Source organism: Dermacentor silvarum, chromosome 8, assembly GCF_013339745.2.
Source record: "Dermacentor silvarum isolate Dsil-2018 chromosome 8, BIME_Dsil_1.4, whole genome shotgun sequence".
Classification (NCBI taxonomy): Eukaryota; Metazoa; Arthropoda; class Arachnida; order Ixodida; family Ixodidae; genus Dermacentor; species Dermacentor silvarum.
The window spans coordinates 60,449,377-60,521,465 of NC_051161.1; the positions used below are offsets into that span (position 1 = coordinate 60,449,377).

Consider the following 72,089-nt stretch of genomic DNA (forward strand, 5'->3'; position numbering starts at 1 on the left):
CTTGGCAAAGGTTCAGAGGGAATATGACTCAGCAAAAAAGTGGTCGTCGTGTCATTGAGCTAGCGGCGCCAGGGCTTTCGCCTTCAAGTCGTCCTAGTTGTAGCATAAGGGACCTTAGTAATTTTGTGATACTAATTAAGTGGATATGCCTTGCAGGCTCACCCGCAAAAATTTGTAGATTGCGATATGTTTCATAAGGTAATTAGTTAAAACTTAATTACTGAATTTGCGATATTTATTCGACTATGCATTTCAATTTTTTGTGCAAGTAATGTCCGCCTCTTCGAGCAGACCAGCTCATGGACTAGAAGTGCGCTATCTGGCACAGGCACTTCTTGACATGTTTGAAAATGTTCGATGAGGCACCTTTATATGCATGCTCCACTACGTATGCTCTCGTGTTATACGTCTACTATGACAGCCGGGAAGGAAATTTATCTCAGAATTGACTATTTCTGTTATTCGAAAGCTATTCGCATTTATATATAGTAATTATTCGATTGAAAGAACTAATCGAATAGGATGAATTTTGATTCGTTATTCAAAAGTTTTGAATATCCGCACCGCCCAATATTTTGTCAAAGTAAGTGAACACTACCATGACTTATTTCAACAGAATGTACTTAGATGACACACTAAGAGGAAAAGCTTGCACTTGCTCTCTGTGGGTCTGCAGAACTAATATCCCAATAAGCACCGAATGTGAGGCGCCTGGACGGAGAGCTCCAGCCCTTGCGTTCACGATCCTGACCTCTTGTACGCAATTTTGAGCAATTTCTTTTCGTCATTACCTGGTGGCTAGTAACGGAGCGACCTACAGGCTAAAGCTCACCGAATTGGTGAAATTGGCGCCTTGTGCGTGCTCAGAGAGATGTGGTACAGAATCTAGGTTGTATTCTGTGGTATTTTGTGTAGGTATTACAGGTGCAGCAGAAAAAAAAAAGAAACAACTGAAAGAAACAAACGAAATTCGTGGTTGATACAGTGACCAACAAAAAGCCTTGAAATCTTTAAATGTGTTTCTTTTAGTCGTGGAATGTGTTCTTTTCAGGTACCCATCGTCGCTAACCTCAAGGTAATCAACAAGACTATTCATGTGACAGGAATTACAGACGACTTTTTCTCGGCTCTGAAACAACTGCTCAACTGCACGTGAGTAACTTGCTGCTTGGCATTGCGGAATTTGTTTTTCCTTTTTAATTCAAGCGAACGTAAAGCTGCGCTTACTATAACTGTTTAATCATTTGGAAATCACAACGGAAGTACACCTGGGCGTTGAACAATAGTAAAGAATAAAGATAAAGTTCCGTCGTGCCATATGCACATGACGTTTGCCTCAAGCAAATTAAGTCGCCGGCCACCCACCACGGTGGTGCATGCAATGGATATGGGGTTCTGCTGCAGAACACGAAGTCGCGGGGTCGATTCCCGACCGCGGTGGCGGCATTGTGGTGCTCCAGTGGACGTCGTGACGCTTGCCAAGCGAAACACCAAGAATGCGCTGTGAGATTGAGGCAACGTTTTAAGAGGAAGCTTTAGCTCGGCGGCCCCTCTCTAAAAAATGTATAAAAAAAAACTAAAGATAGTAGTTTTATCGACCGTATAAACTTGTAAACATTCGCTTACTAACTAAATTACCAAGGACGGTGTAACGCGTGCACAGGTAAACATGAAAACATCTCGCTCGATGACCACAGAAACTCGTTGTGAAAACGCTGGAGTGAGGAGGCGCGGCAGCAGTAGCGAGCGAACTGACGTTCGTGCCGTCTCTCGCTTTAACGCGAACTAAACGTTGAAAGCACAGCGCATACGAAGCTACCGGCGCTAGTTGCACTTCGCCTAGGTCGCAGATCACTTTGAAGATGAGGTCCACGAGGGAGCGCACTTTTACCACGTCGCAGATCGTTTTCAACATACTGAGCTTGCACGGCCGCGCCGTGAGCAGCCCTCGCGCATGTGCCTCACGCGCGACAGAAGCGCGCTTCCGCTCGCCTTTCTCCGTCACGCGCGCTAGATTGAGCCGCGATTTTCAGCTGACTGTCGCAGGCTTTCCCTCGCACAAACAGCGTAGGGCGCGCGGCGACGATGTTACCGTGTTTCGACTTGATACGAAACCTCAGAGCGACGTCCACGTCCACGACCAAGGGGATGGCAGAAATGCGTTTGGAGTGTCCATATAATTGCTGCCGCAATAATATTGGGGAAAGGAGAAATCATTTTTTGGCAACTATACTGCATCAAAAATGAACTTTGTTGCGTTTAAAACACGAAGTCACAATCTAGTGACTGCTTGAAGCAGACTGTAATATTAAGGCGAGATCCTTAGATATCGGTTTCAATGAAGCGTTGCGAGGTACAGAAATACGGAGCACGCCGGGAAAGAGAAACAGCAGTGCCGGAGGAGGGTTCTGAGAAAGGGCGACAGAGCGCTGTCGGAGAATTGAGGGAAAAGGCAACAGCGGCGCAGGGGAGGAGGAGGGGAATGTTAGAGATGGCGCCGGGGACGTTGAGGGAAAGGACAACAACGGTGCTGAGAATGAGGAGGGAAATGTCAGCAGCAGCGCAGTAGGGGCGTCGAGGGCAAGGGTGGTGGTGGCGCTTGGGAGGAGGAGGGAAATGTCAGTGGCGGCGTCCGTAGAACGTTCTTGAAACGGCGGCAGCACGCTCGCAGCACGCTCGCGCCTTGTATTCGTCGCCGCGTGTGATCAGAGCTTCATTCCACATCACTATGGGTGATGACGCACCAGGCCCTAGTAGCGGGCGGGGAAGACCGAGAAAGTACGCCATGGCGGAAGAGGCTAGAGCAGCTCGAATTTCCAACTAGGCTTTCGCCTTCACATTCTTCGCAAGTTCTAACCATCCCCCGTAATTTTCTGAACGTTGACTTTGTATTAAAAATTGCTAAAAATTGCAAACTTTAAATAAAAACAAAACAAAGTGTACAACTCGGTAACTAAGCAAGGAAAAAAAAAACGTTATCACAATTCTATACTCTATGGCTAATAATACATCTAAAGCGGACAAAACTGATGAACTGTACACCGCTCTGAGATGTGGCACCACTTTGTCATCAGGACTGTTTCAAAGCATTTGTAAACATTGTAACAAATTCACTCATGCCGTAAATTTATGTACCAAGTTTGTCAGCTTTAGATGCTCTAATGGATTCAGTCTACAGAACTCCGATATCTGTTTTTGGCGCAGCGTTACAGGTTTATAAAGATCGTATGGTATGGTATAATGAACTTTATTCAGGTCCTGAAGATCAACCCTTAGGTTGACGCAGGCCCCTCCCACGTCGGGACAGTAAGGTTTAACCTTACCGCCGTGTCGCGGGCCTTCTGGACAGCCTGTACTTAATCTAAAAGAACTCCACTGTGAAGGACTCGTCGCCACCAGTCTCTTTTCTTGTCACAGTATGTGAAAGCTACAGGACACTGCCAAAGCACATGATCCACAGTAATGATGCCATTACACTTCTCGCAGTTGATTGGTACCTCTCTTACTGGATAAAGATTTCGAATAAAGTTTGGACTCGAATAAGTTCTTGTCTGTAGCAATCTCAGAGTCACCGCTTGAGCTCTATTGAGCTCAGCGTGTGGCACTGGGAATTCCCTTCTGTTCATGTAGTAATGCTTCGTGACTTCATTATATGTAAGTAATCGGTTCCTGTTCTCCTCTTGCACATTATTGTGGTCCTGGTCGCGTAGTGCACGGATACTAAGTCCTCGTGCAGCTGCGTTAGCCATCTCGTTTAAATTCTTACGAGATGGATCGACAGACCCCATGTGTGCAGGAAAGTAGCAGATTTCGATCTCTTGGCTGTCCATCTCACCGATCAGGTGGGCAGCCCTTTTGGTTACAAAGCCTTTGGTAAAGTGTCTAAATAGCCATCTGAGCGTCACTGTAAATTCGCGTCCATTATTACTTATTATTTTTACTTTCCAATTGTCGGCAATTATTGCTAAAAAATTCAAAACCCTAAATGAATGTCCTGTTTGCTACAGTCACTATAATTTAACGCATCGGTTGAAGAACTAGCTCGTTGAAGGTCGCCAGACGCAAGTTCACTTTCACAGAACCCTTCCGACGTAGTTCAGCAGTGTGCATGGACCAAAACCAGGTTCACGAGTTCTGCCGAGTTAAGTTCACGAGGTAGTTCCACCGCTGTTTCATCTTGAGTTTCGAATCACGAAAAGATGATCTTCTCTACGGAGGTCTCCTCAAGGAAATATGTCACCCACTTGATGCAGTCGATTGTCGACTGCGCCAAAACAATGTAGCGTTCGTAGTTAAAAGGACACAATAGACTTAAAGCTTTACTATGAAACTGGTGTCCATCTTATCTCCTTGATGATGATGATGATGATGATGATATCCTGAACACATGGCTCGTACCCAATCCGGGGGTTTGGCCAAGAATTGGACACCTGAACTTTCAGATATGGTTTCTGAAACTACAGTTACTACAGTTACGCCGTCTCTTTAGCTGCCCCAAAATTTCAAACACTGTCTGTGACAGTTGGCACAATTCTAACCCTCCAGCGAAATTTTTCGTTGAGGCAGCCATTACTTCTACGGAAAATCAAAATGCTTAATTGAATAAGTACCAGAAAAAAATGTGGTTGATCCCTCTTATATAGGAATTGGTATAGAACACGAAAGTGAAACGTGTCTTCACAGAAGTAGTGTAATGTTTATTGCACATTGATATATAATGTCTATTGGTGTTTTGTGGCTAAAGCGCCCTTAGGCGTTGATGCACCCACGCTGACGCCTGGTGGCACGTCTCCTCCATCACGACTACCAACGTCGATGACCATGAGCAACCGTCGTGCATATGGAAGCGGCTCAATGTGCAATAAACATTACACTACTTCTGTGAAGACACGTTTCACTTTCGTGTTCTATACTGATTCCTATATAAGAGGGATCAACCACATTTGGCATCGTGGTCGCCGTCGTCGTGAGGTTCCGTATAAAGCCCAACGGTGATAAAATCGACGACGCGCGCCCTACGCTGTGCGTGAAGTGAAAGCGTACTAGGGTGAGTCGGCAATCGCGGCTCAATGTAGTGCACACGACTGAGGAAGGCAGGCCGGAAGCGCGTAGTAGTAGTAGTAGTAACAACTTTATTTATCCTTTTTACAAGGAAAGGGGCAGCGGGGTAGAGGGGGGAAGGACACAATAGACTCGAGGTAGTCCTCCGCTACCCTCTCAGCCCACCCCAGGATGGCCTCCTGAACGTCGGGCCTGGAGCTGCGCAAGGCAGCCCCCCACTGCTCCTCACTAGTAATTAAATTATTAAGGGGAGGGGGCAATGAGTGTTGAGGGCATCCCCACATTATGTGGTCGAGATTGGCCTTGGCCGCTGAGCAGAAGCGGCAGGCCGGGGAAGGGTAGAGAGAAGGGTGAATGACGTGTAGAAAGTGAGGGGAGGGAAAGGTGCGAGTCTGTAGCTGCCGCCAGAGGATCTCGCGTTTACGTGGAGAATTACGTGCCAAGGGAGGAAATGTGAGACGATCGAGTGTATAATGTGCACAGATGTCGTGGAATGTGAGAAGGCGATCTCTCGCGGAAAACGGCCTCTCGAAAGCAACGATTTGCGACTCACCTAATGCCCGCGCCCGGTCCGTTAATCCTCGGGCGCTGGCGTGAGCCACCTCGTTGCCGGCGAGACCCGCGTGTGCTGGGGTCCAAATCAGGCCTACGTCTTGTGTGGGAGGGTGAGAGAGGGTTAGGGAAAGGGCTTGTCTTGACACCCTGCCCGCTCCGAAATTGCTGATGGCTGTTTTTGAGTCGCTGACAATGACGGAGGAATTTGGAATAGCGAAAGCCAGGGCTATGGCCGCCTCCTCCGCCTCCTCCGGAGAAGAAGCATAGACAGAGGCGGCCGTAGCTAACTGGCCGTGCGAATTTATTACTGAGAGGACATATTTGGAGCCAGTGCTATATTCGGCGGCGTCGACATAGAGCACGTCGGTTGAATTGGAGAATTTTCTGTGTAGGGCCTTGGCCCTTTGCCTCCTGCGTGGGATGTGATGTATAGGGTGCATGTTTTTAGGGAGTGGTGGAATGTGTAAATTCGCGTGTATGTGGTGTGGAATGGTGTGTTTGGGGTGACTCAGAGATGGTGGAGAAATGCCTAAGGAGTTGAGAATGTGTCGTCCGGTTTTCGATTTGGAAAGGCGGGTTTGTTGGGAGGTGAGATGGGCTTCGACGAGCTCGTCGAGTGTGTTGAAGGTACCGGTCTGCATGAGCCGTTCTGTGGACGTGCGTAGTGGGAGGCCTAGGGCGAATTTATAGATTTTGCGAAGGAGGGTGTTGACCTTGTCAGTCTCCTTTCTGAGAAGGTGTAAGTATGGGAGTGTGTAAGTTACCTTTGTGATGACAAAGGCGTGTATTAGTCGGAGAAGATCATTTTCCCGCAGACCGCCGTGTCGGTTGGACACGCGGCCGAGCAGTCTGAGAGTGTTGTCGATGGTGGATTGGAGTGTCTGGAGGGTGTGCGTGTTGTGTCGATTGCTCTGAATATGCAGACCGAGAACCCTGAGCTTGTCTACCCTGGGGACATGTTTGTTGCCGAGGAGGATGTGGATGTCGGGAGTGTGTCTACGGTTGCCGGTGGGGGCAGGAAGGAGAAGGATTTCAGATTTCTCGGGGGAACAGACGAGACCCATGCGTCCCGCTATGGCCTCCACCTTATCGGCGGCGGCCTGCAGTACGTCTTGAATCTCACCGTCTGAGCCACCTGTGACCCAGAGGGTGATGTCGTCCGCGTATAGGGAGAAGTTCAGTCCTGGGATGGTCTTAAGGGAGCGTGCAAGGTGGAGCATGGCGAAATTGAAGAGCAGGGGAGATAGCACGGACCCCTGGGGCGTGCCAAAGCTCCCAAGGTGATAGGTAGAGGATTGCTCCGCGCCAATAAATATTGTCGCGGTGCGGTTGGAGAGGAATGCGGCAATGTAATTGTGGATCCTTTCGCCTACCCCAAGAAGGTTTAGCTCCCGAAGTATGACGCAATGATCCACATTATTAAAAGCGCCATGAAGGTCAAGACCTAGAATTGCTTGTGTGTCGTGAGTAGGGTTGGGTGTCAATATGTCGTGCTTCAAGCGAAGCATAACGTCCTGGCACGACAGGGAGCGGCGGAATCCCACCATCTCTGGTGGGAAGAGGTTGTTGTCCTCAATATATTTATTGAGGCGGTTGAGGATAATGTGTTCGAAAGTTTTGCCAATGCATGAGGTGAGTGAGATTGGTCTGAGGTTTGACGTGTTTACGGGTTTGTGGGGTTTGGGAATAAAGATGACTCTGGCATCCTTCCACGAGGATGGAAGGGTGCCAGTGTCGAAGCAGTGGTTGAAGTATGTTGTGAGTGCCTTGACAGAATTGTCGTCCAGGTTTCGGAGAATTTTGTTATTTATCTGGTCGGGGCCAGGAGCGGAGGTCGTGCGGAGGTTAGCCAACGCGTGGCGCACCTCGGCTTCGGTGATCGGTGTAGCAAGGTCCGGATTAGGTATGCCGATGTAGTGGGGAATGGAGAAACGACGTGCGGGGGGAAGGTGTTTTTCTCGAAGCTCAGCAAAGAGTCCCTTTAAGTTGTCTTTGTGAGCGTGTAAGAGTTTGCTTATATGATGGTTGTGTTGTGTGCGTGAGGTGGTGGGATCTCTGAGGTGTCGTAATAGTTGCCACGTCCGCTTACTACCAAGCTGACCGTGCATGCTATCGCATATTTGGCCCCACTGTTGGTTAGTCAGCTGGGTGGCATATGTCTGAATTTGGAGATCGAGCTGAGCAATTCTAAGTCTCAACCTTCGATTGTGGCGGCGCTTTTTCCAGCGTTTCAGGAGAGATGCCTTGGCTTCCCACATGTGTAGGAGCCTGGCATCGACTGTGGGGAGCGGTGTGTCAAGAGGGAGGGTTGTGGTGTGTGCCTGTGTATCGGCGTGGAGTTGTTGGACCCATTCCGTGATGTCGGCAATGTCGGCAGGGGCGGACATTTGCCTTGCATCGCGGAACTGGTCCCATTTAGTGAGATTGAGGGGCTTTGGTGCGAGGACTTTGTGGCGGAACAGTAAGGTTGTTTGGATGATGTAATGATCGCTGCCGAGGTTGATTTGTAAGTTAGTCCAGTTGCCGTGCTGGATTCTGTGTGTGAGTGTTAGGTCGGGGGAAGTATCCCTGGAAACGCTGTTACCAAGTCGTGTGGGTATGTCAGTGTCGTTATGGAGTGTAAGGCGGTGATTTTGTATGTGTGCCCAGAGGGCTCTGCCCTTGGGTGTACTGCTGGAATGACCCCATAATTGGTTAGGGGCATTAAAGTCTCCTAGAATTAGGAGGGGGTGTTTACCGGCAGCGGAGAGGGCATGATCGAATAGTTTGTCGAATTTGTGATGTTTGTCTTTAGGGCGACTGTAAACGTTCAAAATGTATAACGCCGGAGTGCGAATTTTGCGAGGAAGAATTTCGATAAAGTCATGCTCTATGTCAACGTCTTCGAATTTAGAGTGGGTGGCGGTCAGATGTTTAAGTATGAGTACGGCTGTATTAGGTTTGGTGTTGCATTTTGCTTGCATGATATTGTAACTAGGGAATTGCACGGTTCCATGGGTTTCCTGTAAGGCGATGACGGCAGGCGGATTGTTGCAGCTGGCAATGTACTGCTGAAAGCTGGCTTTCTTACGGCCAAACCCTCTGCAGTTCCATTGCCAGACTACGAGTTCGGAGCGGGCAGGACTACTCGCCATCACTCGGGAGTGCGGGTGGGGAGTTGGTTGGGGGTGGAGTGATGGCTTGGGTGAGAGTGGCTAGTTGTGCCATGACGTACTCAAGAAAGCGGTCTAGTTTGTCATTAAGGGCGACAAATTGCGCGGTGCAGCTTTGTTGGAAGGCCATGAAGTCTTGTTGTAGTTGGTGGGCTTTGGATTCAAGAGTGGTTATTCTATCGTTAAACCCAAGGAGGGTATCGTCTAGGCGATCTTCCGTGCGCGGCGTATCGGGGGTTTTGCGTTTGTTGGGGGGAGAGGGTGTCGTAGGTGGCTGAGATTCAGGAGCAACATCCATGGGAGAGGGTGGGTCGTTAGACGTAGGGGTAGGTGATGGGAGTGATGGTGTGAGAGGTTGCGATGATGGGAGACTATAAGGTTGGGAGGGGGAGGGTGGCTGGGTGGACTGAAGCGACAGTTTTAGCTGGCGAATCTCCTCCTTGAGAGTGGCGTTCTCTCGAAGGAGAGATGTTTCGAGATTGGAGGGCTGAGATGGCGAGGAGCAGGTGGAGGCTACCCTAGCCCAGCTTACCTGGGGTGGGGGTGTTGCTTGCTTTGAGGGAGGCGGCGGTGGTGGTGGTAGGGCGGGCCAGGCTTCGCCCTGGGAGGTAGAGTGTGGCCCTGGGGTCTTGCTGCTACTCCTGGCGCGGGCTTGAGCAGGATCTATGGCCGGGAATGAGGGTGCTTGTTGGCTCCTTGCCTTGGAGGGAGTCTGTTGGGGCTTGTAGCGCTGCTTGCACAGCTGGGAGCCCGTAGGGTGTGCACCGTTACAGACGATGCACACCGGTTTGCAGTCGTGGTCCATGGAGGGGTCGAGAGTTCCACAATTCGGGCAGCGTGTGTCTGTGGAGAACGGGCACACGTCCTGGCGATGGCCGACTTTGCGGCAGCGAGTGCAAGCCTCGATCTTCTGCCGGTAAGGGATACAGCGGAGGGCACAACCCTCGTAGTTGATGTAGTAGGGGACGCGCTTCCCTTGGAAGGTAATCAGGATGGACTCGGTGTTGCCCAATCGCCTGGCGGATCCTACTGTGAGGTCAGGATTGTAGCTGATGAGGGTGGGGAGGATGGCTTGCTCGGGTGAGTCGATGGGTAGGAGGATGACGCCGCGACAGGTGTCCGAGGGGTCAGCTACGTGGGTGGCCACCTCGTAGGTGGTTCCGTTGAAGTTGAGGGTGCGGATGGTATTGTAGGAGTCGGCCCGGTCCATATTCGGAGTGCTCACCAGGATGGTATTGCTGATTTCGTTGACGCGAAGTTGGTCTTGAGCAGTGTGCTCGTTGATTGGTAGGCCGGCCGCCTTGAGGATGATCTGGCGTAGGACGCAGGAGTGAATTTTGCTGCAGTCGAGACCGCCCCGGATCCTGACAATGATTTTGTAGTCGTTGGCAGGCAATGGTGGAGGTTTCGGTGATTTCTTGGATGGATGCGGCGGTGATGATGCTGATATGGTAGGTGGCGAGAGTTGTTGATGACGACGGGCGATGTTGGTGTGCAGCTCACGCCAGCTATGCGCGCCGCCGACGCCAGCTGCGTCTCGCTCCGATCCTCCGTTCATGCCGGAGAGCTAGGCTATCGTGGAGGGGTGAACGTCTCGTAAAAACGGCGACGAACTCGGAGTCATTGGCCGGCCGCCAGGTCGAGGAAAAAAGGGAGCCGAGACGGACGCTGCTTTCCCTGCTCCTGGCCTTGGTGGTGGGTCGGTGTTGAGGAGCTCGCTCGAAACACGTCCGGCCTGTTCGAGGAGCGAAGGACGGAAGCGCGTGCTCTGTCTCGCGCGTGAGGCGTGGGGGTGAGGCGACGGAGAGGGAGGGGGGTGCGTGTTGCTCTGTCTGCTGCTCACAGCGCGGCCGCGTGGCCCCACGGGCGCCGTATCTTGAAAGCGATTTGCGATGTGCGCGAAGTGTGCGCCAGCGTGGGCCTCATCTTCAAAGCGATCTGCGATGGAGACAAAGTGCATGCACCGAGTGCTGGTAGCTTCGTATGCGCTGTGCTTTCGACGTTCAGTTCGCGTTGAAGCGAGACGAGAGACAGCGCGAAGGTCAAATTGCCCGGGACTGCTGGCGCGCTTTCTCACACCTGCGTCTTCCCAGCGCGTTTCCGCGGTCATCGAGTGAGAGGAGTCCATGTTTACCTGTGCGCGCGTGACACCGTGCTTGTCTATTTAGTAGTTACTAAGCGAAAGTTTACAACTTTGTATGACCCTTTAAACTACTATCCTTGCTTCGTATAGCTCTCTACTAATTTGCTATCGCAATTGATGCTTCCCCTTCGGGCGGGATTGCGACTTTTTTAATAAATTACTTTAATGCACATATTTAGATTAACGAATTGTAGCCAGTGAGTTCGCACGGCATATCCCCTTGGAACGAAGTCTGAGGAATGCCCAGATTTCAAGATATGAGGCGTCAAACTTGCTGTAAAAATGCAGTGTTGTTCCACTTTTCTAAAGAAAACGCTGTTTTATGCAGTGATGTACAAAGTTAGCTGTAACGCCAATGCATTTCGTAGGACGCATTGAAAATGGATATCTCAAAACTGGTGTAGTCCGGAGAATTTGTTCCAAGTGGATACGCCTTGAGAACTCACTGACTACAATTCGTAAATTAATACATACGCCATAAGGTAAATAATTAGAAAGTTAATTAGTGTAATTTGGTGAATCATTGAATCAAGCATTTTGATCACTCGTCGAAGTAATGGCTTCCTCATCGAGTAATTTAGCTCAAGAGAAGAAGCAGAAGTAGTAGCATTTTTATTGAAAAATGTAGAGATGTCGGCCGGAAAATGGAGTATCTGGCCTGCTACTTTACGTAAGGGAAGGGAAGAGGGGAAGAAAGAGGGTCATAATGGGGGATGATAATGGGAGAAACGAGGTGAAAGAACACATCGCATAAATGTTACCATCACAAGCACGAGCCCAAGCCCGTGTCGCCTAAGAAACGTGAAAGGGCACGCATTGCCTCTATCGTCTGCCAACTCTCCGGCCACGCGCCTAGCAGGAGGTCCTCCGACAGTGGTCTGTTATCTAAATCCCTCAAGGCAGCTGCCAATGTCAGTCTTTCGCGCGCATACACAGGGTACACGACGAGCACATGGTCTATAGTCTCTACAACGCCACACACTGAACAGTCCGGGGAGTCTGCCTGTCCAATGATGTGCAAGTACTTGTGCGTGAAAGCGACGCCTAATCGTAGTCTCTGTATCAGGCAGGTCTGAGGGCGTGGAATTCCACGCAGAACAGAAAAGTGCACATCGGGATCCAGCATTTTAATGCGGACGTGACGATCGTCTGGTTGGGCCTGGTATCTTCCCGTAGCCCTCATCATCAATTTCGACAAGAGGCACGTGATGTCCGGCATGGAGAATGGCACTACAGTTCGCAGGCCATTGCTGAGGGCGCGCCTTGCTTAAGCATCGGTCAGCTCATTACCAACTGAGCCCACAGTGTCCCGGGAACCACTGGAACACTATTCCGTGGTGTTTTTCTTGAGCGTATGAAAGGAGCTCGGTGATCTGCAGTGCCAGTGCCTGATATGCGGTGTGGCACAGGAAGCATGCCAAAATTTGCAGCCCGCGTTTTCGGTCCGTGAATATGCACCCCTCTTGACGTAATTCCCCGCAGATGTGGCGAATCGCTTCCGGAATAGCCACAGGCTCTGCAGCGGTTTATTTAGAATTATGATCTAGAATGAAACCTTGAGTCATCTGCTGGGCGGGTATCACCAAAGCTGCTGTCGATGCCTTTGTTGACACGAATCCGTCAGTGTACACATGAACATAGGTCTGGTATTCTGACTAGATGTATGCCGGGGACATGCAGTAATACCGAAGGTTGAACCATCACCTGCGATGGTTTGACGGGGTGATATGGAAGGGCATAGGCTGATGTTATGTAGGGTAGATGTCAGCGGAGGGCACTTGTGAAACAGCTGTCCGGCCGCTAATGCAGCACCGACGTGGGACAGGTAAACCGATAAAGGGCATACGCGGGCTTCCTCAATTGTGCCCTTGTTGGAGGCACGCCGTGCCAAGCCAAGGCATATTTTGAGTGCCTGCGCTTGAACGCTCTCTCATATGCGTAAGCAGGAAATGCTCAAGTTTGAGACTATCGCGAGGCTGTAGCAAATGTAGGCTACAAATAGAGACTGTAAAAGTCGTAGCGTAGTAAGGTAAAAGTCCGTGGGGCCCCATTTCATGCCTGCTACGAAGCGAGGAAGATGGCAAAACAGATTAAGTTTGTGCTTCAGCGTATTAACGTGTCTCGACCATCACAAACCGCGGTCAGTGATAATGCCCAAGAATCTGTGGTGGGAGACATAAGGTATTTTGGAGACATAAGGTAGACATAAGGTGATTTTGGCTTTTTGTCTGTGCCGCCTATCATGTATTGGATGTGAAATAAAATTTGATTTTAATTTTATAAATTTTTTTATAACACCGTTATGGAGATCGAGTAGCGGCAGACAGATTTACGCGTGAATGCAACCACAGCACATCTTTCAGCAGCTAAGAGCAAGCCCTGACGCCGTATGTGTAGTAAAGTAGATGACAGAGCACGTTGTAATCTCGCACGTTGTGTTGGGCGCGTTGTACCAGAAGCCCAGATGCAGATGTCATCTGCATATGCACTGATGTGGATGCGAGGTGGAAGTACACTCACCAGGTCGACCAGTGCCACATTAAATAATGTTAGGCTGAGAGCTCCTCAGCCTAAGAGTTAGAACTGTGCTATCTGCCACACGCAATTTTCAAAAATTTGGCACAGCTAAAAAAAAAAAACCTGTTATAGCTACTCATAAATTTCCATTCCAATATCTTTGCGAATTGCAGACTTCGAATAAAAATAGATGATATCCTTAAAAATGTCCTCGTTCTGTAATTCTCAATGTCATTGAATGAGAAAACTACGATACAAACTACAGTGTCGCTATGCTCACTCTCTTATGGCGCTAACTGTTCACGACCACAATTATGACTTACGCGAAGTCACGCTTTCAAAATACAATGAACGTGCGAAAAACATACGTGCAAGGATTACATCTAAACCATTTCGGACGAGCTAAAACTTTAGCGCTTTCACCCTCTTTTCCCCGTTTCGGACTCTAAGACTATGACACCTCTCTCGTCCTTGCGCAGTGCGCTTCAGCAGATTGCAAAACGTATTCTAAGAAGGACTGCGAGAAAGCTCTCCGCCATTTCCGCCTTTTGGTCATTTTTTTACCACGTATCACTGAGGTCACATTTGCAAGACGCACATCAATGGTTACTTTTATGCTAGGAGACCATACGACGAGCTGATATATGTTGTCCCGGAGCCGGATACGGCAGAGACCTTCTGGCGTTTTTCTTAAATGTGGGAAAAGTTAAGGAGAGGTCACGTGGACAATGACACCTTCTGGGTTTCTGTATCGCCCATATTTTGTTTACAAAATTAAATAGTGGTAAATAAACATTCGCTCGTAACTTAATTAGTGGATGTGCTGGGTATCGGTTCCCGTACCTCTCGTAACGTATGGATCCACGTAACAGCAGATCCATTCATTTCTGCACGCTGACTGTCTTTGTTCATCAGGCATCTTACAATTGCTTGCATGCGCTCGCACTTCATAGGTACAGTTACCACTTGCCCTCTCGGCTTACATATGGAGCTCTCTATCCGAACGGAACCTGGAGTCCTGGACTGACGGCTGACGTCATAAATAATGTAAGTAAAGCGTTCTACCACAAACCTCAAGTACTTTTTCGTGGTCTAGCACTTGTGTAATAAAGTCAATCCTGGCACCTTGTGCAGCCTGAGAGCAAAGCCCAACACGTCCTATACTTTCACTTTCGGCACGAGTATTGTACGAGCGCGGATGACTGTTCGTGTATAAGCGCCGTTTGTAACTGACTGGTCGCCTGTGCTAGTAACGTACTTGCTATAGGTGAGGCGGAAACTCGTAAAGGCTCATGGGAAACGCCGTCTGCTCGGCGCTTCCGGTTCAACCGCTGACGGTTCCGGCACACGATTCTCCGTTCGCGGGGCCGGTCGCGCTTGCTCTCTGTGCACTTTCGTCACAAGGTATCGCCCACGCTGTAAATATCTAGAGCCCGTGACGGTCGCGTCGATGACTGACCATAATATCTGAGCATAGGCAGTTTTTAAAATATTTTTCTAGCCGAATCGACCAAACACGTGAATTAGGTATAAGTTATTAGGTATGAGGAATCACACTTTCTTGTTCTCAAGTGAATTCTGCTCGTGCCAACGACAGAACTCACCACAGCTTCTCTAGCTTCCATCTGCACAGTAGTGGAATAGGGATCTGATTTTTTTTTACTTATTACATCTAAGTTTCACTAGGCTGATTTGATCAAACATGCATGGTTTAGTAGTGGAGGCGTTAGAGGCGGGCAGGAGGTTCCAATCCATAACTTTTTCTTGGTACGAATGTCTTGGAACAACATTTAAGCGAATACCTTGCATATATAGTATGGCGACCTTAACATATTGCTCGGTGCAAGATGAGCAAGGTGTAGTGGGAGGATTTAAAAGGCGTAGACCGTAATTCTTCTAGTATATTTTGTTAAAGGTGCACAAGACGAGAAACACTATCCTAACGATCACAAAGCTGCAATATTACTTATAAATAGACGTTGAAAGCATATTAAGAAAGACTCAAACGTGCGCGGAAGTGAACTGCAGTCGACGAATGCTTCTAGCATACCTCACGTTCCATATCTTACATAACTATCACAAAGTGTCCCAAACACAAGGGGTAGACTGCAGCTTTGATCACGTTAAAATGTGTTATAAATTTCTCTAGGCTTTTATAACAAATGTTTTGGTGAGGTTGCAAAAAGAGATACTACGTTAAAACATCGTTAAACCATGCCGACCGCGTGGTGAACGTGTGGTTATTAAGCATGTTCCATGAAATTTTATCAGTAACGTGGACAGCAAGTTATTTTAGAAAACAACACAAGCATGATAAACGTCGCAAAAACTATAAAGGTTCGCTGTAAAATGATATAAAATTCCTAGTATGTCATACAAACTTGTCCAAGCATCTACGTTATAAGTGGTATAAAAGTTCGAAAAGCTAAACGTGTGGAAGGTATTTTTTAAAGGAAAGTCAAGGTTCTTAGCTGTGCGGCGCTTGCTCAACGCGATTTATCAAGGACTAAGAAAGACAAACGCGTTAGTGTATACGACGGGCTCTAGCACAAATCTGATATTCACAATTGAAATGTTACAAGATCGCTCACATCGTTGATCCGAACAGAATTCACTTGAAAACAATAAAGTGCGACTCGTCATTCAAGTCAGCCCGCGACTGTGACAGCACGCATACCTAATTCACGTGTTCGGTCGATTCGGCGAGGAAAAAATATTTTAAATTACTGTCTATGCTCAGATATAATTGTCAGTCATCGATGCGACCGTCACGGGCTCTAGATATTTGCAGCGTGGGCGATACCCTGTGATAAAAGTGCACAGAGAGCAAGCGCGACCGGCCCCGCGAACGGGAAATCGCGCGCCGGAACCGTCAGCGGTTGAACCGGAAGCTTGCTATTGTTTGCTTGCGCTCTGACTGCGTGCTCGAGTAGCACGGCGCTCTCCAATTACCGTCTGTATTTTTTCCTAGTGTTAATTTTTATTATTGCCAGCATTACGAGAACAACAAACCTTGTATATTGAATATTTCTTCGATGTAACCGCCCGATGCGATCGCGCATCGGCTCTGGCGTTGCGCTGCTTAGCTCGAGGTCGCTGATTCGACATTTTCCATGGCGGCCGCATTTAAATGGGGGCGAATTGCAAACACGCTCGTGTTTAATTAGATTTTGATGCTTTGTAAAGAACCCCAGGTGGTCAAAATTAATCCGCATTCCTACACTACGTTTCTGATAATCATGTGGTGGCTTAAGCACGTAAAATCTGGGAATTTATTTTTCACATATATCTTTATTTTTCATGTTTATTCACGTACTCTAAAGGCGCTTTAATACCCCTGACACACGGGTCAGGGTATTACAGGTCAGGGTATTACAAAAGGGTTTCACAGGAAACCCCTTTTGTTACTCCGAAGGACCCTTTGCAGATAGGAGTTGCGCCGATGACACACGGCCGCGCACTGACTTCTTTAGATGGTTCCTCAAATTAACTCCGCAAAAAAAAAAAAAAAAGAGCGGCTTTTTAAAACACCAAGAGAGAAAACATTTAAAAGAAGCTGCTTATGTAGATTACATTTAGTGATTGTAGAACCTAAAAATATTTTCCCCCATTTTTGATGGCTTATAATGCGCATAATTGGAATTCAAAATGGCGGCGCCAGCGAGGTGGTGCGGGCGTCTGAGAGTATAGCTAGAGTAAATCTTCACTGTTCGACAAATCGCATTACCGCTTAAATATTAAAACAATTTTCAAGGTAAGAAAATACTTACGCGGCACCGTAGTTATGTAACAGGTTTTCTTTTATCGATGAGTTGTGCACGCTGTATGCGAGAGTACACCTTTCCGCTCGAGAAGTAGATGCCCGATCTTCTTTCCCGCAAAGGAACTTTGCCGGGAGAGAGATAATCCTTTGTCGCGTGTCACCGCACTTGAACGCCTTTCTGGTAGATGTCCCTTGCCTAAAGGACTTTAGAGTGCCCGTGTGTCAGGGGTATGACAGGCATTACATCGGGGGGATGAAAAAAGAAAGCAAGGAATGAACATTATACATAGCACCGCAAGTGAAAAGGAGGAAACCCTGCACAAAATACAAGATTACAAATACAAGATTGAGATAAACAAATACAAGATTGAAAAATACAAATAGAAGTTTGAATTACACGATAAAAATACAGGTCGTTATAACACTATTATGCATCAGTACGCATCCAGCACATCAGTTCATTAACAAAAAACATCGTGATTGTTCTCGGAAGCGATTTCAGCTGGCAGTTTGTTCCAATGGTCGGTGGCAAGGAGTAGGGGTGACTGATGCATAAGTTTAGTACGAGCGAACTTTGGCTGAACTTTAAAAGTTTAAAAGGTGCATCTAATTGGGGAAAGACGCGAAGGACCGGTTTGACTTGGGCTTCTTTGAATGCCGAGGGATTATGCTATAGTCGGTGAAAGTGAGATAGCAGCGTAAAGAATGGCGCTGATGGTCCCGTTTTGCTTTCGTAACGTGACGCAAACTTGGTATCTTGTCTAAGAAATGGAAATGGAGGCACTACCCAACACCACCCGAGAGCGATGTATAAATGCTATGAGCACGCGTTATGAACACAACATTTTCATGGTCCCAAAGGACGCAGGCAAGGCAGCGATAGAGTAGCTTCTTGGCCGCCATCGCATATGGCCGCTCATTAGTATGATTCGCATGGCTTGTCGCATCACAAATGACGGCGGAAAATCTCTGCAATGGCGGCCCAGCGCCACATCACCAAACGTCAAATTGACGATTACCAAAGGGCCCTTCCTGTGATGCTCCTCCAGTGACATTCTTTCAGCCAATCAGCAACCTGACATTGCGGCTATATTGTACCGCCGCCACACATTCGCGAAATTGCAGATGCACTGCACGGGCTTTTTCGTGCTACAGTTTTACTTTCTTTTTAAAGCGCTAACGTCATGGGCACGGCGTTTCCGGCGCTAGACTTGCTGCGACTTGTACCGCGAAATCTCGTGAACAACCACGGCGTCGGACGGAAGCCGTACACACACAAAAAAAAATGACTTTGCTGAATTTGAAAATTGAGTTAATCGACGTTCAAAACCGACCTGGCCCAGTGCCAAAATTTACTTGACCCACCGCCCAAATTTGGGTGCTCACCCCAAAAATTTACGTTGTCCAATTTAAAAATTGAGTTGACCCAAGTTCAAAACCGACGTGGCACGATTCCTATCAAAGAATTCCAGCGCCAGGGCTTCCTTTTTTGTGTATATGACGAAGTTTATCTTCAGCCATTTTATTCACGAGTAATAAAGTAGAAACAGCGGATTTAATTGGTTTGTCAGTCATGTCCCAAATATTCGGAATTGCTTTAGCCCGGATTTCCGTGGTCGGAGAAAATACAAGACTTACCGTGAGCTGTGAATTTCGTTCCAGGTGGTCAACATTACTTTTCCTGCCGTTGTTAGGACAGCCGAACGGGACGAGTTACTAGACCCAACGTCGCCCTTCTACGTGACTCCGGTTAAAATTCTCGCTGGCCGGAACCAAACGCGCGAAAGCAACATGGCTGGTTACCTGTTGACTTTTGATCCTCAAGTAAGTAGTTACCCTTGCACGAAGGTAACGCCAGCTTTTTTTTTCTTCAAATTTGTTGGCCTCACAACGTGCATCGTGTTATATTCGGGTTCGTGAGTTGAATATAACTCGTTTTTTATACGTTATGTTTCCTGATGCTTCAAACTGCGGTGATGTAAATAACTAGACACAATTAAACGCTATCGCTAACGCGTACAGAGCCGTGTTCGATTGTACCGCGGGTATTTCTGAAGTGCTGCCAGTCCGATAACCTCGGCGATAAGGGGCGCGACGCCATTCTCGCTGACAGTGACAAAAAAGTCGGCAGTAACAAGCAGCAAATTTTGCATTCACTTGTCATGTCATTATGTTTTGCGTAGACAGTTGACAGTAACGATCAGTAATGCACTCTGCAGGCATCCGATTTTTTCGTATATGTAGCGCAGCCTCGACTTGCAGGCTGCAGCTGCAGTGCAAAATCAATTTACAGCGCGTGCCTATCAGCCCTTGATTTCAAGGACCTCTTGAGGCAATAGTGCCATTGCATATACTTTATTATGTCATCGCCTTGTAACGGAACGTTTACGCTCATAGCTCACATCATTAGTCTTTGTCATTATTTTAACACTCTTATATTTTACACAATTTATAGCGACTTGGTTTAGGCCTCTTTACAGCCACCTTTTATCTACCATTTGCAACCCAGTGTCCACTCCATCCATGATACATTCAGAACACATCACCATATGTCATGGCGCTCTTTGGCCATAGTTGGCCCTTGCGCCATTAAACACTACACATCATCATCAGGCATCCGATTTGATGCCTCAATTTCTGTTTCTTTATTATTTTGCGGCATCATTTTAAGTATATATTGTTATAGTAATATATATATATATATATATATATATATTAACTGTACTGTGAAATAAGGAGCAGTGGGTATGTGGCTATGGGAGCGAGAACGACGACGAGAGATAAACCTTGTTTCGGTGATCGATCGGCTGTGCTACCTCTCACTGCTTTGTCGTTCTAGTCGCAAACGCTGACTTCCCCAAGTGCTTCGTGACAATATATATATATATATATATATATATATATATATAAGTAATACAGTATATATATAATATAATATATGTATATTATTATATATAATTAATAATGTTACGAGACTGCGCGCAATGGGACTGTTGTGTCGCTATCTGGAATACGGCAAGTGTGTCTACCGCTGTTGGATGATGAAGTGATAGTGACAGCACCATGTTGTTGCGCATGCGCGAGTGTATCTTTGGCTGTATATATATTCTTGTTCATGTTGGTACTACGTGACTTGTTGCTTTATGCTGCCAGTATGCAGCACGGACAATAAAGCCATTCCTTGAAACCGGTGCCTCCCTATTCAGATGCAACATACTGGCGACGAGGATGAGATAGAACAAAAAACGGAAGATCCCAACGGCGGTCGGCAAGCTACCGGAATTTGATTCCAACAGCGGAAGCTTGGACGTCTTCGTCGAACGCTTCGAACTGTACACCTCGGCTAATGAGGTCGCCGAGGCCAAGAAGCTACATCTATTCCTGAGCGCCATCGGAGAAGAAGCGTATGTGACGCTCCGAAGCCTGCTCCTTCCAAAGACGCCCAGCACAGCGACGTACAAGGAAGTCGTGGCAGCGCTGCAGAAGCACTATTCCCAAAGGCGTTCAGTGGTGAGCGAAAGATACCACTTTAATCAAAGGAAGCAAGCGCCTCAAGAAAGTGTCACAGACTTCGTGGTCCAGCTTAAGAAATTGGCAGCCTCATGCGATTTCGGCAGCTTCCTGGAACAAGCATTGCGGGACTGCCTGATAGCCGGTCTGAATTCCGAGGCCATACGTTGCCGGTTGCTGGTGATGACCGACATCGAGCTCACCTGGGACCGTGCTTGCAACATCGCTACAGCCATGGAGATGGCAGCGAGAGATGCATTGGGAATAGTTGCGGAAAACAGCGCTGCACAGTTGTACAGCAGCAGCGACGTCCACTGGCAGAGCAAATCATCGACTTAACCCAAACTTAACCCAATCACGCACGAAGCGCTGACTATACGTCTGGCTGACATGGTGCTTCTGATTTGTCACACTTTATTTTAATAAGGTCATGGGTTCGATCCCGATTGCCGCGGCTGCATTCTGATGGTGGCGGAATGCATAAAAATTGGAAGTACCTAATTACTACCTATCTCTTGGTGCATGTCGACTGTAATGCGTTAGCATTGAATCAATATAGCGACACAACGTATTGCCAGCATCGAAAAGAGTTATGCATGAGGCGTGTACTGCAGTGGGACTCTTCTTAGGCGCTTCTCTAAAGGCACTCCTCGCCACCTAGCGCCACGGCAGCGAAGCCCGGGGTTGGCATCCGAAATGCATGGAGCGCCGGTGCGTGGCGGAAGCTGACAAATGCGTCATGCGGCAAACGGGCTTCTGTATCGCACTTCTTTTTGGACCCGATGAGTCGTTCAGGGGCACTGACGAGCAGTCCGCGTGAGGCCTCCGAAACGAGAAGTGTGGCGCGCGGGTGCCTGTGAATGCTGAGAATTGCTCCTTAGCTTGCCGCACACTCGGCGGCACATACTCAGTGACGCAAGTAGTGGAGAGGTTCATTAAAGGTTGACATATACCCAGCGCATTCATGGTGCAGCTCGCTCAAACGTCGTGAAAGACGCTCATTGAAAGCGGCACATACCCAATGCATTTGTGGCGCAGCGTTCTAATGCGTCACTGTCCTTGAGGAATCCGTGTGAGGTGGGTCCGATTCTGCTTAGCATCTGATAAAGTTCTTTTTTGTCATTGTAGAGCGTCACATTCTCAGTGGCACTTACCTAATTACCCAATTTAGCGTCAAACACGTTCGTTAAAGAGCGGCACGCAACTGCTGGCCCATACTGTAGGAGCTGGGAGTCGTGGCCTCGGAGTCCCGGGTCAAACTGAGGGTCGTTCCCTAGCCTACGCCGCCGGTGCGTCTCGCAATGGGTAGCTGGCCTACTCTACCGGGGCGTCAGACGCAGGATAAGCGGGCCCACGCCGTCGTCCTAGCAGTCTTGACGAGAATTGCTTCGTTCACGAAGAGTACGAGGTCGAGAGGTAGGGTAAACGAAACAGGTTTATTTACATGGAGGAGGCAAACTTATTTAAAGAACAAGGCGATCATCACCGTACTGACCGGGGTACTGAGCGCAGTACATTGTAGCATGTCAGCGGCTATCTGAATCTCAACAGACTACATCGTTCTGGGCGAGCCCTATCTACATCTCACAGCAGGTGGGAGAGTACTGGCTACATCTCTCACGGGGAGCACTAGGAAGAGCACACTAAATGATCCGCAAACGTCCGCTTAAATGCCCTCTGTCTTCCCTAGATCCCCAGGCCAGGGAAAGCTGCGGGCACACCTCCCTCCAACCTGAACGTCCAAAGTCGCCGAACGCTCCGCCTTGAAGGCGTGGGTAACACATAATCACTCCGGCGGCTTTATTCCCCGAACACACCTTGAAAGGTAGCCTCGGGCGCACATGGCTCACTGTCACAGAGGACGGAAGGGACGCCCGTAGACAGTAAATACAGCCTTCCACGTCGATGTGGTTGGTGCTGTAGAACATTCCTGGATCCCGTGGCTGAGCCAGGACAACCATTGGGGTTTTAGGCGTTGATGCGGGCTGCGCCATTTCGGGTTCTGTTTAATCATTCAAGTTGTCCTGTCCTAGGTGGGGATCGCTTCGGAGCTCCGTTGTTGTTTCTCGTGGGTACCCTGCACCTCTCACTAATTTGTTACGTAACGGAAGTCACATATAAAGGTGTATTTACAATATTTACAAGAGAGGCAACGATACATACACAAGATGGCTGGCGAGACTGATTCTACCTTTACACATAAAATCGTCTTCTGACTGGCGCCACTCTTGCTTGCACCGTAACAATATTGTAGCGAGAGCTACATTGGCCGTGAAATAACTCCCCTGTCTAACTCCCCATGCGGGCAAACTGCAATAACTCCCCTGTCCGGTGCACTAGGGGCACGTTAAAAATCCCCTAGTGGTCAAAATAATCCGGAGTCCCCCACTACGGTGGGCCTCAATCAAATCGTGATTTTGGCACGTAAAACCCTAGAATTCACATTCATAGTACAAGATGGACCACATTACATACTAAATATATGTAGGGTGGTTGATTTTGCTTTAGGTGGCTCACCTGACTAGGTGGAAGCAGCGCTTCTCTTTGTACCGTATAGGAATTTGTCATCATTGGTGCTGTTAGACGGCATTCCCACCAGCGAGTCGCAGAGGTGGCGCGAACAAATTGGTCTCAAGTGGTCGCTTTGGGTGAAAAGCTACCCCGGACTGGGGTGGAGGAAATTGGGGCTGGAAAGTGAGAAAGGATAGACAGAGAAAAAAATCGCACTTTCGCCCGGAAGGCGAAGCATCAATTGCGATAGCAAATTAGTAGAGAGGTATACGGAGTAAGGATAGTTGTTTTGTCGGCTGTATAAACTTGGACACATTCGCTTACTAACTGAATTAACAGGCATGGTGTCAGCGCGCACAAGCAAACATCCATAGATCCTACTCGACGACCGCAGACAACCACTGTGAAAACGCTGGCGTGAGCAAGCGTAGTAGCAGCAGCAGCGAGCGAATGTTCGTGCGGTCTGTCGCTTCAACGGAAACTGAGCGGCAAACGCACAGCGCATACAAAGCTATGAACAGTCTGCAGATCGCTTTCAAGATACGGGGCGGGCGACCACCACAGCCGGGCTAGGAAGGAAGGAAAAAGAGGAGAAGGAAAGGCAGGAAGATTAACCAGTTCAGCACAACCGGTTTGCTACCCTACACATAGGAGCGGGATGAGGGGGAATGAAAGATGGGGAGGAGAGAGAGAGAGCACCCAGCACAGCACACACATCGTCAGTCACAGTCCGTCACTCTTGCGTGGTACGTGACATCACTGTCACAGCCGCTTGTCCAAGCCCGTTTCTATTAAAAACTTAAGTAACCCCTTCGTCGCCTTCAGCTGCGATGTCTTCTGCCGACGACATGTGAGAATCACTTCAACTGACATTGGTCTGTGGTCAAGGTGCGCTAGAACGGACGCCAGGGACTGTCTCTGAACATTATATTCAGGACAGTCGCATAGAATGTGTTCTAGCGTCTCCTCGCAAAGACAGGCATTGCAAAGAGCGTTGGTCGGCCATTCCAATCAGAAATGAATAAGATTTTGTGAATGCCACCCCTAGCTATAAGCGATAAAGCATAGTGGCCTCTCTTCGATGGAGTCCAGTTGGCACACAGAGATGCATCAAAGAGGGCAGGTGGTATTGACGATTGCTCCGGTTGGTCTGGCCGCTTGGTGTGCACCATAGAGAGAGCGTGATCTCCTGTGCAAGCACTCGAACTCTGCTGGCTGCGTCGGACCGTGAGAGTGGTATGGCCTCTTCCTGTGTGTCGTCAAGAGTTGCCCGAGCGTCATTATCGGCGTCTTCGTTCCCTATGACACCGCAGTGACTTGGAAGCCACTGAAATGTCACGTGGTGTCCTTTCTCATGTGATGTATGGAGTAGGTATCTAATATCGAATACGAGCTGCTCGTATGGCCCACGACGCAGAGCTGATAGCACAGATTGTAGGGCTGCCTTCGAGTCCCAGATGCACGTCAGATGCACGTCCACAGAGGCAACTATTGCGATTGCTGGGGACCATCCGATGCAAACTCACATTATAGTGGAAACGCTGAGAACACACATCAGACATTTTGCACGTGCCCCCTCTCACCACCTTGCAACACTACCTTCAGACAGGCGCCAAGCATCGTTCTCTAAAACTATCATCAAGTACAACGAGAAACTTCCCTCGGGCTTCACCGCTGCATCTAAACGATCGATGCCCCCTTGGTGTCTTATTAGCCCCACAGTACATCTCAGTGTACCAGGAATCAAGAAACAATCTGAGCTATCGACAACTGTGCTGAAACAAGTGTCTCTGCTTCTTCTACACGAGAGGTATGCGGACAGTGTACATATTTATACTGATGATTCCACAAACCTCCAGTGTTCGTCCAGTGCTGTGGTTGTCCCAGCAAGAGCTATTACCATTAGCTTCAGGACTGACCACCCAACGACATCGACATCTGCGGAACTAGCTGCTCTTCAAGCTGCACTTTGTTTCATCAATCGGGAACCACCTCGACAATGGTCAATCTTCAGCCGGGCAAAGTAGAAGTACGCAGTTGCGGGCAGAGTTAGGGAGCCTACATGCAACTCCGTTTTTAAAACGGCGATGCATGTAGGCTCCCTAGGCAGAGTAAAAGCACGCGTCCTCGCGTGCTTTCATGCGCAGATACAGCATACAGTGCGCTGCGACGGTATTATCGCCCTCGGATTTTATACGGAACCTCACGGCGACGGGACGCGACGGCAACAATCCGCTTGGAGTGTCCATATAATTGCTCTCGTAATAAAAAAAATAAACACCGAAGATAAAAACAGGCACTACTACTATGCCGTATAATTTTGGATCTAATGCCAGGAGTACACACAGAGGGACCCGCCGTGGTTGCTTAGTGGCTATGGTGTCGGGCTCCTAAGCACGAGGTCACGGGATCGAATCCCGACCACGGCGGTCGCAACCCGATGGGTGCGAATGCGAAAACACCCGTGTACTTAGATTAAGGTGCACGTTAAACAACCCCAGGTGGCCCAAGTTTTCCGGAGTTCCCCACTACGGCGTGACTCATAATGAGATTGTGGTTTTGGCACGTAGAATTCCATAATTTAATTTTTTATACACAGAGCACGTCAAGAGGGCTTCACAATTATAACATCTAAGGATACAAGTATCCCAATTCCGCCTGCTTGCCACGCTACTCACCATTCTCTGCACGGCACCCAGTATGGCAGCACCGGCCCGCCTGTCTATTAAGAAACGTACCAAACTCGTAGCACAGACACGCAAACACATTAGTAAATTGCGTCCCAAAACACAGAACACGTAATACTTAAGGTGATATCACTTAAGGAAATGCTTGTGGACTACATCAATCCTTGCCGCTCTTCCATGTCTTACGTAGATCTCACATGGCTTGGTATATACGTACTATTAACCATATCCATAACATTTATTCGCATTCGTTGTGCATGCGGGCAAGTGATTACCATTCACATAGGCTTCCCTACTCTGAGGAACCTATGAATTCGTGGTTTTATACGACCAGCATAGTACATTTACCAGCTGTTGTAGTTTATGTGAATGTACACCCCCGCGCTATATGCGCAGGTATGGGCGCTGCTCTTGGTGTTCTTGGCCCTGCTGAGCATCGTGTTCGCCGTCTTGGACGTGACACAACGCAACATGCAAGGGCTACGGTCCACACCACTCGAATCCTGGAACGAACATTTCTGGATGCTATTCGAGAACATGTTCTGTGAAGGTACGCCTTTAGAGTGCTCGAGAGCGCTTTTTGCGAATGTGCGCTTGTGAGTGCGTTGTCGCATAGATTTGAAGACACGGCTTGCCAAACAGAAGGTCACGTCGGTAACAGCAGAAAGTCAGAGCCTTTCAAACAGTGGCATCCACCATTAATGAAGCATTGATTTGTTTTAATGGTATCGATTAGAATAATAGAAGTGAAATACTCTATATACATCAGCTAGGATAGTATCCAATTATTGCGGTGTATGGCATAGTACTATGGCACAGCACCTGAATTTCCAAGAGTGTACTCAAGTGTACCCGTTGTACAATGCAACTTAAGTAGGTTCGCGTTCATAGCAATAAGGGTAGGCTTAAAACATATTAGCATTGAACTATGTAAAAGATAACGTCATTACGCGTTGTCATGAAAATGTATGCCCCTACAGCACCAAAATACTGGAGAAGCTTTGCCGAGAATTCGTCAAACATGTATGAACTGTTCTTCGACTGGGGAATGCCAAATATCAATTGACAAAGCAGTTTCAGAAAATAACGACTAACACTTGCGACTCGCTAGAAATAAAGCCTTTAGATATTAACCATTTTTCCTCCAACATTTATAAACAATTTAAACACTTAGGCGACTGCTCTGGCGATGTGCTCATTTACTGCGACATGAGCTGGCTCTCGCAGCGAACACATTTCTCAAGAATGTTTTAGGGCTACTCATAACGTCGCTGTCCAGTACTGCCTGCTATTTCCTTCTACATATGTACATGCACTAACGCAACCACTCGCAAAATCTGTCTTGTGTTGTGTCTGGTGGTCCTTCTGGACAAAAGATGCTTCACCGGAGTGAGTTTGGGAGTGTATATGCTCGGTGATTTGCTGCCATGTTTTTCTTAGTGGTCTTCTTCATACTTAATGCAGCTGAAGTGGCGCCGAGCATTCAGGGAAGACACGGAGGCCGTCAGTGGAATTTTTGAAAGCCATGACGGCGCCCCCCGAGCCAGGGGGCAGAGAAATGACAAAGCAAGCGTGGAAAGGATTTCGCGGAAGTAAGCCGTGGCGGCGGATCATTAATGTGGGGACGAATAGAATTCCGCTGGATGCGGCATCGTGAACTCATGTTGCTGCAGAGGGCCACGAACCGGTAACTGTTTGCTCAAGCGGTCATGACGGATGGCAATTAACCGGCAGCGAGTGGCTGAAAACGCTTACGGGGTTTGACGAATTAAGTGTTGCCCTCTTAGGGACGGGTGAAAGCAATACTGTCAAAGAATGTACGCGTTTTGTTGTTGTTGTTGAACTAAGCGAGACCGAGCCCTTAAAAAGGGGCGCTCGGCATGAAACGGGTGGAGTTGTTTGGGCGCAGCCCGGCAGGACGCTTTGCTGTGGTATACACGCTGTCCTCCACTAGACGCTGGCTCTGCCTTTGCGTTGCTGCCGTGCACTCGGGCCATCGAAGGGCGCCATCTCGTACCACCTAAAACCACGAACATCCATCCCTAACTACCGGCGAACGTGCAGATATGGAATTCTGTTGCGCCTGGCGGTCCTTCTGGTCAAAGGATGCACACCGGCGAGCAGGAAGCTATGAATTTCCAGTCACGCTTCATCGCCTTTTCGACATAAAAGAGCTGGAGACAAAACCATCGTCACGTCAAGATAAATGACAAGTGATTATGCGTCGCCACCCGGATCTGAAGAAGGAGACGTGTTCTGCGGCCCCAAACGGAAAAGGGGTCATAGCCATGTGCAACCGAATAATTGTTACAAAGAGCCTACGCTACCCGACTTCGTGGGAAGAGCGTCGACCCTTGTTTGCTTTGCAAATGAATCCTCATTGCATCGAATGCGGGTCGTAGCAGGGACTAGAGCACTGCTCGGGCTGATTTTTTGGGCTGCCTGCCCGAGCCCGACCAAAATTATTATGGCGAGACCCGGGTCCGGCCCGGGCCCGGAAATAATCTACGTTACCCGCCCGGGCCGGCCCGGCCCGCCACCCCTTTACCTTAGGCCTGAGCCCGGGTCGAAACCGGCCCGAACCCAGCCCGAGACCAAAAAAAAAAAAAACAAACAAACAAAAAACATGTTTTTCAGAGTTGAGACGCGCGAGGATAACTCGATGCACGTTACATGCACACCACCAGAAAGTCCGAGCCCAGCCCGAGCCCGTGAAAAAACTGCCCTACCCGGCTGGGACACCAGAGGTGCTGTCCCGAAGGGTGGAGTCCGGCGGGGGGGGGGGGGGGGGGGGGGATGTAGCGACATGGTGGCTGGAATATTTCTGACTGTGTGACAGTTCCAGTTGGCCGAGAAGAAAGACATTGGATTCCCTAGACGAGAGGAAGGGGGAAATGAAGTGGTTAAAAAGAAGGTATTGAGTGTTGTAGAGGGTGCTGGGACATGAAAATACTTTAGCATGTAGTGTGCTCCGAGAATAATGGAACGGTTCTTCTAAACGATCGTGTCAACTTGTACATAAAACTTCTCATCAATCGGACGTCGCTTCGGACCTTTTTTTTTGACATGGCACCACAATTAGAACCTTCGTGGCGTCTCAGACCCCCGGCTTCACAACAGCTGCGCCCAAACTGTTGCAAAAATTATGCAGAGCTAGTGTCTCACGACCGATCTTCAAGTGCACATTGGTGCGGAAAATTGAGTTCGACGCTGCGCATTCTTCTTTCAAGTGCGTAAGCGTTTATTTGGCTACTCTGGGGCTCTTTTGTCGACGGTCGTATTCAACAGCAAGTGCGTTGCAACAACTTCGGTGTAACGCCTCTGTAATTAAAAAAGTTTGATACGCTGTATGGTTAGCAAGTCTGTAGGCCATATAGATACTTATGAACCCAGTATATAGATACAGGAAGGATGTCCCCTTCAGATGAAGTGTACGCATGTGTCTGTGCGACATTTCGTAATTAGATTTTATGCGTTTACGTGCCACAACCACGATGTGATCACAAGACACGCCGTTGTGGGAGACTCCAGGATAATTTTCAACACCTGGGGAGCTTTAACGTGGATTGAATGCACTGCACACAGCTGGTTTTGCATTTCGCCCGCATCAAAATGCGGCCGCCCTGGCGGCGGTTTTATCCCGCGGCCTCATGCTTAGTGGTGTAGCGCCATAGCCTCTAAGCCACCATGGTGGGTGACTTGCTCTCACCCATTCTGTCTGGTGTTTGCTAGGAAAGAACCAGGGATATGTAGTGTGAGGTAAATTTAGCGACTTCGGTACTGAATATTGGCTATCTTTAGAGTATTGCTACACACGACCGCGTTGTTGGAGGCACTACTATCTTCGACTGGATGTTTGAGGTGCCACACTTTCTGTCTGCTATCTATCCTCTTAGGCCGACCTAGTTAATTTGTCTACCTGTTTGGCCCACGAGGTGCGTTCTCCTTGTGATACCATCATGGTCGTTCCATTGCTGTCACACCAGTTTCGGGATCATATTCTTGTCGTGCCGTCCTTCTCTCGTCGTCTGCCCCAACGTAGTGGCGAAAGTTGTCTAACAGCTTGCAGCAAGACGTATGTGCTCATGGTCATGATGCCGTCGTAGTCAGTGCATCTCCGTCATTCTAGCTTTGTCATTCGACACTCGGCATGCCGCCGTCTTCAAGGTCGTCAGAAATTCGTTGTCACACCGCCAAGTTGATGTCCTCATGGTCGTTCCATCCTCGTCATTCCAGCTTCCTGATCTGCCTCTCGTCAAGCTATTGTCGTCACACCTTCCACTCCGGCTCAGTGGTCCACGTTGTCTCATGCCTTGGGCCACTCGATTTGAATTAAATTCTGGAGTTTTACGCGCCAAACCACGATGTAATTATGAGGCACGCTGTAACGGGGGACTCCGGAATAATTTTGATCACCAGGGGACCTTTAACGTGCCCCCAGTGCGCGGGACACAGACGTGTTTGCATTTCGCCCCGTTCGAAATGCGGCCACCATGGCCGGGATCTGATCCCGCGATCTCGAGCTTAGCAGCTCAACACCACAGCCGCTAAACCACCGAGGTGGGTCCACTAGATTTGTGTTCGGGGTTGTGATGCCATCGTGGTCATTGCAGCCGCGTCATTCCAGCTTTGTCATCCGACTCTGGTCAAGTCGTCGTCACCACGACATAGTCGTCACGCTGTTCTTTCATCATTGTCATCACTTGACGAGCATCATCCCATTGTCGTCATATTTTAGTTGTGATGCCACCTTCGCCGTTTCATCGATGTCATTCTTTCATCATTGTATTTGTGATCACACTGTCGTCATTGAATCGTGATTATACCGCCCTTGTCATGCCGTCATCGTTGGACAGTGGCTATTATGCTTTCGGTGTCAGACTGTGTTTGTACTGCCGTCGTCGTCGTGCCGCCATCGTTACGCCATCTTCGTCATGAAATTTCGTCATACAGTCATCGTCACGTCATTGTCATTATACACTCGTCCCAGCTCCATTGTCCTCGTCCACAGTCGTCGCCATGTGTTTGTTTCGCATCCGAAGTTTCGCCTTTGTCTTCATGACACCGTCGACTCGCTATCGTTGCACCATCGTTAACACTTCAGTGTCGTTATCCCATTGTCATCATGGCGTCACCGTCATAACACCTTCGTCCATCCATCAGCGTTCGTCATTTTGTCGTAATCTTGCTGTTGTTATTTAACCGTGGTTGTGCCACCATCGTCATTTCGTCATTGTCACACAGATGCTATCATGCATCCGTTGTCATGCAATCGTCGTCTTGCCGTCTTGGTCGTGCCAAGGTCGTCACTCCTGTTCCTTGATCCGGTTGCCACCACATCGCTGTCGTCACGCCACTGTCATTATACAGTCGTCGTCATCTCACTGTTCTCTTGTCGTCATCGTCACCTCATCAATTTACCCTCACCATAATTTAAAGACGGCATATGATTGTCCTAACGCCGTCGTCGTTATACACACTTTACCGTTCTATCAGCATCATTACTTCTGTGTCATTCCATCGTCACTGCGTCGGCGGCGTCACACAGCCTCTGTCATGCCACCATGCTCAAAGGCGACCTTGGCGAGCGGGTACAATAGCAAAGTGGGACGATATCCGAATAGGTCGCATATGGCCGAAGGAACCAAGGTCTCAGAGTTATCACTACACGTGTTAAATAAAAATCAAAGCCCCTTTCTTAAAGACAGACGGTTGAACGCGAAGCTTTATCCCATGCAAACTGAATCAATGTCAAAGTCCAAAGCCAACGACCACGCAACGAACCGAAGAAATACTGAGCGGCACGATGCGATGCATATGTGCTTTGACTTAGAGCACTGTGCGCTGCACCAGCAGCCTACCCATGGTGACGGCCGGGAATGCATTGCGTGACGCGCGTAATGCAATGCAGATATATACAGTTCGTCTTGGTAGCGTGGCCTTGCAGTACCCATTGTCCTTATCGGTACAACTGCGAATCCAAACTGTCGTATTCTACGATACGTATGTCGTGCGCCGCTGTTCTATTGTGTGTGCAGATGCGCACCCATTGTTCCATTGTGTGCGCAGATGCGCGCAGAGTTCCATTTTGTAATTTCGATTTCCTGACGTGTGTTTGCAGCGCTCATGGACGAATCAGTGAGATAGAGATAGCTTCGCTTTAAAACGTGACTTCAGGATTATGGCCCTTCGCATCGTTGTTCGATTGCTACATGCATTATCGTCATTATGAAATGAGTTCTGCCGCAATTCTTTTTTCGCATCTCGCATACCCTTAAAGGAGATGATTCACGTCTCCAATGCAACCAGGAACATACATCCTGAATATGCAGGGAGCGCAGATAAGCGAGAGCCCAAGCACTGCAGAAGATACTAACACAAGCGCAACGACGACGGCATCAGATGCAGTGATGAGGCAAATTATACAGATCTTATCAATTAAGTCATGAGCATGGTTGAAAAATAAGGACGGGAACTTTATTCGAGCATCTCCAGGGCCAAAGGCGCTACGGCAGCGCTAGAATTTGCTATTGGTACCGCTATCCCAACATGAGGCAAAACATCCATCATCATCATGGATTTGAAAGAAGTAGTAATTCAGCACTTCACTTGCTCAGGGACAAGCGCATCCAAGAAATGCCCATCATCTGGGTACCGGGACATGAGTCCCTGATAGGGAGCCAAGAGGACCATGCCGCAGCCCGAGATCACGTGCACTGGGCCACCCCACAGAGACCACGCGTTCTCCTGGGGATACTGAAGAAAGAATAGGAAGCAAGTACACATGCACCGGAACACTACAAGAATGAATAGAAATACTACTAAAGAGCACGCACAAAACTAACCAGTGAAAAAGCAGTGATATAAGGGGAAGACTATACGGACGGGAACATACCTGAAGAGAATGGAGCTACATTACACGCAATGTAGCCGAGGACATTTAAATGAGACGGCAAATACTGCACAGACAAAACACACAACACCCCCTACAATATAGCACGTGGGTGCACAAGCAATCCAAACACACCAAAAAGCATAACCATAAGAATATCCGTGAAAGGCTCTGCTCACGAGTCAGGACCCTCAAGACCAGGTGGGTATTCTGTAAGAGTCCACCTAGTGGACATGTCCATTTCGTCTGTTACTGAAGTGTTGAATGGCTGTAGCCCGTAGCTCTTGTGGTCGCGCACCCTAGCCCAGCCAATCCGAACTTCAACAGCAGACGAAATGGACATGCGCAATAGGTGAACTTTTACAGAATACCTACCAAGCTTCAGCTGGTGGAGAGGGTCAGACTGTCGCCAGAGAGCCATGGTTTTCTGGAATAAGCAGGCTACTCCCCGTGGCCAATACGCGCCTGGTTGTCACAATGAAGTTTTAATGCGGAAACATTATGTGGCTCACGAGGCGGAAAATCGGGCGTAATCGGCGTTGGCGTGACCACTCGATGGTCCAAAAAGTCAAAGGATCCCGAGTGAGCCAATCGAGGCACTTGATGAGGTCAGTTAAGGTAAAGTTATTAAGGAAGAGTAGATAAGGAGAAGTCAAATTAAGCGAAGATAATTAAGACAGGTTCAATTAATGTAGAGTTGATGACGGCATTCGAACTCACGACCTTTGGCGTTAATTAAGGAGACGTTATTCAAGGTACAGTAGTTAAAGTAGTGTTAAATTAAGGCGCTCGAATCCGCGACCTTTGCTGGGAGTCGAATTCACGACCCTTGGTGTTAATTAAGGCGGAAAAAGCACATGTTTAATTAAGATAGAGTTCATTAGGGCACTCGAACTCACAACCTCTGATGGGAGCCGATCCCTCGAGCTTTGGTGGTCGCAATGCTTTCGCAGTCATACACGTAGGGATAACTAAGTTCCTCTTGCATTTTTATTCTATCAGCCCATTTTGTAATGGGACCAAACAATAATTATCTGCCATATATCCTTTGAAATCATAGTCCAATCCTATTTATTGAATACCGAACGTGTCTCATTGTGCAAGAAGTATTTATTATTCTCTATGAGTGTCCAATTGTAAATGCATATTCACCCTACCACTTTGATTTTCCGTCAACGGAGTCCGCAGTGCTTTGGAATATATTCCTACATCTTTAAGGTATTTATCAACAGCCCGTTATTTTTCGTGACAGAAGTGGTTAGTGTTTGAGTCGGTATGCAGAACATGAGGCCCTAAGGCACAGGACTGTGTGGGTAAAAGTGTTGGGCTAGATCTGCTATGTTGTTGTGGTTTGTAATGCCTACAGCGCGAGCGATGCAGGGGCGTTGGAGGGCATTTTTTTGTGTCGCACTGTGCGAGGGTCAATTTGACATTGAGATGGTGGCCCCGACGCCAGAATGCAACCACAATGACTAGAACCACAATGTCGACCCACAATGACGATAAATTGAATGATGATGATGGCCGTTGCCTATCCTTCCAAAGCTGGGACCAACGAACACTGCAGACCCAGTTTGGAGCCCTTCACAGCTATTGCAGTGAGATAAAACTATGGCTACCAAAAAATAATAAAAGTGTAGCAAACGTATCCATTGTTTAAGTGTTACTATATTGCACAGGTCATATAGCATCATCACCATCATCAGCCTATATTTATGTCCCCGTGATCTCCAATTACCCCTGTCTTGCGCTAGCTGATTCCAACTTGCGCCAGCAAATTGCCTAATTTCATCACTCCATTTAGTTTTCTGCCGTCCTCGACTGCGCTTCCCTTCTCTTGGTATCCATTCTGTAATTCTAATGGTCCACCGATTATCCATCCTACGCATTACATGGCCTGCGCAGCTCCATTTTTTCCGCTTAATGTGAACTACAATATCGGCTATCCCCGTTTGTTCTCTGATCCATACCACTCTCTTCCTGTCTCAACGTTAGGCCTAACATTTTTCGTTTCATATATCTTTGTGCTGTCCTTAACTTGTTCTCGAGCTTCTTTGTTAACCTCCAAGTTTCGGCCCCATATGTTAGCACCGGTAGAATGCAACATATAGTGAATATCCACTTGTTCAGTGTGATAGTGACATTGCCCATGCTGTGCTTTCGTTATGCTTCCGCGTCAGCTGCTCAGGCAAGGTGAAGTCATCACGCTAGAGTAGTCTGCAATACGTGGGCGTGAAATCATTTCAACAACTATACATGCTCACCTATCGAGGTATCGGCTGGTGGGCATTGCAGAATACTTCACGCTTTACTGCAAAGCTGTATATAGATAGGGCACGTCCGCGAACAAAAACTATCATCATCAGCAATGGATCGAGCGTAGTCGTCTTCCTCCACAGCTCGTTTGCGCCCCTCGGCGCAATCGCCTGAAGGCGCTCGGGCCACTACTTGCGCGTTCGTTGTCGTCGACTTCTTCCACAGCTGGCTCCGTTCCACATCTGCTCGAACGGATTTCCCCGTATAACACACGCGCGCGCATGCGCTCAAGGTCATACGTTGGAGCAGATGAAGTTGCGGTCTCATTTTAGCTCCGCCTACGCTATGGGACGGCCGCGAGTGGTTCCTACGCCAAAAGAACAGCGATTTTGCGAGGAAGAACGCCGAGAGAAGCGGCGTAATTGTGAATGTGTCACTTACGTGGACGCGAGTTCCACCCAAGTGTGAAAACTAAACGTCGCACAGAAATACGAGGATCGGCCTCCTCACAAGGACGACGTGTGCGTACCTGGCAGATATCTGTATCCCGTTGATTTCGCAGAGGTTGCTGCCGAACCATAGCCGATCGCAAACTATACAACTCGATCCGATGTTTCGGCTGAGTAAGACTCTCTTGAACCTCGCGTAGGCACCGTCCAACCCTAGCGCTCTGTCGTTGTGGCCAGCGTCGTTGGCTGTGCGCCGTCTCTTGCGAACGCGATCGTGCTCGCCCGCGGCAAGCTCTACATGCTCACGTTAAACACAGACGTCAAATACGAACTTGTCAACGGTGCAGTCTGCGTGTTGGAGGAGATCGAGCGCCGGGAATGCAACGCGTGCGATGCCAGTCGCCTTTGGATTCAGTTTGACGACCCTCACACCGGTCGCATGGAGCGCGTCAAGGCAAAACCGCTCGCGCAATCGGCTTGGAGTCGCAGCATCAAGATCAAGACTGATTGAGAGCCTGAAGAGTTGTGTACCGTCACCGTCATCCTGGGCAGAAAAACGGGCTTGTCAAACTGCCTGCCCCGTGAAAAACGGGGCAGGCCGTTCCACGAGTTGCAGGGGCCACCTACTCGACGTGTACGAGTGCGACCGTAGGCACCCACAGAAGGTGGTTTACGTTGCCATCAGTAGGTGCAGGGACGTCAGCCGACTATACCACACCAACTGCCAAGGGAGATCACACCTTCTACCACGCCCGAGAGAACCTGGACCGGAACCTGCTGGACGAGTTTTGGGCGCTATATAACCACCACGTTGCCACTACATGTCACCAAAGCGTGTGCGCCTCACCGAACCGCGATATACCGAACCGCAATAAACCTTCTCGCTCGGCGGCTCTCAACATCAGGTCGCTGCGTCTGCACGCTCCGGAAATGGTCCATGATGCCCTACTCGGACGGATATACCTCTTGCGTCTCTCCGACGTGGTCCGATTTCTTCGTTTAAGTCGACGGCTACACGGGCATCGCGTGCGACTGCCGAGTCGACTCACGAGCGGGCGGAGTCGCCATATACGCGAGGAACGACGTAACCGCCGCCTTCGCGCCGTACACCGTTTCGTCCACCACCCAAGAACTAGAAAGGGTGGCGTGTTGTGCCCACGTGTGCGCCGTAAAGACCGCCGATTGGACGGTCGTTGCCACCATGTACGTTCAACCTGCCTCTTCAAAGCGCGGCGTAGAGGACTTTATGAACGACCACTTTGGATGGCTGCTCAATCCGGCCGACGACGATCAAAATCCAGTCCTTGTTGCTGGCGACGCCAACGTGGACATGTCGCGGCCAGATGGCAATTGGTTGCCTTCGTTTATTCTCGAACGATTAGGGCTACAGTGCTCCACCGATCCCAAGGTGCCAACGACAACGAGGCGCTCGTGTTTGGACTTTCCCTTCGCCAAGAACCTGTCCATCGTCATCACCGAACCCTTGGCCGTCTACCATAGCGACCACAAAGCAATACTAACTTGCGTCAAAAAATAAACACCAATACATTTATGTATCTCTGCGTTGTAAATTTAGATATGCGATCTATACAGCTTCGCTGGTGACCCACATTCACAAAGTGCAATGGCTTATGAATTCTTTTTGTTGCGTGGGTTTTGCGACTTAACGAAAGCATCACAATGGAATGAATTCGGTGATTTGGGTTTCGCGGATACTTGAGTAGGACTGGGCTGAAGACAAAGCGCTTTAATTATCAACGTTATTTATGTAACGTGACCAGCATTGAGGTTTTACCTACATGAAGAGAGTTTAGGATTGGCCTTACAGGTAATATATATTTGGGGATATTTAAGCGCTGTGATGCCTAGACATTCCTTGTTAAGTTCATTCTTCATAAAGGCATTCCTCGCAGTGAGAAGTGTGTAAAAATTTCGTATACTAATACAAATGCGATAAGTTATACTAACCTTGAGACACCAGTTCTGAAATAGATTATTTCTTAATGTTTTGCTTTGCCTCACTGGCCCACCTAAGCGACATTCCGTTAACCCTTCCGCTGCCACTCCCGAGATAACTATGGCCCCAGCCCTCCCTCAACGCTGATCCCTCCCGACTATATAAGCTTTCTGAGTTTAGTGTACTCCCTGCCTCTCCAGAAGCAACGCGTGCAATAAAGTAACATAGTGGCGTACCGGTTTTGCCATCTACCCTGAGGTCATCTATACACAAATACACATAAAAATAAATGTAATGTAAATTTCTGAATGCATTTGTAGCAAATGTCTCAATGCTCTCTCTGGACCGGGAACTCATGACAAATCAGTGTGGCAGGTTCGTCTGCAGTTTGACAAGCGAGGAGGTCTATGAGCTGTTAATACATTCTGAATTGGAACAAACTGGGGACGCAGAGTCAATTTCTATAGTAGCATGAAATGACCGCTGAAGCAACGCTCGGAAAAAAAAACCACGTGGCTGAGGATCGGACGCACAGCCATAGCCATAGCCAGTGTGGGATGCCGTCCGTTGGGTTCCTGTCACACTAATAATTTTGTGAACTGTTCACAAATGCTAAAGTAAGCAAGAGCGACGACGAAGAATCTGTATCTATGCCGCATGAAATGTCTAACGAACGAAAGCACGCAAGAAACACGGGAAAAACTTGGCGTCAAAGGTTTGATGCGATGAATCCGCTTACAGGAGGCCCTGTCTGTTTTTTGTTAATGAAACGTGTTCATTCTTTGCAGCCTCCGCAAGAATGCCCGAAACAACGGTTCTGCGTATCCTCAGCGCCGTCTGGTGGATTGCCATCGTGGTGCTAATGAATGCTTTCGCCGGCCAAATGCGTGCCTGTCTCTTGGTTAAATCCGAACGGCCGAGAATAAACACGCTGGCCGATATTGCTGCGAGGCCTCACCTGAAGGTTTATATTCTGAAAAACACTGTGGCTACCCGTTACATAGAGGTACGTGGTCTAATTTAGACGACGACGGCAGCACGAACATTATTCATCGGTATTTGTAATCTGTGGCGAATTCCTACCCCGAAAGTTCCTCTTTTACCTGTCATGCGAAAACCTTTTGGCACTCGAGGCACCAACTGTACATTCACAGGACCGGCAGGAGCACAGAATAGTTGTCTTGCGTTTGTTATGAGCTTGAGAATTTGTTGTTTGCAACTTTCTTGTTGGCTCCTTCATGCATCCTGGAGCCCGTGATAGGCCGTTGAATGAGAATAGCCAGCTGAATCACATTTATTTACGGAATTATTTCTTTGAGCCCTTCTTGCTCTTGTACAGAAATAACGATTTACAAATTTTCGAGACGTGGACATGCCTTCGGTGCCGCCGCCACCACCGACGTCGTGGCACGGTACCAACTGCGTATGCGTGGCCCGCGCGTGAATGGTGCTCTCCATGTCTTCATGTCTCTTTAAGGTATTTTATCTAGAGACCTTAGATGTCCAGGGATATGAGGACGCGCAGTGCATTTGGCAGAAAAAACGGCGTATTGCCAAGTCGACGCACCATCGCGCTCCGCTCAATCCGCGCTGAAGCGGGGCCAGGGCAGAGTTCGGCCTTCCACTGCAGGCATGAAATTTATGAAATTCCGGGCTTTACGTGCGAAAACCATAAAAAGTTAGTAGGGGTCCCGTATGCTACAACGAAGACGACTTGAAGGCGAAAGCCCGACTGCCGCTAACTCAATGACACGACGACCACTTTTTTGTTGAGTCATCTTCACTCCGAACCCATATTTTGCAGTCAATTTTTCAACTGATACTTATTTCACCAAACTCGGACCATGACTCCGCACTTATTTGTGCTGAGTCATCATCACTTTGAACCCATATTATGCAGTCATTTTTGCAAGTCATCCTTTATTCACCAAACTCTAACCGTTACTCAACACTTTTTTACGGAATAACTCTCACTGGGCCCCTCAAATCTCCATATATTTTTGCAAATCACTCCCCACTCAATAACCGCTTGATTCACTCTTAATTCACACTCTATTCACTCTTTATTCACCCTATCAATGCCTGGTTCACCTTCATTCACTTATCCCATCTCGGTTTTACTTCCGTCAAACTTCGTTTGCTCTATTATTCCAAATTTCCAATTTTCATCGCTCTTGATTCACCCTATCACCCCTTCATTCACTCTCTATTGTCTCTCATTTACTCTTCATTATCTTAGGTCACTCAATCTAATCATTATCTTTCGTTTGACTCCTATCACCCAACTAAACACCTTGTAGAAACTTCTTCCTCGCTCACCTGCTATCATGATGGTCATCGTGACTGTTGTTCCATTAAACGCCATGTTTGCTCATCGACCGCTCTTCGTGTGTGGTCCTTCGCGGGTTTCTACAAAATGGTGCCGAAACCCGGGAGCTGTATTAATCAACGACCGAACAGCCCCCAGGACCGACTGACGCATGGATTCGCCGGGAAGAGCGGAGTCAACGAAAATGACTGCCCTCATCCATACACCGACAGCCGCATGCTACAAGGAGGCCGAGCTGATCATGGTTAGGGCACTTATCAGAAGGACGGTAAGCCTCATTTTCGACGATATCGACACGGCGCTCAGTGAGGTCACAACGGCTCAACTGCACCTCATGAGCAGCCGGCTCGAAATGCTTCACGCGAGGCTTTGTTTCCTTGATGGAAAGATTGAAGTGTTCCCTCCCGACGACGAAATATATGAAGAATATACTCTTCAGGTAGATTACATAGATAAACTGGTTACACTGCAGTCTAAAATCAGATTTGCTATTGAGACGACACAGAGTGTAAACAGTGAATACGTGTTACAGATCTCTGGAAAGGGAATGACCATCTTATTACTCTTGGGCCTTGAAGCGTTGCAAAACATACAGTCGGTAAAAGATTGTAAGACCAAAGCTACAAGCCATGGCTGCATTGAAGAAGGTAAACGAAAGAACGGCATAAAGACAGAAATCTTCAATGACATGGAAATACCCACTGAAGACAATATTTTCGTGTCTAAAACCGGTAGTAACATGGTTAGAGATGTGTATGACGGAACCGAAGACAGCTATCCACTGTTGTTATCATCTTGGACTTTAGAGACACATCGGAAGCACAAGGACGAACAAGTAGCTCTTGTAGCCATAGGGATACCGAAAGAAGCTTCACACAGTGTCCAAGACATGTAAACGGATCAAATAGCAACACGTGGTTCGACAACATCTCTGATGAACAGTGCAGGAGTTCACGAAGACCTCATTTTCACCGAAGAGTCACGGTGCCGTCCAGGCAAGGAAAAGCATACTCATTGTATTGATGACCACGAAGGCGCATGCATGAACGGAAGCGAAATGAATTCCAGCCAGTACCAGTGCCGACAACAGGAGGCCCATCGTCACTGCGCATTCAACGTAGAAGTACATCTTCACACAGCCCTTTCTCACTCTGTCAGAACTCACTACTTAACTGTCAAAGAATCCTACATGACACAAACAACCAACGTCCGACCATTAAGACTACTACTGCTGCAGATATCCAGAAAAGCGAGGTCAACGATGCATCTGAGACCGGATATCATCTGCGCAAAATCAAAGGAGTGCAAAGACAGAACGAGGTGTCCGTTTCGCCGATTGCTTTTCCTACGCTGCGCTTTTCTTGACGATGCTCACACTGTTTCAACGAAGATTAAGCTACGACCACAGATGCGCCAGCTACTGATGTTCAACGTTGAGCAACGTCGTCTAACACCACTACGTGTGCACATCAGAATTGACACTTCGAAACAAAGTACAACTGCGCATTCGGCAAGACAACAAGGACAAGGCAGATATCCTGGTGAATACCGACCACAAAACGAATTTACACTGAACCAGTGAACAACGCCCCCCGTGCGACGTTTCCTTCACATTATCTATCCGCCCGGAATTTCACGATCGTTTTTATATGGTGTAACTGGACTGTCTCTTTGCCAAGGACACGAACATAACCCTCCATATAGTGGCGGGGAGTATGTAGACATTTCTTACTCACTCACCTGCTATCATCATCGTCATCGTGACTGTTGTTCCATTAAAACGCCATATTTGCTCATCGACCGCTCTTCCTGTGTGGTCCTTCGCGGGTTTCTACAAATGTTGGATACAAAGCTCGGCAAGCAAGTGGAAGCAATTTGTTTATAATTGAGTTAACCAGATTCGCCAAGTAACAGATCCCGACCAGTGGCATCACTGTCCGGGAACACAAAACCCAGCTGATCAGCTGACGCGTGGGTTTTCACTCACAAACCATCGAAATAGCCAGCTGTGGTGGAAAGGACTTAACTGGCTTCTACGTGCGGCAAATAGTTCACCAACGAAATCTGACGTTCAAGATTCTGGACCAGAAGACGAACAAGTTGATTCTGAGTTACAAACAAACGTTCCTGTACTGGTGAGCATGAAAAGAGAAGCACTTTTCAGTGACGAACGATTTAGTTCTTGGTTATGAATGGCAAGGGTGACAGCATGGGTCAAACGGTTCATGGACAACTGCCGATCGCCAATGTCTCATACAGAAGGATCACTTACAGCTACTGAATTTCAAGAAGCTGAGAACATCTGGTTCAAGCAAATGCATGAGGATTTAAACTCGCCACCTCAGGAGTATGTTAAATATTAGAGGAAGAGGACGACGGCAAGCGTCCTCCGGGAAGCGGCTCTCTAGTGATCTGGCGCTTCTGGACTGATTTCGACCGGCCAGTATGGACGTGTTGTTACGATCCTTCGGGCAGTAAACTTCCCCTTCCCGCCCTTCTACTACGAACACTCCTTTGTTTTACACACCGTTAATTCCCCATCCTTAATTCACCTCATTCATCTCTCTGCATGCACCCTTTTTATCATTATCATCATTACCCATTACTATCATTATTTCTCGGTTCTGGGCCCCTTTTCGAGTTTTCGACCCAATTTACCGCGTTGTCATGCTAATTATTATAATTAACTGTTGCGAGTGTATGCGTTAATACTGCCAACTTCTCTGCTTGTCGTCTTTAAGGGTAACAGATTAACGGCATATAAGTAAAAGACAAGCACAAAGAAAGCGACAGGATGAGGGCTGATTTATTCTTTTTTTTTCAGAAAGCATGGGAAGCCAAATGCATAACCACATGAAATCAAAAAGAGCAGAAGCAGTAAACAAACATACAAAATCATATTTTTGCGTATGTTACACGTTTACTCTACCCTGTGTATACAGTTGTTCTGAAAAAAAAAACAACAATAGTTTTGAGGACATCGTCTTTCCCGTCATTTTATTTGATCGTTGTCTTTTATTTGCACTGTTATTCTGCTACCATGAGTTACCAACTTCCCCAAACGAGCAAATTTTTCATGTCTTAATCCCCTTTTCCCATTCGCCAGTGTAGGTTAGCGAACCGGGCTTTGTAGACGTTGCTGCCTTTGCTTTAGCGCTTCTTCCTTTGTGCTCTTCCTCACTCTCTGTGTATTCTTCCTTCGCACCTTGTTTCACGCAGTGGTCTCAAGGAGCAGCCGAGAAGAAAGTGTGGAGCATGATTCGCCGCCACGGGACCGACCTCTACGGCTTGTTGCGCTACTCGGATGAGATGCTGACCGAAATTGTCCAGGAGAAAGCGGTGATGATACACGTCGAATCAAATTCTCGAGCCGAGGTACGTACGTAATAATTCCTCCTATACTGTGGCGCAAAGCGAAAAATGATTTTTCCATTCGAGAATGCTAAGACAAATTGCACGGGCATCTCTTGAGATGGCGTGGCGTGGTGCGTTAACGGTGGACAGTGCTCAGCCATTGTAGCGCCATACTCGGATTGTGTGGCGGCCGTCGCTTTTTTGTGCCACCGGTGAGCGCTGGGTGATCGCCATGGGACCAAATGCACTCACAACGTGCCACAAAGGCTCTCGATTTCATCGTATACAGTGATGTATAAGCTTGGTCTCCCCTGCACCCACGGATGGCGCAAAGAGCATTGCCAGCCATGCACTCTGAGCATCAGGTTGCAAACACTTTGCACTTTACAAAGAAAAAAAAAATAACATACCCAGTACACTGTATCAGGCGCGCTTGTGGAGTGGGATGCGTGAAACCTCTTGTGTGTGCTGCGCATGTTACTAAAGTATAGAAATGGCGTAACCAAACGAACAAGTCACATTTATTCACGCATTAAAAAGCTTACATGCCTAACCTAAATTACAGCTAGTAGGTGTCTCATGGCCTAATTTTACAATCGTTTCGCACTCGATGGTGGTGGTGGTGGTGATGTTGCAGCAGGCGGGGTTGGCCTGGCATACATAGCCGGCAATCATTCAGCCTGAATCTCCTATGAGTTGGGATCAGGGGTGTGTCACCAGCTGTCGATGATGCCCGTCTCGCAGGAAGGCAATCAGCAGTCGTTTTAAGTATTCGCGGTTGTTTCTTGTTCTTTCTATGTTCCCACCCACTCCCGCAGTCCTCCGCAAAAAAATAAAAAATAAAAAAATAAAAAAATACACGCGTTTCAGAAGCGCAAGAAATTCTGTTCTATATCTACGTTCCTGGTGTTGCCAGAGAAATAGGTCATTCTAAATGCACGTAAAGCACATTATCGACATATTCTCTTCGTGGTGATGTATACAGCGCCAGGGAGTTCATTTTACACCGACATGCGCAATACCAGGCAGGTGCTTTAATTAAAATTTTGTTGGCGCATTTTGGCCTAAATCAAGCCAGAAATTCGGAAATCCGCGCTACGAGTTGACGCTTTCGCTCGCACAATTGACTAGGACTGAATGCAATAGGCGCATTTTCTTTTCGATTTCGCAGGCAGGCCACTTCTGCGAGGACGGTCCCACGGGAGAGTTCTACTTGGGCACGGAGATCATGTACACCCTGATGCCCGGTGGCTACATGAACCGAGGATTGAATTACAGCCTTCGACGACGGATTAAGAGAATGTAATAACTTTTCTCGACTTATTCGCAGTAACGTTACTTCGTCGCACGATCACCCTCTTCTGTGCACTGTTGTCACCTCATCATTGCAAGAAGGCTGCCTAATGACGAACCGCCGCGGAGACCTAGTGGCTATGGCGTCCGGCTGGTCGGCATAAAATCATGTCGTGGGTGCGATTCCCCTACGCGGCGGCCGCATTCGGGTAGGGGTTGGATGCAAGAACGCTACCGTACTTAGATTTAGATCCCGGAAGTTAAATGCCGCGTAAAAAGCTTAGTGGAGATATGCCGGGTGTTTGACGAAATGTGCCCTAAATTCCTTGAAAGTGACAAAGATCTCATACTTAAAATATTTTTTTCGTTATTGGTTTTGCCGTAGCCATACGTTTTAAATTGATTCGATAAATTATTTAAACAAGTAATTATGTAAATAAGGCTAATTAAGTTTCTTAAGCGATGCAGTTATTCCCGATGATAGACTTGAAGCTCGCCACCCAAGGAGATCTAAATCGTTTCCAGAAATGCAAAAAAGTAACGTTGCTAGATATTTGCAGCGTGATGAATTCCGGCTAATTTCACAAGGAAAAGCGAAACGGAAAAATTGACAAAAAAAAAAATGGAAGTGACATGGCGTTTGCCCATGAGTGACGTGACTATTTCCGCCTCACCGTCGGGCGAGGATGAAGCAACCGAAGTAGCGGCTTTATCGGGACGCTGGCTTGGTACTTGCCCATCTGTGAGGCACAATAAAACACGTCACTCATGGGCGTAAACAAAGGCCGTATAAGTTGCGCTTTTCAGGTGAAACACCCACACGCTAGAGGTAAGCTGTTTCTTTCCGTATCCATGTCACGTGTTTTGCGCTTTTTAGCTATACGTTTATCCTGAACTATTTGAAGTGAACTTTCCGCAACGCAGTTTTCATGGGCTGTTGGCAAAGTAGCCGTGTTGCGCACGCTAGCAAAGACACACACAATTATTTCACTATTTCAGAATGAAGTGCTTATGCAGTTGAGCGTTGTTTTCATAAGCGCTAAATAATCTTTTAAAAGAAGTGCGCGACAGTGAATCAAGCTGTGAAAAGCGAAAGAAAATTACTGAATGCTCTAAAAAATCACGTTAATACAGTGTCCCTGCGCCAGAACACCTGGAAAAGGCGACTCGGTGCTGTTCATTATGACGTTGAAATTAGTGGTAAAGAAATACATGATGACTTGTACTTAGTGTAGAATAAGCATTACTCTATTTCCTGTGACATACCTACCAACTCCCTCAACTTTTTCGTAAAGTATACGAATTCGGGCTGATTCTACGGTTTATCAACGTTACATCCAGTTTTACTACAAATAAATTCTGTTCACGTTTATGTTTTAAAGCTGTTGAAAGATGGAGTGATGCAAAATTGCAAACATTCATTCGATAAATAAATTGCGATGCACGAAATGCCCTATAGTAGAAGGATACTTTCATCCAACAGTTTTATAGAGATAAGTTCCCCAAGTATAGGCAAAATCGGCAGCAGCAATAGCGTTGCAAAAACTTACCGCGATCTAAAAAAATTACGCCAGAACTCGTCTCAGCATGACTATCGACGGTAAGGCGAATAGCAATGGGGCAACATAGAAGCAGACCCTACTCCTAAAATCACGTTTATTTACCACGCCTAACGGTAATTGTGAGGCTTCCGCTGATTTGGCCATATGCCACATACTGCGATATCGTCCCACTTTAATTTCTATGGCACGCGATTGCCAATGTCGCCCATGAGTACGGAGGCGTGACGACGTCTCTATGACGTACACCAACGCAGTGACGATTGAATGACAAGGACGGAATGATATCAATTAAACGACAAAGGCGTATGACGAAGGCAACAATGAAGTGTCGATTCTTAAATTATGACGATGGTTTAACGATGACATAGATGAAGGAAAGGGTACGAGAGGTCCCGGCCGGCACGGACATGTTGGAGAAAGTGCGGCGGAAGTCACGTGCCATTTTTCTCAAAGGAGCACTGGGACTGGTACTCCAAACGTCAACGTTGCAACCATAGCCACTGCGGTCCTGAAGCTCTCGCTGCTGTTCTCGGCCTCTGAAAGGTGACGTGTGGTTTTAACGCGACAGCGTTAAGGGTGCCGTGTGGCAGAAAATCCGGCGTCGGCGCCGGCGTCGGCGCGGATGTCGGCGTCCGCGGCGGAGAAAATCATCCCCAACCACCCCGACCGCGCAGGCGTTCCGCGTGGCGCAAGGTGTTATTGAAGAAAAAATGAACTTGTCACAGTGAAATGGGTCAGAAAAATGGTAAAGTACGACTTAACGACAACCTACAGAAATGGTGGCGTCGGATTGTAATTTGAATGTACGAGAAAACATAATTCTGTTACGAGGAAACTCAAACACAAACCATTTTTCCAGCATTTCTACCACAGGAACAGCGGCGCGCTCGGATAGGTTAGTTGCGAAATTCATATGCAGATGGTGCTCGCATCCTCGGCAGGTCAAATTGGGAGTTCGCCTGCTAAATGCGTTTTTCCGGCGGTGTCTTTCTCGTAGCAATTTCTTTTTTTCGCGAGAAAAGCTGACTTTGGAGTGTAGTGTGTAAGCTTGAAGGTTGTGTTTTGGGTCTATGAGTGTGAGTGTCAGCCAGCAACAGATACGCTTAAGCAATCACGGAGGGTGTCTTCGTCGTCGTCTTCAACGTGCCACGGAAAAAGACACGGGAGCGCGTCCACTTCACTTAAACTGCTGCAGGCGTTTGTTTGATATGGTTTGTTTGAATACGACGAACTGACGACAATTGGATGAGAACGGCAGCACAATCGCGATTTAATGAGAAAAGCATGATTAAGATAGAATAACGAACAAGGAATGATGTCGATGGATCGACAAAGGTTGCGTGAAGACGATGACATGACGACCATTGGCTGACTGCAGTGAAGTGATGACGATAGTGAAACGACAGCGTGACGACGGTCACATGACGAGAGTCGCATGTCCAGCTGCAGTACGCGCCTGATACATAACTTGTTTCGATAGTACGTGGCCATACTTTGTGTCGCCATATTGATTCATCGCTAAACACATTACCGTCGACAGTTAACGTGAGATGGCTTCCGCCGCATTATTTTTTTCGGTAAATTTACAGGTTGAAGTCTTTCATTTCAAGCAAAAACATATTGGAAAGTGTCACTGTTTATGCGGATCGTCGCACTATGTAATCCGTACGCAAAAAGAGCACAAGAAAACATGAACTGGACTTCATTTGATTATTGCATGTTATTTCATTGCTTGCAAACTGGAAAGCATACCAGTGACTGTTGTCGTTTTCTTTCTGCAGTGCGACGGCTTTTCGAGAGAGTGGAATTGCGGATTTAAAGTACACGAAGGCCATGTCTCCGACTGAACGTTGCAGCATCAACGAGGAAGAAGAGCAGCTCAAGATGCAAGACATGATGTCCGTGTTCAACTTGTACGCTGCCTTCATCACCGCCTGTATTTTCCTCTTTGTGGCCGAACTGATCACTGACCGCGGTATCCATGGCGTACGCTATAGGCGACGCATTCAGCAAATCAAGCGTAGAGTGGCATGGTAGAAGTTTAGTTGTCCCCCTTTTGTTTCAAGCAGGACTGCAAAGAAGATTTAAATCGGTAGTCCCGCCAAATATTACGTAGAGTCCGACACTTTCAGATTACAAAGTGCCCATCGGTTAAGCATTTCTAGATCATTTAAAACGAAAAAAAAAAGTTTGAACCACTTTGCACCATGAATATTAAGGTTAAGGTACAAGCGGGCGTTATTTCTTTTTTCTGAAGATGTGGAAGCTAATTAAGGTATGAGAACTCGTTGCGGTTGTTGCATCCTAGAATGTGGCAGTAGTGAAATTCTTGTGGACACTGCACGCCGATTTTTCGAGTACTGGTTACTGTGTGTAGAGCTTCGGTTGATTGGGTAGGCACGCAGGGCTCGACACCCACGTCAGCAGTAGGTAGAGTTTGCAGTGAACGTTCAAGTTCCGAAGTGGTGTCCCATGCTCAGGACAGTGCACTGGTGCTCGTGAACATGAGAGAACGCTGCAAATGCGTGGATGGCACGCCATTTTGCGTTCGGCATACAAAAGCTTCACAAAGCACGTCTTTTCAAGACGGGTTGCACGTGCAGCCTATTTCCTTTATATATAGCATTGCTTCGTGTACTCTAGGCCAGCACCATCCCGTCCGTCTGCAATCAGTATCTACCCGCCGCAGTTGCGTTGTAATTTCGGCGCTATGCTACTAAGCTCGCGGTCGCTGGATCAAATTCGTCCGTCCTGATACGCCGGAAGCGAAGACTGGCTTTTGTCTCTCGTCGTCGTCAGGCTACCTCATTATCCCCATTTTCACCCTAGCCCAAAGCGTCAAGAAAAGCAAAACTTCTACCAGCCATGTGAACGAAACTGACGGCCCTGCAGAAATGGACAGGTAGAAGCTAGATGCGCTAACCGCTGTGCAGCCACACAGTTTATTAAAGAAAACATCTTTATTAGCGAGTTACCCCCACTTTACCTATAGGATATGTGTGTTTCTAGACTTTCTCGCGGGCCAATCCCAGAGATGAAGTATAAAAATGTGGGACGACCCGAAAAGAACTGCAGTCTAAAAATGTGGGCCGTTCCGATGGTTTGTGCCTCTAAATAGCTTGGCCGATCCAGAAGGTAAGTGCACCCTAAAAACGTAGGCAGTTCCAGTGGGTATGTGTACTCCGAAAATGTGAGCCGATCCCGAAGGTAGCGAAGTCTGAAAATGGGGGACGTCCCCGCGGGCATGCGCTGTCTAAAGATGTGAGCCATTCCCGAGGGTAGAGCAGTCAAGAAAATGAACCACTTTGTCGCTCCGTCGGCTCTCCTCACGTGAGGGGTGACGCGATAGTGTGCCATTAACAGCGGCTTAATTAGCCCCTTTCTAACCTGCAACTCGCCCAGAAAAACATTGTCTTTCATAGACGTGAACTAGAGGCCGCATTAACCACCAAAATTTTTGAATAAATGGAAGGCTACAAGTGCAAACAGGAAAACTAGAAGTTCAAAGACAGCATATCTTGAACACAAATACCAAAGGTTAAGGAAGCAAAGCATGCACCCAGGCTGAGAGAGATATAGAACGCAAGAAAACAAAAGGTACGAATTGTCCGGATGCTGCCGTCATTGAGTGTAAGGGAAAGTGAGAAGGCCAGTGTTCTTGAAAAATGGCAGCAGCACACAAATAGCTTTCTGCTCTGTCAACGGTTGTGGCCAAGGTCCTAGACTGTTCGTTTCGCAATATGTTCTGCAGTCCAGTCGGCTTTTTTCAGCTTGTAAAGAGATGCGTTTGACATCATACTAGGCGAAGTGCACAACAGGTGTTCGATAGTTCCTTCGGACCCACAAATGTTGCACGTTGGTGCCCATGCATTCAGCATGACGATCAATCAATAGAATACCGCAACGCTCTGAGGCAGCTTTTACCCTTGATAATTTGTGCGGTGTTTTGCGTCGCCCACAGGCTCTGAGAGTGCTGGCGTTTGCGGTCTTCTTTTGGAGGCCACAACAGGGAGCGTTGGAGCGCACCAGGACAACTTTGTGCATTTCGAAACGATGAACTTGTTCTTGAGAAGATGGCAGCGTCCGTTGTGAAAGCTTGCTGTCGCAGTAAAGGAATTTGGAGGCGCTGAAGTCTCTGAGGCATGCTGTATTTCTTTTTTTTGTCCCAGATAATATGGAAACATCATTGTCTCAGCCTATGAGAAAGGAAAAGAATGCCGTAAGAAGAAATATAGCTTTTTTCAGAAAAGCACAAATTGCACACAAATAAAACGACAAACAACGACGCTTTTCGAATCACCACAAAAAGTTGTCGCAGTTTCACCTGAAAGGTGAAGCATCAATTAAGATAGCAAATTTGAAGAGAGCTATACGGAGTAATGATAGCAGCTTTATCAGCTGTATAAACTTGGACATGCAGCAGCACCGGCAACACGCAGAACTGTTGTCGACGCCGTCGGCGTTTTGCCCGCGTTCGCTCAAAATGCGTGCGGCGTTGGTGACTGTTGCCGGAGCCTCTGATATAAATAGGCACTTAGTGCCGCAGCTAAACGTCGCCTCCCTTCCCTCCTCCTCCCCCCCCCCCCCACGGCCTTTCGTGCGTCGGAAGAAGGCACGTTTGCTCTACATATATGGTGATTGTAGAGGAGGAAAGAAACGCCTACTTCTGCAGCCCTTAAGGGAGCACAGAGCAGAACCCGCGTTTGTTCTCCGCCGTGCGTTCACTCCCCGTGAAAGCGCGCGTCCCTCGCGCCCTTTCACTCGCACATACAGCGTTCGGTGCGCGGCGACGATTTCATCTCTATTGACGTCATACGGAACCTCACGGCGACGGCGACGGCGACGGCAGAAATCTGCTTTTGAGTGTCCATATAATTGTTATCGCAATAAAATGGCTTCTACACATCAACAACACCACAAAACACGTTAGAATTGTAGTTCAGCAGCGTTAATCGTATACCATGCACCCAGTATGACAAGCTGATGAAAATAAACGCAAGGGGCTTGCTTACCCATTCCAACGCCTGTTATCAGCAATTGTGTCGTTGCGTGTTGTTCTTTTCATGGTAGTGAATCTGTATAGCGAAGTCAAGTTAAGCTGTACGCCACTCATGTTCAGGCACTTGTAAGTCCTGACTATCCGTTTCACCGCATTGAGATTCATTTCTTTGCGCCACAACTATGATCATAAAGTGACACTCGCTGCCATAGTAAAAAGCAAGTGAAAAAGTTGTCACAGTTTCACCTGAAAGGCGAAGCATCAATTGCGATAGCAAATTTGTAGAGAGCTATACGGAGTAATGATATTAGCTTTATCAGCTGTATAAACTTGGACATGCAGCAGCACCGGCAACACGCAGAACTGTTGTCGACGCCGTCGGCGTTTTGCCCGCGTTCGCTCAAAATGCGTGCGGCGTTGGTGACTGTTGCCGGAGCCTCTGATATAAATAGGCACTTGGTGCCACAGCTAAACGTCGCCTCCCATCACTTGCTTACTTGGTTCCCAGCCCACGTTGGGCACATGGTGGGTGTCCCCACGAACCTCAATGAGACGGCCCACGCTGCCGCGCGCGCACTGACTGACCGCGCTGGCGCTGTAACGGCCGAGGAGAGTTACGGATGGTAGGGACGCGCCCGCCACTTATAATGAACTTATTAAACACTTCTATCTTTCACGGCAACAATACCCCCCTCCTCACCCCAAGCTCACCAGGCCTCAGGCACTGACATTCAGACTTTTGCAGACAGAGACCTATCCTAATCTGTTCACGCTACATGCGATATATCCGGAGATTCAGACTGATAATGCGTGCCCTGCTTGCGGGAGTAGATCAACACTTTCGCACATGCTCTGGGGATGTATCTTCATAGCAAGCCCTGACCTCAGCTCAGCTAGGTGGGAGGCGGCTTTCCGCAGCCCACTCCTGGCTGAGCAACGTTGGGCTAGGGTGCCTCGATGCCAGCGCCGCCGTTCAGGGTGGTGCCAACCTTTGACCGCTCCCGCGCCGCCGCTTTCTCGCTGCGACGCCATATTGTGTCACAGCGAGCCGTTGCGATTGCTTGGTGCCGGTGCTGAGCTCGAGGCACAGTGCGCGCGGATGCTTCGCGGACGCTTCTACTTGCTAGACAGTGTTCAGCCGCATGACTGACAAGCTATCAAGTGCATCGTGTCGACATGACAGGCTGTTGTGTTCCCAAGTGCGCCGGATCAACGCGTAAAGGACTGCGTTGTTTTCGCTTCCCCCGGGACCCAGAGCGACGGAAGAGATGGGAAGCCCAAGTATAGCGCGATCACTGGAAGGCAACGGATAACTCCTGCATTTGCGAGGTAAGTGTCAAGAATGTTTAGACTACCGCACCGTGTTTTTCATTTAAATAAGAAAGTATTCTCTGATCCTCGCTCACGTACCTACGTTCGCTCACGAACTAAGTAAGCACTGCACCGATGCTGTCTGAGTAGCGTATGGTTTGCGAGCGCGCGTCGCATAGGCTTTTTTCGTTTTCATGGGCGCAGTCTGTACCCTTATTTTAGGGACTGATGAAGATGCTTAGCCGCGAAATAGTCTTACATTAGCTACGAATCGTCACTTAATCCACCTATTTTCCTTTTTCACGGGAAGCACACATCGTGTGTGTCTCTTGTTTCTTTTTTTTTTCGGTACTGGTTATTTGGGACTAAAGAACGCAGTGCTTCGTCTGGGGAGAGCGGCTGTTTTGTACGTGGTAAGCGAAACATTGCGATTTTCTCTGATTTCTCAGGAGATATCTTGCGGACCTCAGGGTGTTACGTTACATAGCTGATTTTTTAGACTTGTACATATTTGTAGCGTGGTGATCGTAAGCCGATGGTCATTCGTGCTCATTCCCGATCGTAGTGGGTACTGTGACGGTTTTTAAATGCCTGTGCATGGTATGCCCAGGTGCAGTAGAGTTAAGGGGCATCATGGGACCAAAATGTTTCGGCGCTTTCTGGCATGGTGTCTGTTGTAGCCTGTGCATTTCTTCAAAACGTGTGAAGCGAGGTAATACAGCATTGCTTCTGCTAAAATTTATTTTTAAACACTGTAATGGTTTCTCTGTATTTACAAGGCACCTTTTCATATCAATAATCACTTTTGTTGTTTTACCTGTACTTAGAAACACTTTAAGATGACCAGTACGAGGGAAATCGACAGGATGGGCGCCGTCTGTTAAAGTCAACAGCCCTACATCATCATGGACTATATTTTCGAAGTGAAAAACATTGCTAATCTGTATTTGACTGTCTTAGTTTCATTTACGGTTTTTGTACGTGATATGTATGCAGTGGTGTTTATTTTTTCAATGTAGTTATCAGTGTTCTAATGGTTATTTATGAAATGTTCTGTACTCGCCATCGATGTGTTTGGCTGATGCGACGTATTCGATGGTAGCTGATGTATGTATTCTGGCTGGATATCTTGATTAATATTACCCGCGGTTGCGTTTTCTTGTTTGCATTCTTGTTTTCGATTTATATTGTGTGTAATAAGGTTGATGTACTCACTTGACCCCCCCCCCCCCCCCGCCAATGTAATGAATAAATAAAAAAAAACTCTCTCTATCCCGAATTGTGTGTCGAGCCTACCTTGCGACTTCATTTTTTTATCTCGTCTTTCAACATAACCTTCAGGCGCCACACAGTACATATAATTTTTCATGTACATATCTCTTTCATGATTGATTGTACTAGACATTATAAGTAAATGTATTTTGTGCATCGTTTGGTTTCTTGTGTGTACTACGCAAGATTGACACAGACAAGTTATGTTACATGTTTCTCTACAGCACTAACTAAACCTTATTTTCACATCGCAGTTATTTTTACACCAGCTTAATCCTGTCAGCACACAGTTTTGTGGGCAAAAAAAGCAAAAATTGCGCGTAGATATCGTCAAATAATTGCAACGAACGCGAAGAGCACGCGCAACGCAAGGGAAACTAACCGCCGTGCGCGAGTGGCTGGCTACGGTAAAGGAGGCGTGACGTGTAAACCAAAATACAACAGCAAAAAAGAAAAACTTCCACACACAGGGGGTCGCAAACCTTATATACCAAGCATCGAAGCGCAAAAAAAAAAATAGTGCGTATTTTAAGCATACACACGGCATATTAAATGTGATTGAATTAGGCAACTTGGGGCATGTTCCCGGCGCCATACATTTACGTCTTCGACCTTCGACGAGTTAACGGCTATTGGTTATAAAGATATGCAGATGGGACACCGATAAAAAAATCCTCATCAAGGCAAAGCACTTGGAAGCGCGCCGCGAGTAACACTTTATGAACGCAAGCGTAGCTGAGTCTCAGCTCGTGTGACACAATATGGCGGCGCCAGCGGGGTTGTCTCCACCCTGGACGGCGGCGCTGGGCATCGAGGCACCCTACGTTGGGCTGTCCAGCAGGCCCACGATGCGGCCGGCAGGCTAGGCCTGTCGGTCCCGACGTGGGAGCGACCCGCGACGTGCTAATACGCGTTCTGCAGGACTGAAACAATAAAAGTTATTCGATCAATCAAATTCCCTCCCCCCCTCCCCCCCCTCCCTCACGGCCTCTCGTGCGTCGGAAGAAGGCGCGTTTGCTCTACATATATGGTGATTGTAAAGGAGGAAAGAGACGCCTACTTCTGCAGCCCTTAATTAAGGGAGCACGGCGCAGAACGCGCGTTTGTTCTCCGCCGTGCGTTCACTCCCCGTGAAAGCGCGCGTCCCTCGCGCCCTTTCACTCGCACATACAGCGTTCGGCGGCGCGCGGCGACGATTTCATCTCCATTGACGTCATACGGAACCTCACGGCGACGGCGACGCCGACGGCAGAAATCTGCTTTTGAGTGTCCATATAATTGCTATCGCAATAAAAGAGATTGGTTCTATTAATTCGTTAGTATTTTTAGGATAGCCAACAATATAATTGACATTAAGAGGAAAAACTGGAGCTGGGCAGGCCATGTAATGCCTATGATGGCTAACCGGTGGACCGTTAGAGTAACAGAATGGATACCAAGAGAAGGGAAGCGCAGTCTAGGGCGGCAGAAAACTAGGTGGAGTGATGAAGTTAGTAAATTTGCAAGCGCAAGTTCGAATCAGCAAGCGCAAGACAGGGGTAATTGGAGATCACAGCGAGAGGCCTTCGTGCTGCAGTGGACGTAAATATAGGCTGACGATGATGATGTTTCTTAGGATACTTCACCCACGTTGCTGGGGCCATCTATCTATTTATGTTTGTATCTAACCATTATCCCGCCTAACCGGGTCACTGAGTGGTCAGTATGCGGCAATGTGTACCAGTGTGCCGCTCTTTAGTGAACATCTGTCACGCCGGCATGGGTCACTGTAGATGCGCAAATCGGTGTGTACCACTTTTCAGTGAAACTCTGCCACACCGACTTGGAACACTGGCTTTGCGCCACTCGATCTTTGCTGGTCTCCAATAAACTTATTTGATGCCAGCTTGGGTCAGTGGATATCTTCCAGCAGGCGTGTTCCGCTCTTTAATGAACGTTTTTGACACCAGCTTGAGTAATTAGGTATATACCACTGGGAATAGGACACTCTACAATGAAGAAAAAAATCCCTTTAGTTTCTACGATGCTGAGTTAATTTGAATCCACTTCGCACGGTTTCCTCAAACACAGCAGCCGTATACGTTGTAGTAAGCTGCGCCACAAATGCACTGGGAATGCACGTGTGCCGCTTTACAGTGAACGTAGGCAGGGATGAAGAAAACGACGAAGCTGCTGCTAGCCTGTCTGAGTAGCTCTGCCTACATTTATCGTTCTTTTCTGGTCAACTTACTGGTCAGGACTGTTCAAGCCGTCGAACGACTTGAAAAACGAAAAGGCTTTCCAAAAGTACTTTCCGTATCGGAGACCGACGGATGCTGCGCCTCCCGCCGCCTCACAAGGTGTTATAAATACCCAAGCTGGCACCATAGTCCCTTAGTACTAAGCCTAGCCCAAATACGTGGCCAATACTTTGCGGTAGCCAATCAATAGCCAGTCAATGGCTAATCAATAATCAATCAAGAATAATAAATTCCTGGAAATGCTGGGGATGACTTGGTAGTGCTTATCCTAGCCCAAAAGCCAGAACTAGCCAGGTGCTCATCAGCTCCGCTGTCTCTTTAGCATTGCGCCTCCAGTGAAAGCTAGGCTATTTTTTGTTTTAATTTTCAGAGAAAAATTTTTGCATGAGATGGGAAAATGTCTCTGTACAAAGGAATCAACCTTAGTTTCGCGAAACACCACGGATTTTCTGAAAAAAAAAAAGAATATTATTTCACTAACGGTGGAAAACAGCTTTTTATCGACTTGCAGGTTTTAAAAATTCGAATCACTCTGAAACTAACGCATTGTACCACGGCAAAGTCTTTCTTTAAATCTACACCAGTAGTAACACTGGTCCCCGGGAAGTTAAGTTTCTTTCACCTAGAGTATGCTATTGAAAAATTGGCAAACATTGGATTTTGAGGAAGTGCCTCTGACTAACCACGAAATCAGGTTTTCTTTTTCTTTTGGCCATTTCAGCTTTGGAGATGGCGCTCACAAATACTTCTCACAAACCTTGAAAAGATTTCTCGCGAACTAAAAACGAAGTATGCAACTATAACACGTATTTATTTTGTTGTAAAATCCCAAATATGCCAAATATTGAAAAAGAGCGATGATATTGGAACATTTTAGAGACATTTTAAAGAAATTAATCATCGCCGATACAATACCCACCCAGGAATGCTAAACCTATTACTGCAAAAAAAAAATATTGCACTAATTTATTCCATCTGAGATGAGTGAGCCTGTTTTAAGACTCATGTATGGTCATTTCAACGATGTGTCTCGTTGTAATAATAAAATAAAAGTGCAACTCATATTAAATTTAAATTATTATTTTTGTTGTAGTAAAGAAGAGTGACTCAGATATGTCTTTCCTGTCTCTTTTTGACCATGAAATGTGTTGAGCTTGAGTTTTCAGAGCTCCTACATTCATTGTCCTATACTACGGTACGTTGAGGTATCAAGTACGGGAGAGCGCGTACAACAATTTTTTAAAGTCTAGTCAGGGGAACGTATTTCTGGCATTGATATCTAATTACATCATGCACCAAGCTAGTAGGAAAGTGTGACAACAGTGCAGTGGATGAGCCAGCTGGGTGTGTTCAGGTGAGGACAGTCGCAAAAGGGGTCCCGAATAGTTTTCATTCTCACTTAAATTTTCGTAATAAGCAGAAAATTTATTCCATGCCGTGGAACTGCGGCTACTTTTCCAGCAAAAATTTTCTTTCACGCACAAGAAATCTGAACTGCGATAAAGTGCAAGAATCTCGTTACCGAGTAGCCAAACGTTGAAAACTTTAAAAACGCGTGCTGCAGAAAACACGTTTTTCTACACGTTAACCCATTCATTCCACATCTATACCACTTCTCGCATGGAATTAACTCAATTTGAATTTAATTAGTCCTAGAACGGTGCGGATATAACATCGAATGTTCTTTTTTTAAAAGACAAGGCGACCCACGCAGTCTTCATCTCCTTCAACTTGGTGGCGAATGATCCACTGATGACGGATCCTGTGTCTACAAGAGCTGTGACTACGTGGCCGCCGACAAGCACGTCGAGGTCGGTCGTACTTCGACTTGCATTGCAGGTAGGTCTTTGCGTCCGGTCACGGTTCTGTCACATTATCCCGCTGTTGTCACGTCTAGTAGTCAGGTCTTCTGCATGCGATGTCATCTTGGCTTCGAGGCTTCGTCTGGATGGTGGTGTGTCGTTGCTTCGTCGTTGAGTTGGAAAGCGTCGGCTTCGGTGGCGAAGGATCTTTGGCATTTCGATGAACAGCAACGACACCTCCGTCGGTTGCTGCTGTTAGTTTTCCGGATATGGGCTAACTGACTGGCCAAGGGGCGGGGCAGTGTACGGTCGCCACTGCGACGAAAGGTAGCGGCCAGGTGACGTCGAACAGGAAGGTCGTCGCGGTTTCCACTCAGTTGCTGCCAGGTAGTCGGCGATTTGCCGCCGTCGTTCCCCTTGTCGTGGGCACGGCGGGTTCACGCTAAATCTTCGTAGTCCCATCTGACGGTATGGGCATCGGCGGTGGACATGGCCCGCTTCTCCGCAGTGGTAGCACCGCGACCGACGGTCGGAACGCGCCACATGTCCGTTTTCCTCGGAGCGTTGCGGGGGCCGACGACGGGCGGGCGGGGAGGCGGCGCTGGCGACGGAAAACTACGAACCTCCTATAACGCACGAAAATAGGGCGAAAATGGTGGTTCAGTAATAATTTATAACGATCACTTTTAGGCCAGAAAAAGCAAAAAATTAAAGCTCCGCGGTGCATTAAACTTTACTTGTGCCCTATTTTCACCAAACGTAAACTTGGTTTGGCGGACAATTCTCGGAGGATGCTGGGAAACAGCTGCATGGTAGTGGCCATATAACACCTTCGAGCAATTGGCAATGAATATATTTTTTTTGCAAAGGTATAGCAATTAGCTGACGCTTTCAAAACATTGTCCACCTATCACTCACACAATGCACCCTTATTCCTTCAATGTGTGAACTTTATGGCACGTTTTCTTCTTTCTGGATATTTAGTAAACTTCCGGCGTGGTTTGCAATATAAGCTTGCAAAGCTCTGCAGTACTTGTAGAAATAAGTTTTTAAATATGCTATAATTAACTTACACAGTTCAAACACGGTGCACGTCCCTTTTAACGTGTTCTCGATATATCGTTTGCGAATCTAAATTTCGTACTGTCATTTTTTTAGTGGCAGCAGCCAAACTTTGCGAGCGTTTCACCTTAGAACTGGCAATAAACGAGTGCTTAGCAATATTAATATAGCTCCTGATAAGTCCACACACATCAAAATGTCCCTGTACGCAACGCCTAAACTGCGTCAATTCTCTCTAAATGTAAATTTAGTGAATTATAAAGTTCTTTTAGTACACCATGAAAACACGCATGTAATGTTTTCGAGCGCTTGCAGTAGCACTAATAGCTTTGCTGTCGAGGTGGTCCATAAACAAAGAATATGTTTTTGGCATGTGTGATGAATGTCCACTACAAGACACTCAGTGTCTGCTTATCGGGTAAACAGAAAATATTCATAGACTGGGGGCATTGTGTATCCGGATGCCAATAGCCCCATCAAAAGATTATTTTGTAAGGGTGGAGGCTTGTTTCATCTTTCCCGAATACATTATATAAAGTGGGCCTCACCTGACATGGTGTGCTTTACGACCTCGGTAAACAGCGCATTTGCTTCTGGAGCGCGAATTAATGTGATACGTGAAGAATATATAACGCCGCTTCGATGAAATAAATGTTCTGAATATTGCTATCCCAACCGTGGTATCTCAAGCGCAGCGCGGCTGCGAAGGACGAGGTCTAGGCTCCCGGAAGCAAACCTGAAGTGTTCGGGCTTTTGGCAACAGCGACCACAATGCATTGTCATCTGCGCGTGGGAATTTTGCCGGTACGTTTCCAGAAATTGCGATGCAATTCGCGCGGCCGAATTTCAACCGTACGAGTTATACCAACTGTGAGCTAGTATACAGCGAAGGAATGCGGCAAAAATATTTAACCTGCCTTAAAGCAGCTATGATGACAATGGTTTCGTAAAAGTGACCGGAAAGGCAGTACTTGTGGGGAGTGAGTGGTTTACTCAGGCATGTCTTCAACATTTGCAGATGTTTGACATGGGAATATTAGAGACTTAGAAAGGAAACCAAACGGAACAAAAAAAAAAAGAAAAAAAAGGGGGGGGGGGAAGCACCGAATACTAGTTCTGTTGCATGTGTCGGTGAAAAGGACTGAAGCACCATAATCGACTTGCTCTTAAACCAGCGCCGTTCAAATGGTCTGTTGATCTCTTTTTTTTTAATAGCCACGCCATCGTACAACACGTGCGTTAACAGGAGCTACAACTGTTGAAAAAAAAAATGCGATGCAAATTAAACACTAGCATGGTTTTCGGAAAAAGATAGCAGACCCGCCGTGGTTGCTCAGTGGCTATGGTGTTGGGCTGCTGAGCACGAGGTCGCGGGATGGAATCCCGGCCACGGCGGCCGCATTTCGATGGGGGCGAAATGCGAAAACACCCGTGTACTTAGATTTAGGTGCACGTTAAAGAACCCCAGCTGGTCCAAATTTCCGGAGTCCCCCACTACGGCGTGCCTCATAATCAGATCGTGGTTTGGCATGTAAAACTCCATAATTTAATTTTAAATTATTGCAGAAAATACTCAAGAAATAAGTAAGCAGGCCAGCGCAGAACTAGGAAAGGTGAAGAATAATTCGTAGGGGTTTACGAGTGGCAATTTTCGAGATCGAATCAAATGCGAATCTAATCGAATGTCGAATAATTTTCGAATAGTGTTGGCAGGGGGCGTAGCCAGAAATTTTTTCGGGGGGGGGGGGGGAAGCGTCTGCTTTCCTCTACGTGACGTGATCGATCATAAATATCGGTAGTATAAGCAGACTCTATACATGTATATCACAGACATGGGACCCCCCTCTCGCGTGTGCTTGTGAAGAAATGAAGTAACAATAAAGTAAGCTCAGTAAAATACAGTAAGTACGACAGGCACGGTGGGCGTTTGTAGCAACGGTCTCTCATCGCGCCACTGAATGGACCAGTCTTCGAAAACGCATCATTGAGACGACCCGCCGGAACGGCGAAGACAGCATTTATTGTTAATCTCCGTTAAGCGTAAATAGCGTCGTCGTCGTCGGGGCGAAGTGCGTTTCACAAGTCAAGGACGGCTATACACGTGAAAATGCACGTGTGACCAGGCTATACCTACTCCCATAGCAATAGCTTGTTCGCTGCGTCTTTGCGCTAGAAAACTTAAATACGCACAAAAACGCGTAATGCTTCTTTTTTTTGTTTTTCAAAGCTTTCGTCGCCCTGCTCCCTCATACAAGAGGGTTGCATTTCCTGCGACAAGTGCATGGGCCGCTGTGTCTTCCGCTGTGTGCGAGCGTGCCGCCGTCATTTGCCTTTACGTCAATAGGTTCAGAATTGTACAGAATATTTCACCGCAGAGCATAGATATGACATGTGTATGCATTTTAAGTAGTGCGTGCAACTCATTTCTGCTTCACTTACGCCGGAGCACAAACTGGAAGTGGCCTTGTACCTCACAGAATCTCGACTGGTTGGTGTACTAGTGATGCAGGAATGAACTCCGGTCTTGTTCAGTGCATAGTGCACATAATCAATTTCTCAGGACGCGTGAACTCCAACGACAACTGTCAGCGCCTGCAACAAGAGTTTACTTACGCTGTACTTGCTGTACTCCATGCTTGTCGGCTGTACGTTTCGTGCATTCTGTTGCGAGTCGGTGGAATTTCACTGCTGGCATCAACCCCTTCGTGTGTACATTGCTGGTTTGAGATTCCACAACACAACAGTAACTACCAGCCTTCCGTAATTGCTGGTTTGGGATTCAACAACACAACAGTAACTACCAGCCTTCGGTAGGGCGCAATCGCAAACAAGAGACGTTTCGCGAGCAGACTAAAAGATCGTGCGCGAGCTCGGCCTAACCGGCACCTGAAGCGAAGCGGCGGAAATGTATACCGGAAATTTCGACCACCTGGGGTCTTTAACGTGCACCTAAATCTAAACGGGCCTCGAGCATTTTCGCCTTCATCTAAAATGCGGCTGCCGCATTTGTTGCTTCGGAATGCGGCCGCCGCAATGCGGCCGCCACATTCTCGCCCATAACCTCACAGAGTGTCAAAGCCTTGACAAACACCGTGACAGTTTTTTCCATATGCAGAAATGATTTGCTGTAATATACCAACCCAAACGCAAGCGCCCAGGAATGAAATTGTGATAGCAGCAACGGTTTCTTGAATTATGTCAGCACGAAGCAGCGAGAACAAAGGGTGGGTAAGTGGGAGGGGGTTGGATGGTTAGGCAAAAAATCTCGGGGGGGGGGGGGGGGCTTGAACCCCCCCCCCCTCCCCTGGCTACGCCCCTGAGTGTTGGAATAGTTTTCGAATTATTAATAGGGCTGTTATCACCAGTGACGTGGGCATCTTAGTTTATGGAGAACTTTAGTGAGTTCCTGTCATTAAACTTTACGTTATATGAAGCATTATTTATTAAAAATTCAAATATAGAGAACCAGGAAAAGGAGGCCAAACTCACAAAGCGTTTTGTTCGTAAGTGCTCTTCGTCATTGGCCTGTCATCTTGAGTAATTATATGTCCACCATCACGATTGGTTGGAATATGGTTTTAAAAACAGTTTTTCTGAATACCAGCCTAATTTACTCGCATATTGAGGATTCCCTGGTGAGTGTGAATAATAGCGGTTTAGCCGGAAATGTCTGGTTTCTTGAATGACATACCGGGTGTTTCAGCGAACACTTACGAAAATGAATAAAAGTTGCCTGTGGCAGATAACACAATTCGAGTCCATGAGCTGGTCTACTCAAAGATGCGGACATTACTTGCAGAAATGATTGAAATTCATAACCGACTAATTACCGGAAATACACTACTTAAGTTTTTAACTAATGGCCTTAATTATGGCTGGTATTGCATTTTATTATTTTCTAGCCGGGGAGTTCGCAAGGTGGATCCACTTGGAACGAATTCTCAGGATGACACCAGTTTCGAGATACTTATTTCTGAACTCTGCGGAGAAATGCGTAGGAATTCCAGTTACTTTTTTGCTTCAATGCATAAAACGATGTTTTGTTAAGAAATTAAGTGGCACGACAGTGTATTTTTACCACAAGTTTGATGGCGCATATTTCGTAAATGGTGTCAACTACAAAATTATTAAGGGGAAAGCCTTATATGTCTCGTTTTGAGGTGACCTTCAACACGTGGCTCCAAAAATAGGAAATATATGTACAAAAAGATCGATAACTCCCTAACGTAATTACAAACTACATAACAATAGATATCAATCGATAGGTAATTGCATGAGGAATATAAGTAGTGATAAATGATCAAGATAGTAAATAAATTCATTATAATAATTAGCAAGACGGAGCGGCAAAACGGGTCGAAAAGCCCAGAAAGTGGCCAAGAACCGAGAATTAATGATAGTAATGGGTGTAAGTACGATTGTGATGGTAATGATGATAAAAAATGGGTATACGGAGAGGTGAATGAGGTGAATTAGGAGTGATTGGATGGCGAATTAAGGAAGTTTAGTTGGGTGATAGGAGTCAACCGCATGGTAATGATGACAAAGAGCAAGCTAAGCTAATGAAAAGTAAATGAGAGCGAATTAAGAGTGAATGAAGGTGAATCAAGTGGGGATAGGGTGAATGAAGAATGATGAAAATTGGAAATTTGGAGTAATAGAGGAAACCAAGTGTGATATATATGGAAGTGAAACCGAGATGAATGTTGAATGAAGGTGAACCAAGCAGTGACATGGTGACTCAAGAGTAAATTAAGTGTGAATTAAGAGTAATTCAAGGGTTTATTCAGTGGTTGAATGACTTGCAAAAAATTATATGCAAGATTTGAGGGTCCAAGTGAGAGTTACTCAGAAAAAATAAGTACTGAGTCCTGGTTCGAGTTTGCCGAATCATAGGAAGGGTGACTTGCAAAAATAAAACAAGATGACTTGCAACAATGACTGTAAATTGTGGTTTCAGAGTGATGATGCAATTGCTGAGTCAAGGTCCGAATTGGTGAAATAAAGATGACTTGCAAAATTGACTTAGCAAAATGCGGATCCAGAGTCAAGATGACTCATCGAAAAAGTGGTCGTCGTGTCATCGAGTGAGCGGCGCCAGGGCTTTCGACTTCAAGTCGTCTTAGTTGTAGCATAAGATACCTTAGAATTTTTTCAAGTGGATATGACTTGCAGTCTCACCCGCTAAAATTTGTAAATTGCAGTATGTTTCATAAGGTAATTAGTTAAAACGTAATTAGTAAATTTTCGTTATTTATTAAACCATGCATGTCCATCTCTTCCAAAGTAATGTCCATCTCTTCGAGCTGTCCAGCTCATGGACTAGAATTGTGCCATCTGGCACAGGCAGTTTTTAAGATTTTGAAAATGTTCGATGAGGCACCTTTATATGCATGCTCCACTACGTATGCTCTCGTGTTATACGTCTACTATGACAGCCGGGAAGGAAATTTATCTCAGAATTGACTATTTATGCTATTCGAAAGCTATTCGCATTTATATATAGTAATTATTCGATTGAAAGAACTAATCGAATAGGATGAATTTTGATTCGTTATTCAAAAGTTTTGAATATCCGCACCGCCCAATATTTTGTCAAAGTAAGTGAACACTACCATGACTTATTTCAACAGAATGTACTTAGATGACACACTAAGAGGAAAAGCTTGCACTTGCTCTCTGTGGGTCTGCAGAACTAATATCCCAATAAGCACCGAAGGTGAGGCGCCTGGACGGAGAGCTCCAGCCCTTGCGTTCACGATCCTGACCTCTTGTACGCAATTTTGAGCAATTTCTTTTCGTCATTACCTGGTGGCTAGTAACGGAGCGACCTACAGGCTAAAGCTCACCGAATTGGTGAAATGGGCGCCTTGTGCGTGCTCAGCGAGATGGGGTTCAGAATCTAGGTTGTATTCTGTGGTATTTTGTGCAGGTATTACAGGTGCAGCAGAAAAAAAAAGAAACAACTGAAAGAAACAAACGAAATTCGTGGTTGATACAGTGACCAACAAAAAGCCTTGAAATCTTTAAATGTGTTTCTTTTAGTCATGGAATGTGTTCTTTTCAGGTCCCCCTTGTCGCTAACCTCAAGGTAATCAACAAGACTATTCATGTGACAGGAATTACAGACGAGTTTTTCTCGGCTCTGAAACAACTGCTCAACTGCACGTGAGTAACTTGCTGCTTGGCATTACGGAATTTGTTTTTCCTTTTTAATTCAAGCGAACGTAAAGCTGCGCTTACTGTAACTGTTTAATCATTTGGAAATCACAACGGAAGTACACCTGGGCGTTGAACAAAAGTAATGAATAAAGATGGGGTCCCTAATCACGCAGTCAAGCGAGACCCGGCGCTTTGAAGAGCGTCGGCGACAACACCGTCCAGAGCTGTCCACGCTGTCGATGATCCTTCTGTTCCCTTGTGTTCATGTAGTAATGCTTCGTGACTTCATTATATGTAAGAAAACGGTATCTGTTCTCTTGCATATTATTATGGTCCTCGATCCTAGTGCATCTGCGTTAGCCATCCGTTTAAGTTCTTCTGAGATGGATCGACAGACCCCATGTGTGCAGGAAACTTGCGGATTTCGATCCCTTGGCTGTCCATATCACCGATCAGCTGGGCAGCCCTTTTGGTTGTTACTAAGCCTTTGGCAAAGTGTCTAATAGCCATCTTGGCGTCACTGTAAATTCGCGTCCATAATTACTTATTATTTTTCTTACCAATTATCGGGCAATTATTGCTAAAAATTGGAGACCCTAAATGAATATTCTGTTTGCTACAGTCACTATAATTTAACGCATTGATTGAAGAACTAGCTCATTGAAGGTCTCCAGACGCAAGTTCACTTTCACAGAACCCTTCCGACGTAGTTCAGCAGTGTGCATGGAAGCCTTCTCCAAAACCAGGTTCACGAGTTCTGCCAAGTTCACGAGGTAGTTCCACCACTGCTTCATCTTGGGCTTGGAACCTCGAAAAGATGATCTTGTCTACGGAGGTCTCTTCAAGGAAAAATGTCACCTACTTGATGGAGTCGATTGTCGGCTGCGCCAAAATAATGTAGCCTTCGTGGTTAAAAGGACACAATAGACTTAAAGCTTAACTATGGAACTGGCGTCCATTTTGTTGTTGTTGCCTCAAAACATGGCTCGTACCCACGAGGGGGATTGGCCACACTGGATAAAATAAAACATGCACCTAACAACGAACAAAATGGTAAAGGTGAATAATCAAAATTAAGATTTTGGTAACTCCTTAACACAGATATTAAGATGTCCTATACTTAAATTAACTTATCTCCATTTTATTTCAACTTCATCCTCCTTTTCACCCATCCCCAGGTTCCCGCGCTTCATGTTCTATCCGAAGGCTCATACCACTTCATCTCTCAAATGTAACAAATTTCACTTAAGCAAGCCAAGATGTGTACTCATGAAACAATTTCTACGTTTTCTATGTAATTTGGATATTCGAATAGGTGACATTGGAGTTGGCTCCTAGGCAAAGTCTCCTCTTAAGATAAAACATGCGGTTAGGTTTCTTTCTTGTGAGACAAATGATGTAGGTGAGTTTTTATTTAAATGTGGGCAAGTTTATGATGGTGATACAGCGTCATGGCCTGCCATACGTCTTGGTAATCACAAAATCATCATAATAACAACGCTTATTTCTTCCCACTAACCACTCATTGCTGTACTTGACCAGAAGCAGAGAAGCATGGTTGGCGTCTGTGACTCGTTTTATTCGGTTGTTTGTTCTAGCCAGTGCCATTGCGAGGTCTACTCATCACGGTTCATTCGTAAGCGCTATATTCAGCAATCAACAATTGTTATGCAGACCTCCAGCTGAAGCGGTACGCGATTGACGCCCTAGAACGCACAGGTGCATCTTGTGAAGTAAAGGCCACGTTGCATTTACCGGGCTGCACACCCAGTAAGATACGGCGCGCGTTCCTCAGCCGTCTCGATTTCTACCTACGCTTCGCCACTGTCGGTACTTCCACATGTAGCACGTCGCTAGAGTGTTTCAGAATCACTGCATTGTCGCCCTGCCTCTGCTTAGCGACGGCGTCTACCGGAATTATGGTATAGCATCGCAACACGTTGCGCGCTCGTTCCTCGGCAGCATCGGCCACCTTAAGAACCTTCACCACGTTGGCCGCAGTGCGGCGCCGTTCAGCAGCCACGGCATCGGTCACGCACTTCTTATGGGACGAGCCATGTCTGTATGAGCCTTTGTTTAGCAGAGAATCGGTGACAGGAACTGGCACCCCGTACGTGTGTACATAACACAGGCAATTGACATCCAGTGCCGGGGGGAACTCCGCAGAAGCTGGGAGGGGCAATTTCGCAAGCCGCCTCAGCCAATCACAGCTAATCACGCAGTCAAGTGAGACCCGGCGCTTTGTAGAGCGTCGGCGACAACATCGTCCAGAGCTGTCCACGCTGTCGATGATCCTTCTCACCCTCTTCCCCGCGATACCAATGCACGGCAGCCGTTTGCGACGACATCGCCAATTCGCGGAGCACCACAGCCGCTCCAGTGGAATGCTTCCGCAATAAATGTAATACAAACGCAATGCTTAGGATATAATGCCTTCATGTTTGGGCAGCCCTCTTGTGACTAGTGTTGGTGCTTCATTGCTGGAAGCTTGTCGGAAGTTAGGCCTTGGCAGTCATATTGAAAGAGAAGACGTGAATTAGGCCTTTTCTTAATGCGATTAGCGTACTTTGGAAATTTCATCCACTTTGTGGTAAGATGTCCGTATATAACCTCTTTGATGCCACCTTGGTGAGGAATCGGTGTCCTATAAGCCAGAAGAAAGTAATTAAACCTGGTGCTATATAAATATACACCACTACGCCATAAAAAAGTCACAGTTTCGCCCGAAAGGCGTAGCATCAATTGCGATAGCAAATTAGTAGAGAGCTACACGATTAGGAGTCATGAGGGAAGTAGATGCCGAATACTGCAACAGGCAGGCCAATTCCTGTTCTGGTGAGGGAGTGAATTTGTTGAAGCTTAGTGGGCCTTCCTAATTTGGCTGCACCTAGACTAGTATAGCCCCACTAGCTCTCGGCGATATTTTTTTTTTTGCCGGTGTCAGGCGCCACTCCATGCCTGAAGATGTAGTGGACTGGAGGAGGATTCTAACTTACGACCTTCAGATTAGAGGCCGGGTGTTCTACCTCTGCTCCACGCCACCACTTTCTCGGTTAGGCTATTCAACAATTGGTTGAGGACCTTGACCGAGAAAGTGTACGAGGGGGGTTGAAGATTATTATGCAGAAGACAAAGATAACGTTCAATAACCTGGCAAGGGAACAAGAATTCAGTATAACCAGTCAGCCTCTAGAGTCTGTAAAGGCACGGCCGCTGGATGCAAGTGCAGACGGTGCGGCTTGCCGCGCCAGGCGGCTTGCTATGAGAGAGAGCCTGAGGGGCCGTAGTTGCATATGTGGCCGCTGTTGGGCGCCACATGGCGGGGACGGGTAGGGACGGGTAAAGGTGGTAGAGAGCGTATCGTCGGCGCTCTCAGGGACGCTACGGCAGCAAATCAGTCATTTGGAGGACCAATATTTCGCAGCGGAGCTTTTATTTTCCTGCCGCGAACTTGTGTACGCTCTCGCGTATTCTTCCTGGGAAGTACTCCCCATACGGACTCCATCGTGGTCACTTTCGAAAGCTCAAAGGTCCCCTTCTACAATGATTACCTCCGCACAGACCTTCACTGCCGACCATATCGGCAAAAAGTGGAGGCGTGTGCTAAGTGCCGCAGCTTGGCCACCGTCAAAATGTCTGCCCTAATGTGACAATATGTCTCTGTCCAAAATGCGGCACGCCAGATCCTTCTGAGGACCACAGCTGCACCCCTACTTGCATAATCTGCAACGGAACAGATGACACTGGTTCATCTGGTTCATCAGAGTGCAGACTTCGTTACAAACCACGGACACCGCCCCCCGCACCAACAGAGACTAAACTGACACTTCTGGCAAGAACAATATACAGGCCTCCAACCAACACCCAGGACAAGAGAAGCCGCAGAGCAGCTCTGGCCACAAGAACTCTGCAACAGTGACCCAGGTCCTGTCCTCGAAGCAAGCTTGGCCTCCGCTTACTCCACGCAACGAGGAGAGACCGCCCATCAACCATACCAAAGGTGAGCTGGGCAGGGGTAGTCTCCCACAATAGCAGCTCCTCACTAGATGCTGATAGTTCTCTCATCAAATACTTGCTTAATCAGAACGAAATGCTCAAAGCCGAAATCAAACAGCTCAAGTCAATGCTACCCCCCCCCCCCCCCCCCCAATCGAAATCAATGGAACTCCGGCCGCTACTTCCAACCCACTGCCAGAAAAGCTTGCGCCCACACCCACACGCCATCCGAGAGAACACATGGATATAGTTGCACCCACACCCATAAGCCCTCCGACAGAACAAATGGACACTGTTGCACCCACTGCTACTACTGAAGCAGCAACTCCAAGGCCACCTTCACCACACACGCAGCCTCCACCGGCAAAAAGGAAGAATGCCGAAATAACAGACACCGACAACACCGTTGAAAACGCCATATTTGTGCACAGTGAGCGCATGACCACCCTGGAAAACAAAGTTGTTGCCCTTGAAAATTGGCTACAAGGCAAGCTTTATGCCTTTATTTGTGAGGCATCTGCGCAGTTCTGCAGATTACAAGAGCTAATCGAAAGCTGGGGAAGACCCCATCCTTCAGCTGGGGAAGCTCCCATCCTTCACAACAGCGACAATAATAATGAAGTCAGCATGTAGTCTGGTGATCTGGCAGTGGAACTGCAGGGGGTTCCGCAACAAGCGCGCCAGTCTAACACTAATTCTGCAGAATCTTAACGAGCTCCCTGATATTATAGCCTTTCAGGAAACACACGGGAAAGTAACTCTACCAGGATACAACACGTTTCATGACCCTCACATAGTGAAGCCCAACACTGCCATACTCGTAAGACGGCACCTTTCTGTTAAATGGGAGACATTCAGCAGTACTGACATCCCCCACGATTTCATCGAAATTCTACCTCAAAGCCTCAAACAACCCACCCTATACGTGTTGAATGTTTACAGCCCTCCAAATTCTCGACAACAGCGCTTTGAGCACATGCTTGCCCAAGCCAGAGCTAACGCCAATAAACAGCCGCTAGTCGTAATGGGTGACTTCAATGCCCCCTTCAAATGTGGGCCCACTCTGCATATACTCCTAAGGGAAGAACTCTGTTGCAGCACATACAGAATCAAGGTTTCACCATCCACAATGGCTTTACTCTTTCTACCCGGCTAGGAAATAGCGTCAGTAGGGATACATCCCCCGACCTCACCCTAACTCACCGCATCACTCAGGCGACGTGGCAAAACCTCCAAAACAACTTAGGACGCGACCGTTACATCCTCAAACTCCTCGTAAATTTCAAGCCCACACCACTGGCCATGAAACCACTAAGGCTTACCAATTGGATGGAATTCAGAAAATCTCGCTCCAACACCAACGAAGAAGACATTACCGACATAGAGCAATGGGCGAACGCCTTACAAGCAGATGTAGAGGCGCATACCACAACTCTCCCGTTAGATACACCCTTGGCAACAACTGATTCGAAGCTCCTACACATGTGGGAAGCGAAGCAAGCCTTCCTCAGGAAATGGCTAACAGCCCCCTATAATCACAAACTTCGAATCATAATCGCCAAATTGGACTCTCAGATTGAACAATACGCTATCAAATTGGTGGCACAGCAATGGACTCAGGTTTGCGAAGGAGCGCATGGTCATGTTAGCACTAAAAAGACCTGGCAATTACTCCGGCATCTGCTCGACCCCACCACGTCTAGGACGCATAATAACCACCAGATCAATAAACTGCTACATGAACATGCAGCGGACCTGCCGACAATGTTTAGTAACTTGGCTTCCAAACATATGCCCCCTCCTACGCAAATCCCCATACCCGGCTATACGGGTGAAACCAATGAGGAACTTTGCAGCCCCATCACAGAAGCGGAGGTTCGACATGCCCTAAACCAAGTGCGAACCACCACGGCACCAGGTCCAGACTCTGTGACAAATAAGACGCTTCGCAACCTCGATGAACAATCCATACGCAAACTCACCGAGTATTACAACCACTGTCTCGAAGAGGGCGAGATACCCCAACAATGGAAAGCAGCCAAGGTGATCTTCATTCCCAAGCCGAATAAGCCAATTCACATTTATAACTTCCATCCCATCTGTCTCACCTCATGCATAGGGAAGATCTTGGAGCACGTAAAATCCACCTACGCCTCTCCAAATACAGCGACGATAATAGCTTGTTCCACTCGGAAATGACTGGATTTCGCAAGTCTCTTTCTTGCCAGGATGTCATGCTAAGGCTCAAACAGGACATTATTGAACCGAGTGACGCACGTGACACAAAAGCGTTGCTCGACCTCGACCTCAAGGGAGCCTTCAATAATGTGTCCCACTTGGCCATTCTACGCGAACTTAACAGTATAAACTGTGGAGTGCGAACCTACCGCTATATATGCAGCTTCCTCACGAAGCGCACTGCAACGCTCCAATTAGGCAGCGAACAATCAGGTCAAGTACGTTTAGGAAGCACTGGTAAGCCCCAAGGGGCAGTACTTTCCCATCTCTTCTTCAATTTGGCTATGCGACCTTTACCTTTCACTCTCAAGAAGATTCCCGACTTCCGATTCACACTGTACGCGGACGACATTGCGCTGTAGATGACCAGAGGTTCAGGACGGGCACATCCAAGACACCCTCCAAGCAGCCATTGACCAGATCGAACTTGTAGGTCACGACTTCAATCTTAGGTGCTCCCCCACCAATTCAGAGCTTCACCTTCTGCCCACCACGAGACGCTTCAGGACATCGCCCCCGAATATCGAACTCACGGTTGAAGGGCACTCCATACCCCAGGTAGACAGGATAAGGGAGCTAGGACTTCACCTTCAAGGCAACCGAGCAAATCAGCGCACCTTGCAAGCACTACAAACAACAGTAGATAACAAGATAACACGCTACGTCTCACAGGAAGGATCTCCAATAAACACGGAGGGCCTCGAGAGAACGAACTGATTCAGCTCATCCAAGCTTTTGTCCTAAGCAAAATCACCTTCGCACTACCACTCTCACTCTCTAGGAAGGAAGCGGATACTGTAAACTGCTTGATCCGCAAGATGCACAAAGTCGCTCTTGGTGAACCGATTAGAGCATCCACACAAAGGGCGATGGCCACAGCCAGAATTATTACCCTTGAAGAATTAACCGAAGCACATCTATCATCGCACTATCACAGACTCTCCACCAATGAAGCTGGGCGTGAGATCCTGAGACAACTTCACTACGCTCCACCACTCAACGAGAACAAGCGACAT

The 72,089-nt window shown here is 47.4% G+C and overlaps 1 protein-coding gene across 1 annotated transcript; it reads left to right on the top strand.

Moving 5' to 3' along the window:
* The first annotated feature begins 14,387 nt into the window (after nt 1–14,387).
* LOC125947532 (uncharacterized) lies at nt 14,388–48,245 on the top strand. The gene is made up of 7 exons (XM_049672437.1): nt 14,388–14,475; nt 18,854–19,015; nt 26,296–26,449; nt 38,242–38,459; nt 43,002–43,157; nt 44,308–44,438; nt 47,773–48,245. Exons 2-7 carry the CDS (start codon nt 18,983–18,985, stop codon nt 48,026–48,028), a joined length of 948 nt encoding a protein of 315 aa, XP_049528394.1. The 5' UTR covers nt 14,388–14,475; nt 18,854–18,982; the 3' UTR covers nt 48,029–48,245.
* The last annotated feature ends 23,844 nt before the right edge of the window (nt 48,246–72,089 follow it).

Excerpts from the sequence above, each read along its gene's own strand:
- LOC125947532 (XM_049672437.1), top strand. The coding sequence starts at position 18,983 with ATGGCTGGTTACCTGTTGACTTTTGATCCTCAA. Across the intron at positions 38,460-43,001 it reads TGGCTACCCGTTACATAGAG|TGGTCTCAAGGAGCAGCCGA; the intron begins GTACGTGGTCTA and ends TGTTTCACGCAG. Across the intron at positions 43,158-44,307 it reads AATCAAATTCTCGAGCCGAG|GCAGGCCACTTCTGCGAGGA; the intron begins GTACGTACGTAA and ends TCGATTTCGCAG.